This window comes from Chlamydotis macqueenii, chromosome 4 (assembly GCF_036417535.1).
Source record: "Chlamydotis macqueenii isolate bChlMac1 chromosome 4, bChlMac1.mat, whole genome shotgun sequence".
Classification (NCBI taxonomy): Eukaryota; Metazoa; Chordata; class Aves; order Otidiformes; family Otididae; genus Chlamydotis; species Chlamydotis macqueenii.
This window is the reverse complement of record NC_141559.1, coordinates 13896739-13968827: the sequence shown is the minus strand read 5'-3', so window position 1 is coordinate 13968827 and position 72089 is coordinate 13896739. Positions and strand designations below refer to the sequence as shown.

Sequence of the window (72089 nt, the reverse complement as noted above, 5' to 3'; positions counted from 1 at the left end):
TTCTGAGATGACAGCTGTCGACACAAGGGTAGGCTTTACCTGGACATACTCGTGTTAGATAAACCAATTTACATAAAAGTCCTATTTCTCTGAACATGCGCAACAACTTCTCTTCCTTTCCTGATACGCCATGCCACAAACCCTCTGTCTTACAAGTATTGCCACATGTCTGATTGCTTCTCAGCTTCACGCATTTAATTAATTTCCTGCTTGGTTGAAAACCAATAGCTCGCCCCTGTGTTTGCAGCTTGTGTATCATAGCTGTGAGGGGTTAAGTACCTTGCACCTGTGTTCCTTTATTTACAACTGCGTCTGTTACTGAAAGGACCTTGCTGTTTACAGTCACTGAATTGGAAAGAGTGCCTTGTGCTACTCTGGTTTCAGCTAAAGCTATGTTTCTCTTCAAGAATGTGAAGCACTCCTACCAATAGTAGAAGCAACTTAGTGGAGGTAACAAAAAATTTTCACCATGTAGGTCTAAATGTGGAATGTATCCTTTCTCTTCAGCTGAAATTCTCCCACGTGATTTTTTGTAACTGCTGAAAACAGGAAAATAGATTACTCATTTTTGTTTTCTGTAAAATTGAAACTGCAGGAATAATGTGTCTGTGCAAATATAGTATTCTGCACTGTGCAGGGTCAGTTGGTATGCAGGAGATTTCCAGAGAGGCTTCTTTACCCTGAGGTAGCAGAGCCTTGTTAGAGCCATGGTTCTTTCTGGTCCAAGCTACAGCATCACACAGAGAAGGAGCAGGATGTAAGACAGGAGATGCTGTTACAGTACCGGGTTACACAGGAGTGACCAGATGCAAAGAGACCATCCTGCATCACCCAACAGGACATTTTGTGTGTTTGCTCCACCCCTAGTTTCAGTAGATATTTCAGTGCACACTGTTCCATCTGTTTGGTCACCAGCTCTTCATCTAATGCTGATAGACAGTGATCCCATTATTAGATCACAACATTTTTAAAGTAGGAGTCACATCTCTGCTCTTTATAGAGTAAATATAACAACTGAGAACATTTGAATGACCACCACAAAAAAAACCAATGACTAATATTTTAGCTATTGAGGGAATAGGAATAACTTAAATTCTATTAGTTGGAAGTAAAAGGGAATGGGTAGAGCATCTCGTAAGTTTGACACCTTGTGGTCCTAGTATGAAATTATTATGCCTTCGTTTTTATCTGCCTGAAAACAGGCAAAGGGGAAAAGGGCTGAAAGAGGAGAGGCGTCCTAAGCGCTCGTGTTACTGGCTGTTATACAAAGGAGGCTTTCTATTAACTTTGGCAGTTAGGCAGACAAGACTCAAGAATTTGGGTGTGTGGTGGAAATGTGGGTCCCTGCATGGGTCCCTGCACGAAGTTAACTCATGTACCAGACACAATTATTCTGTAGCTCTCCCTGGGCTCATTTTATCTGGCTGAGAAGCCAGCAGAGCTGTATCACTCCTGTTAGCTTGTGGTGGTGAGCTGAAGTATCATCACTCCAAATCCTTTTCTGCAAAGAGTTGTCCTCATCAATTCTGTCTACTCAAAACCAAGCTGAGCATTCATCTGTGTCCTTGTCTGTCTGCAGTGACTATGCAGGGATCTGAGAGGGTGAAAATTAGGAGTCAGAGTTACACCTAACCCAGGTGTCAATATGCTTTCTGTGCTTGCCTGTGCATCTGCAGCAGGACTACAGTATGAAAAACCGGATATATTTCTCCCTTGCACTTCCAGTCCTGTCCTGTAACAGGCTTTTCTGTGACTTTGTTTCTTCTACTTGTTCTGGGTTTTCTGTTAGTTCTATGTCAGTTTCCATTTTGGTAGATTTTTCTTCCCAGACTCTTTACTTACTCATTTTTGATCTAATATTTATTTAAAATATTAATTGTAATTTTATGTTTTCTTCACTGAAATATTCATCTTACTCCAGTGCCTCTTTCCAGTAGGTCTTTCACATTACAGCACTGAGGGTTTTTTTCTTAATTTCAGGTATTGTAATAAAGAAAAGGTGTATTTGCAGTAGATCTGGTGAGTAATCATAGAATCATCTAGGTTGGAAAAGACCTTTAAGATCATCAAGTCCAACTGTAACCTGACACTACCAAGTGCACCACTAAGTCCTGTCCCTAAGCACCACACCTACATGTCTTTCAAATACCTCCAGGAATGTGACTCAACTACTTCTCCAGCCAGCCTGTTCCAATGCTTGACAACCTTTTGGTGAAGAATTATTTCCTAATAACAGATCTGAACCTCCCCTGGCACAGCTTGAGGCCATTTCCTCCCGTCCTATCGCTTGTTACTTGTGAGAAGAGACCAACACCCACCTCACTACAGCTTCCATTCAAGTCATTGTAGAGGGCGACAAGGTCTCCCCTAAGCCTCCTTTTATCCAGACTAAACAGTCTAGCAAATGACCAGCCTAGCAAAGAAGCTCCACATCATCTCAGAGGGCTGTGTGGAAAAAGTATCCTAAATGACTCTCTGTGCCTTGTCCCTGTTTACCACATCAACTGGGATGTGTACATTGCCAAAGAAAGGGGGGTAATTTTAAGACACAGGGAAGAGTTACCCCCTGCATTCCCCAGCAAAGGCTGATGAGGAGTAGCTTTGTGTTTGCAGCCTTTTCTCTGTGTACTTGTAGGTGTGTTGGTATCTTGCAAACTTGAGTGCCTAGAGGTGGGATTGCAGAAGTCTTTCCTGGGATCAGGAGACAAGAATGTGCTTTTAAGCTCATTTAATGAAGAGTAGCTGTGAAAGTTAAAGGCAGATAGGAACTAGGATGATATTTAAATAATAAAAACAATAAAAATAGTCCTCAGTGCAGCTCCAAAGCAAATAAAACAACATTTCAGGATTACAAATGACAGGGAGGAAGAAAGGTGGATTGAGGATTGGTTAAAAGGCAAGCAGGGAAGAAACTCCTGCAGTACTATGTCGGTTTGATATATAAGAATCTGTTAAGTTTGCCTGAATTCAATAGCACGAAATAGAGTAGTTAGAACCACAGTAGTTTTACAAACAAGTTTTATTGCTCAAAACTTCAAAAACAAAATGTGAAGATGGATCACTAACATGTCTGGTGACACTAACTCTATCTTGTATATATTGTAAGATTTTTTTTTGTCCAGCTTTAGGAATCCTCTAGCATTCGTTGCCCAGCTTTCAGAATAACTTTTCAGATAGATTTTTTATGTTGTTGTTGTTATTTTGTTATCAAAAAGAAACAAGAGTATGCATGAAGCATAGCTTGACAGTGAACAGAGTTAGAGAAGTTGTCACAGTTTGCAGCAGAAACTTGAACGTTATCTAGTTGGGGTTCAGTCCACAGAGCACTGGAGTGTAAAACAGCCACAGTCAGGGGAGGCTAGCAGGCAGAGGACTGGACAGTAAATGTTTAATGTGGGAAATCCTTCCTGGACAATATGTCTTTGTGAAATTTATTGTAGTGCCCCTTCCCTTCCTGTTCCTTAATGTGAAGTGTGCCCAGAAGAAGCATTATTTAATACATCATTTAAATGAGTATTTAGAGTGTAATTTGGAGGTGACATAGATTATATGCTGTCTTTCGGGCAGACTCTCGCTACAGGAATTGACACTTTGAAAAACAGATATTTTGAGGTGTTAAGTAAGTACCCTAAATTCCAATTAATGGTGTGATAGCCAAGGACAGTGAGGACCATGCAATGCAGCATCTATTTTCCTCCCTTAATGATGCAGTGCACTGCAGAGACGTTCTAAGTAACTACGATTCTCTGCATCTCTGCCTTTCTCACAGAGAACTTCCTTGGTTACCAAAAGGAATAGTGAGGACAAGGAAATGGCTTAAATCTAGGATTTAGAAATGAACATAACTAAATACAGGCCTGCATCAGCCCTTCAGCTTGTATGTAGCCCTCTCCTATTCTCTCTTCCAAATGAATATTGACATAGAGAAGTGCCACTGACCATGAACATGTGTTCTGTATAAGAGTTCTCATTGTTGCTACCACAAAGGCAGCTCTTCCAGTACAAGCTAGAGGAGAAGGTTTTTTTGGCTCCTTTTGACTTTTTTTAAGCATCAATAGCAGAACAAATGGTCAGAAAAGTTCCTATCCAAAATTCTACTAGGTGCTACAAGACCTTTCTAACTTGCAACTGAATCATACACATTTTAGATGCTGAAGGCAATTAATTGGGAAACTTAATGGATCAAACAAATTAGGAAAGTGTGAAAACATCTAGTCACCTTGTGACTAACACATCATTTCTTCTAAATGTTTCCTATGTTGGGAGTGCATTGCAAGGTTGTCCTCAAAGTTCTAGTGCTGGTTTGGGGGGAATGAGTGTACCTAAATTCCTGTTGGCATGCTCTGCAGATATCTACGATTATTCAGCTTTCAATGAATAACTTCTCTTTGTTTCTTTAAGTATAAATGTACATGTTATGTAAGCTCTGAAAATGAGAGTTTACTTGTGTGTATGTAATTCACTTTTTCTATCATTTGGGTATGAATATATGTTGAGTTGGTAACTGGGGATTTTAAGCTTCTGGACTTTTTGGCAATTTGGATTCCTTTTCTCAGCACCTTTTTCTTCTCAAATCCACAGCCTTGAGCCCTCCAGAGTTTGGTTAATTACAGCCCTCCTTTCAATAAAAACCACACTATCACTCTCTCCTTTAAAAGGTATGTTATCTGGCATCCTTGTTAATACTGTAGCTCCAGAAGTAGTGTCCAGTGTGGGGCTTCCGTTGAGTTTCTAGGCCTGCATTGTACTGTGCCTAATGCCTTGGCTTTGGACTGTTTTGAGATCAAGGTGACACTTTTACTTCTGAGGCTGTTCTGCATCACTGTATCGTTTCTAGATCATAGAATCACAGAATGGTTAGGGTTGGAAGGGACCTTCAAAGGCCATCTAGTCCAACCCCCCTGCAAGGAGCAGGGACATCTCCAACCAGATCAGGTTGCTCAGAGCCCCATCCAACCTGGCCTTGAATGTTTCCAGGGACGAGGCATCCACCACCTCTCTGGGCAACGTGTGCCAGTGTTCCACCACCCTCAGTGTAAAAAAATTTTTCCTTTATAGCAAGTCTGTATCTACCTCCCTCTCTTTTAAAACCGTTACCCCTTGTCCTATCGCAACAGGCCCTGCTAAAGAGTTTCTCCCCATCTTTCTTATAAGTCCCCTTTAGATACTGGAAGGCTGCTGTAAGGTCTCCCCAAGCCTTCTCTTCTCCAGGCTGAACAGCCCCAACTCTCTCAGCCTGTCTTCATAGGAGAGGTGCTCCCACCCTCTGAAAATCTTCACGGCCTCGTATGGTCTTGGTCCAACAGGTCCACGTCCTTCTTATGTTGGGGGCTCCAGAGCTGGACACAGTACTGCAGGTGGGGTCTCACGAGAGCGGAGTAGAGTGGTATGTATAACCAGAGACAAGCATAATAATCCTAATAAAATGTTTTATCTCTTACCTGAAGAAGGAAAATAAAGTCTATCTGAAATACAATGGGCTGCTCCCGATTCTGTGCCTGCGCTGCCTGTAGCTCTTGGCAGAGACTGAATAAGGGGAGCATGCTTAAATAAGCCATTTGCTACTGGCCAGAGGAATAGCAGCAAAGAAAATCTGAGCTTCTTGGAGGCTTGAGTTTGAGCTCAAATGTCCAATTTAAAAAGAATTAGGTTAACATACTGTCTCGCAGAGACCTGAGTTTTGCGGTATGTGAATGTGCTGTGAGAACATCTACTGGATGGAGATTTTCCGTGTTGTTTGTGAAATCCAGCTAGGCTCAGATAGTGAATTAGGAATGGCAATTTGGTGTATGTCCAAAAATCTAATTGCAAATGCCTGGAGAAATGTAAGGTCAAGTCTAGTTAAGAAAAGAGTGACATATGGAGTTCACTGTTTTCAGTATTGAGTAGCAACAACAGACCAGAAATGGGAAAGAATTGGGAGATGTATTAATTACAGATTTTGCCGTAGACGCTTACATTGCAGCATCGTTTTTGTTCTTATTAGTCCTTTCTTGGATCTGGCTTCATAAATACAAGAGCAGTACAGAGAAAATTAAGTCAGATTGTTTAGGACAATATTGTATTGACAACAAAGCTCAGGGAAAGGTGCTAGCAATTTATAGTTTAGAGGAAAAACTTAGAGGCAAGAGTAGAGATACAACAAAAATCCTAAGGCTCATAGACTCTTTTAAAATCTCAATCATACTTTTTTGTGTTTCAGGGGGAGTTTCTCTCTCAACTTCCATGGAAGTAAAATTTTTTCCTTGATATATGCAAACTGCTGAATTAATGCAGGTGTTTGCTCCTGTAGTGTCCTAAGAAGGCTGAACCTGGGAGCTGTAACCTTCTTTAAAATACAGAAGGTAACTTGATGATGAATGCAATTGTGGATGTTGCCTATCCATCTCTGGTAGTCTGCTTCCATTGACTTGCTGAGTTGTTGATTTGGGTTTTTTTTTTTTGTTTAATTGTGCTGTGTTTTATATCTCCGATCTTTACGTTTCTTTCAGTCCTGAAGCTATTTGCTAGAGATTCCAATGGGCTCATTTAGACTTAAAAAAAATGACAGTTCAAATTCAGTAATTCTGGAACTTTCCAGTAGAGATATAGTAACTATTTTTTTTTAATTCAGCAGGGAAGGCTGTCCAGTGACATAGACTGCAGTACTTCTGTCACTGCACTTACTGCTATTGTTCTTCGATGTGTTGTGAGAATTTTAAAAATTAATTTGCTTTCCTGTTCGTTTACTTATCTGAGGTTGTTCACAACCTTTGGAACTGCTACCTTTGAAACTGCTGTATAACTGTATGCTACAGAGCTGGATCAATAAGACATATGGAGACAACTTTGAGCAATATGCAGGCAGCTGGCTGAAAAGATTTTAGGAAATATATCTTCTTGCTTAAAAAATAAAGAAAAAAGGCAGGAAAAAAAAGTAAAAGCTTAATGGCAAGTATTTGAAACCATTTAAAACATCCTTGCATATTAAAAATAAAATTATTGCTTAGACCACTCTTTGTGATTCCCAGCTCAGAGCTTGATTCCAAATACCCCATTTTAATACTAACCAAATGTAGGTATTCTGTGAATCATCTTCAGGTTACGGAAGTTAACAGATCTTCCCCCCACTCCGTCCTCAATGACCTTGATATGAAGTCCCATTTTCTGTATTGCTTAATATTCCTTATTTTCTTGGACATCCTAGGAGAATTTTCTCCTTGTAGAATATTTACTGAATGCAGCTGTAAGAGATGGGTTGTTTTGTTTTTGTAAGATAAAGTATTTTTTTAGTGCTCCTAGATCCTTTTTTAGGTTTATAGCAATATCTTAATGTACTTTTTGATAACATGTAAAATTAGAACTCTTCTGTCTAAATGCAGGCACAGAAAGTGTCTGTCACTGATAAGCTGCTTATTATCTTCTAGCTACAACAAATGCTGGCTTTATTTTTTTTCCTGTAGTGTTTCCCACTGATGGGTTCTAAACTTCTGTGCAATGACACTCCATGATCACTTGCCAGACTGATGGTTTGAGACAGGATAATAGTAGCACAGGTTTCTCAGCAAGTTTTGACTTCCTTTCCTGTTGTCATCCATCTCTAGCTTAGTAACTTCTGTGCTTTCTGATATTTATATTCTTTAGCAAGCACAGAACTGCTACTATTGCAGTTTAGTGCCCCAAACAGTTCTTTGCAATGCAGCCTTCATCTAGGAGTCTCTGAATGGGGTTTTAACAATGTGAACAAAATGTATTTCTTATTCTGAATAAGCTGCTCATACGAAATGCTCCATCTTCTTTCTCAAAGTGCGTGCTAATTTTATGGTTCTGACAAGAATTCACCAAAATCTTGACAATCAATATTATTCTCTTTCATGATTTCTGTGCAGTTCCAGCCTGCCTTATGCTGTCACTTTATATAGGGTTATTGTTCTACAGGTTTTTCAGAAAATCAAGTTGGTTTGGTTTGGTTTTGTTTTTTTCTTCTCTAAGCAACCCTCTGGAATACTTTTTGCAATCTGCGCTGTTTCACAGGAAATATCTAGTCATTTGAAAACTTTTCTTCTGTATTTGCATCTTAAAAGAAAGAAGAAGAAGAAAAAGCTGTGGGTGTAAATGAAAATAAATTGAACAATTTCACTACTCTTGGAAATGCTGAAATTGCTACAAAAACATGAACGTACTAACATGGTTAACTAACGTCAACCAGTTTTAAAGAAGATCTATTCTTAACATGTTTGTCCAGGCCACTGGGCCCGGACCACAATACCACTTTCTTAGTATTTAGAAAGATTTTTTTTAATTTACTTTGATTAGATCAAAACTAGTTGCCCATCTGATTCATGGTCTGTTACAACAGACTGTAATTAGAAACTACATAACGGGCTTGCTTGTTTAATTGACTAATAGTAGTAATTTTATTTTATTGCATAACTGTTGCCAAAACACTTAAAGTTTCTTTTTAAGTTTGCATGTATAAATCAATAATGTTAAATATTCAATCTAATTATAATAACTTGCTGAGGATATTGAAGAACATGCCTTGTCTTAGTGTTTTCCCTCTCTGTTTGAGACTTATCACAGAATAAAAGAAGCAAGGTTTGCATGGAGAAGCAGTATCTCCTCTTAGATCAGCTGATACAGGCAAAAGGATTGGCCTTCCAGGCACTCATTTCTGAAGCAGAGGCAGCAAACTGCAGTCTAGCAGAAATTAGGAGCTGTCCTGAGTTGAACAGCTGTCCTGGGTTTCTGAAGAGGAATCCATTTCTCATTTATGAGAGAAGTGTACTTTGCACCTGCAGAGAACGGAGGGGCAGTAGAAAGAGGAAAAGGAATATAGTGTTAGACCACCTGGCTGAAACAACTCTACTGTTGCCACCTTTCTTGAGCAGAGTCTTGATCCTAAAACACTTCCATTACATTCCCAGAAACAATGAGAGCCAGCACTGGAACAGGTGAATTACTGGACTAGAAATAGCATCTAAATGCTGCTCTTAGCATCAGATTTTCTTTGTGCACCTAGACACCATCCATCGTCTCATCTTTATTGCACTGAATACATTTCTAGAAATTGTCTGCTGGCCAGAAGCAGCTTTTCAGGAAGACTGTGTCACCAAAGTACCTCACAGAAAGAAAGCACAGCAGTGTATGGCATGACAGCTCTGTGATGATACATTACAGTTATGCATCATGAGAATGAGACTTTCTGATGATACATTACTCAAAAGACCTTGTAGGCCAAAAGCAGATTAATTTTAATCACGCAGTCTCGCTGGCAAAGGCACAAATGGTAGAAGTGGATGATATAAGGCTATTAAAAAAGAAACAAAACAGGATCATAATTATTCTCCCTCTGTACTCTGTCTTCTTCTAGTGTTTGTACTTCATTTACTTCGTCCTGCTGATGGATTTTCATGAATGCATTAAGTTTACCAAGATTTGACAAAGCTGAACAGTGCCTTGCAATCAAGTGGCAATGTTTCTGGGAATAGCCTTTGGAAGGACTAACATGACGCAATAGAGTTCTGGCTCTTTCCAGTCAAAAAATATATTTGAATCCTTTTTGGAAATTATTTCACTCTTTTGCTGTTTTACTGCTCATATATATCTTAAAGAAATCTAAGAGGTACAGCCTTAGATGGAATTCAGTTGACAAAATTTGAGAAGATATGTGCTAGAAATGCTGAGCTGGTGCAGCCTGTATAGCATCACTGATCACAAAGTCTGAGTCTCAGAATTTAAACTTAGCAATAATCCAAGTGTCAGGGAGATTGCAGATGGAAATGTTTAGTTAACTGTTTTTCAGTCAATGTTGAGCAATTTCATAGAATCATAGAATCACAGAATGGTTAGGGTTGGAAGGGACCTTCAAAGGTCATCTAGTCCAACCCCCCTGCAAGGAGCAGGGACATCCCCAACCAGATCAGGTTGCTCAGAGCCTCGTCCAACCTGGCCTTGAATGTTTCCAGGGATGGGGCATCCACCACCTCCCTGGGCAACGTGTGCCAGTGTTCTACCACTCTCATTGTAAAAAAATTTTTCCTAATATCTAATCTAAGTCTACCTCCCTCTATTTTTCATCATGCATTGTTTCACGCTGCTGCTTCATGGTCGGGGGAAGAACTCCTCACATTCCTCTCCTGCTCTGTTGTCAGGTCCCACCGATACACCACAGTCCTTCATGAAACTGCTCCGGCGTGGGTCATCTCTTCCACAGGGTGCAGTCCCTCCAGAACAGCTGCCCCAGCAGACCCTCCACAGGCCACAGCCTCCTTCAGGCCTCCACCTGCTCTGGCGTGGGGTCCTTCACGGGCTCCAGGTGGATCTCTGCTCCTCCATGGACCTCGATGGGCTGCAGGAGGACAACGTGCTTCACCATGGTCATCACCACAGGCTGCAGGGGAATCTTGGCCAGGAGCCACATTACTCCTCCCCCTCCTTCTTCATTGACCTTGGCATCTGCAGCCGTTCCTCTCACAAGAAAAATTCTTCACAACAGGCTGGCAGCCTTCAGCAGCAAATGACCTAAAGGAAATTTGCTGTTGGTGATCAGGTCAGCCAAGTTTCTGAGCTTTATTTATAGGCTAGGAGAGAGGTTTATAGACACGGTTCTTGCACAACAGGATGTTTTTCTAGCATAGATTGTAGTTCTTTAAGAATTGTTTATTAAAGTGTCAGTTTAGGGTAGAATAGGGCAATCAGAGCTACATATTTAGTGCCAGTTTATCCTTTTGCCTCATAGTAAGTTTCTCTGTAGTACTCAAATGACATGTTCAAAGGCTCGCTCATCCTTCAGAGCAGAGTTCTTATTAAGCTCTCTTTAGATGGGTGAGGTGAGCTCTGTGAATTTTTCTCTCAATACATATGACAAAAATGGTGACTTCAGATACCTGGTGGTCCTTCCTAGATATTTTTATGCACTTTGGATGTAAAATGGTGTTACGGAGCTAGGTGGATTGTTCCGTAGATTTCCTCTTCAAGGGTGGCATCTTTAACTTTCCTTTAGATTTCCAGTTGTTCCTTATGCTCTGAGGTGTCACAGCCATTGCAGTACAACAGCACCATTACTGTGTTGTTTTATTTGCTGCAATTGCCAGCATATTTTCCTGCATGCAGTGGAATTCAGTCAGCATGTGTTTTCACTTCACTTAAGTCACTGTTATTAGCAGCTATTTGCCTAACAGTATGTGTTACATTTCATGCTGTTTAGTGACAATATAAGCAGGTCCCAAGATAGCAGGTAATGGACAAATCTAATGGATTACATTAATGCCTGTTGTAGTCTGAATAGCTTCAGCTAGAACGATCTCAGAAGTTAACTTGACCCAATATGTGAACAGAACTGTTATTATCAAGAGTACTAGTGAAATCTTCTCCTTTACTTCTGTTATTAGAACTATGATACAAACTTTAGTCCTTGTGAGAGTGGTCGAGGAGAGATCTGCCCTCACTAAAATCAGATGTATTCTTCATAGATACAGCCAGGTCTTTGGCTGGTGTTATCAGCCCAGCTGATTTCAATGCATCTGTAGAATCAAACGCCATTCTCTAATGTCCTCCAATAAACTAATATTACAGTAGTTTTGTGCAATGCTCTTGTCACATAATTACACAATTTAATTTGTAATCTGTTGGTTTATGCTGTACAGAATGGAAGATCAGTGTCGAGGCTGCCTTGCAGATGGTATGAGGCTGTGACTAGTCATGATAATACGCATCTGAAATCAGTAAAAGTAGCAAAATTGCTTGACAACTGGTTAATAGTTAGATGCATGTCACTCCACCTGGTTGATTAAATGCCCGCCTTTCCACTCTGCTCCCCTCTTCCTTTCTTTTTTTTCTTTCCATTGATTCTCATGAGTTGAGGCAAATTCGGTTTAGTACTGAGGAACATACTGTCATGATATGAAAGCTTGTCTCTTAACAATCAAATGCCTCAACTGGTTTACTGCCACCAGACTCTTAAAAAAACCCAAAGACTTTCTGGCGATCTGAAGCATCTTCCTGATTTTTTCCTGAACTATGAATTGCTATCTTGCAACTGTTACTATGGAATTGCATGTTGTTGATAAACTCTGCCACAATATGAAGTTTGAGGAGTTTAAGTAACAACACCTTCTTTTGGCTTACATTTTTTTTTCAAGGTGCAGACGTGGAATGTTTGGATTGCTTTTTTTTCCACTTAGTGCAGTGTAGCTTTTTTGCTTGCTGTCTGAAGAAAAATTTTGATATTATGGGAGAAAAATGTAATTTCTACAGGAAATTTACTTAGATGAGGAACAATCTTTTAAAGTTTTTCAAAGACTGAGAAAGTGAGCACTAAGGCAATCTCATAGAGAGTGGAAACAGTTTACGAAGATTTTCTTACAGATTTTTCTTGCTTAGCTCCTCCACTTCCATAGTCAATCTACCACATCCTTAATCATCTTTACAGTTTGGCAATAATGCAGGTGTCAAAACTGGTTCAATGTCTCAGTGAGAAGTCATCCCTAAAAGGGAAAACCATCAAATGACAAACAATAGACAAAACATTCATTAACATTCATTAACATTCATTAACTCGTAACAACAGGAGTCCTAGTTTTTGAGCCCTATACATTTTATTCTCCTTAATCTCATTGCAGGTAAAAATTGGCAGGGGATCTGGCTTTCAAAACTGGGATGTTAAAAACTATTCTACATTAGGACAGCATTTATCTTGCTATTCAGTGGAAAAAGGCTGATGAACTATATGGTCTATCATCTTCTTGAACTGAGTCGTTCTACATCTACTGTGTTGTGTATTCAGTATTTTAATAAGCTCCTTTCTAATTGCATATCTGCTTTCCATTAGCAGTGTCCATTCCAAGGGAGGCCCTGCAATGTGTTTGCTTAAAGCTCTGAAGTATTTGAATGTTTTCCCCGAAAAGGGGTCTTCGTTTTAAGATAACCTTCAAAAACCAACAGCAGTCTAAGGTGTATAAGAGGAACAGAGATACTGAAGATAACAGATGCTAGTAGTCTCTGAGTCTCTTTTGTGCCCTTCGAAAATTTAAGAATTCCAGAAAGGGAGCTTCTTCCCAAGGCATTTCAGTAATGTTTTCCAAATATTGCTTCATCAAAATCAAATGGTCAGAGCTGCCTAGGAATCCTATTACAGATTTTTTTGTGGTTCATTTCCAGCCTATTTAGCTGCGTTCCTGAAGCTGTAACTGAGATAGCGTGTGTAAAAGCTTTGCTTATAGACTTCTCCACAGCTGAACCTCAAACAATTTTCCTTCAAAATGCATTAGAAACAAAATGTTCCCAAGTGTTACTGATGCTGGTTGCTTTGTGTTTTACAGAGTTAATCTGGTCCATGCGAAACATTCCTTAATCAGCAAGGAAGCATGCTTTCTGCATACCCTTGCACAAAATTCAGCAGGAGTTCAACAAATTACAATTCAGCTGCTGAAGCATAGCCAACTTAGACTGCTTTGGATATCTGTATTTCACTCATTCCACTATCCATTTTATTATCGTCTACACTCAGGTAAAGCTAAAAAGAAAATAGGGAAAAAGGAAGGAAGGAAGAAGTCAGCGGTTCTGTAAGACTAAAAGTGGAAGCCAGGAACGGGTATGATAAAAATTAAAATTGTATATAATTACACCAAAATAAATCCCATCTGTGTGTTATACGTATGCTAAGCTTTCCACTTCAGAGTCTCAATCATTTATCCAAATGAGCTGAGTGAAAGCATGAGTTCATGGTGTGCTACATGCCTATTTACAAAGGTGCTTTAGGTATAATTTTTAGGCATGAGTAAGTAGTGTGTAATTTCTTGATGTTTCTTCTGTACCCTTCCCTTTCATATCTCCAAGTTCTATTGCTCCTGCCTTTGTAGCCTCTTTGTTGAGAAGTTTGCCTGGATTTTTGCTTGAAGCATTTATGCCTGTCTTTGCTGGGATGCACATTTTAGGAATGAATTCTCTACAGGATCCCGACTGTTGTTGCCAGACCGTTGAAGCCTGCATAGTGGTAGTGTTACACTTCTATTCTTATTTCCAATGGTATGGGTAAGAAAAACTGTTCTGTGACTAGACTGGCAGTAACAGGGACCAGTGGCAAATTTAAATGGGCCATTACTGAAACACTGCTTGAGAAATACAGAAAGCTTAATCTAAGCTTTCTGGTCATAACGATCTGATTTTCTTCTTTTGTAAATACAAATTGGTTGGTAGTAGCAAATGATACCATATCAAAGGAAGAAGAGAGAAAAATGAGCTGAAACCTCTCCACCTATAAGCTTTGTAATATTAAACCAAATTTCCTTGTGTGCAATGGGTTTATGTTTCCAGCATGCAAACATGAGTCAGTTGGCTTCAGTAACATTGTGGTAAGGAAAAAAGAAAACCACCAACAAAGTAGATAACCAGGAAAACACATAATGGTTAATTCATGAAATGTAGCTATTTCAAAAATATTTTCACTTTTAAGGAAACCCATGAAGGCAACTCCCCTCTCTAAGCCTGTTGTACACATAGTTACTGATCCACATGATAGCTAATCCAGGTGTATGCCTTTGTACGTAACTGATGAATGTGTGCATAGTCAATGAATAATTAATCAATGTACAAGTAGTGAGTGCGTATTTAATCATAAGAGTATGCAGAGTGTATTGTCTTGCCCACTTGAAGTATTATATGCACCCGGTCAGAAACTTCAGCTTTGTTAAAGAGATAATAATATTAGAGCACATTGTCCAAGGGACTCTTCAAAGCTAAGCCCCCATCCCAAGCTTTGTCACTGTCAGAATACTGCTGAACATCACCGCGGGTGGAATAGGCATGCCCTGAGCAGAGGTCTCCTTGGTAATGTCTCAAATCAGGGTTCCTACCATCAGGAGGGACGTCAGATTTAGTAATGTGCTAGCAACTTCTCTGAGCTGCACCTTTCTTACTGGGATCTGGAAAGAGCCAACACCTCCCCAGGGCAAAACACCAACCTTGGCCCCACAGCAACAGCTGCCAAGTTTGGCATTGCTAGGCTGAGCTGGAAGGCCAGGTTCATTGGGGCCTGACAGTGACTGGCACAAGCATCAGTAGCTGGTCCCCGCACTTTCTAGGGACCTCCATCTCTGTTTTTTTGTTCTATACCACAAATCCTTCTTTCTTTGCTCTGTGGTGTTGCTAAAGTGGCTTTTTTTTTTTTTAGGTCATAATAAGAAAGGCTGTCATGGTCTTCTTGCACATTTGGGAGACTCCTAAATGGATTCTTGTCTCTTGGTTCTCAGAAGGCATCAAAAGCTTTTCACAGTAGATAGTTAAAAGAGACATTTTAACAGAATCTCTTACTTTTCTCTTTCCTTTTCTAGGCTACTTTTGCACCCTAACCCTGGAAATTTTAAAGTAAAGGCTCTTACCTCTATGTCCAGTTTGAGCATGGTTTAAACTGCAGGACCACCCGAACTATGTAAGCAAAAAATGTGTCTCCTTACCATTTCATTAATCAATTTCATTCATCTCTCCTCGCCATCACTGCAAAACATTCCAGAGATGGTGGGGGAGGCTCCACTCCAGATGTCTCAGGGGTAAAGAGCTTTCCTTTCCTTTTTGGCCTCAGGCACTGAGCTTAAACAAGGCTAGTAATGAAAGACAGTGTCAGAGATTGATATCAAACATAAAAGTTCCCAGAGAGACTGTTAAATCAGTGTTGACCTGATTTTAATAGCACATAACATTTCCGCGAATTGCAAGCAAGTAAACAAGCTTTGACAAATACCTTGCATAAATGGACTTTCAAACAGAAAAGACCGATAAAGAGTCAGAAAGTATGCAGAGGCTATTTTCTGGAGGAAAAAAAAAAAAAAGGAGCATTTTGTAGAACAGCATTTTACCAAGTTAGAAGCTTTTTGCATCACTAATGTACTGTTTCTTGTCTTGGACAGCTCTGCTATAAAATGCTATTGGGAAAGCTTTTTAAAAACCTTAGTGTCATACCTTGTCGGGATCAACTGGGAAAAAAATGTACTTCAGGAATCACGTCAGTGACCTGAAAGGACAGTAGGAAGTTTGTCTTGGGTTTAGTCCTCTTTCAGATGAGATATGTGCCAACAGTTGCTAAAACTGAGATACTCTTTTACAGATTCTTCATGATAAACAAAGGAGGGAAATGGCAGTGCCTCTTCTAATAAATTGTATTTGTGTTAACACTGTGAACTTTGAAACAACAAAGTTCAAGAACTGGCAGTAAGGCAGTACTATGTAAATACCTTGCTCCTTTAAGAAAAATTACTAGTTAGTCTGGAGCCCAGTATTGTTGGTGACTTGCCTAAAAGTGGTTGATTGTTGACACAAGTGGGAATTAACTGACCCATTGTTTTCTGGATTACACTTTATCCCTTTTAAGGAAATCTTCTCTTACTTAGACAGCTATTTACTCCTTAGGGAGCAGTTTCTGTGACACTTACTCCTGACAGCATGGCCAGCCGGGTGTTCCGGCTCAGTGAAAGCCCAACGGAGAGAAACTGTTGTATGTTGACAGAGCGCTGCAGTTCTACAGGGCCTTTAGAAGTGCATCTGGGTGTAGTGCTTGACCCTGGCAACAGTGCCTGCTATGCACGTCTGCCACAGTTAGCGAACAGCCCAGTCGTCGTCGTGCTTGTGCTGTATCCGGCGCCACAACATGTGCTGTGTCTGCTTGATGCACTTGCCATGTTTTGTTGTGAGCAGACCATGTCTCCGCTTTATGTTGCAAAAGAATTGCTCCGTGCCCAAGAGCACTGATTTTATCTGCTTTCCCACCTGTTCCCACCCATGCACGTTTGTGTGTCTGTCTGTTCATATATGCCAGAGACCATTGGTTTTACATCAGTGCTGCTGTTCCTCAGACTCCTGTTGTGGCACAGAACTGCTACTGTAATTGTTATAAAGGATGTGATACTTCAAAGCAGGTGTCTCATTCACAGCTTTTTTTTTTTCACTTTATTTAACAAATTCCAGTTCTTGAGTCTATTCTTACCTTACAGCATTCATTGTAAATGAATTTTTAAAAAAGCTCCACAAGTTTTGAGAGTCTTATGCAATAGTTGAAGTCTTATGAGTATATCCTTTATGGCTCTTAGGTGTAAGATGTCTCAAAGGACATCTAATGCTTAGGGGATTTCATTTCTGCTCAGCTGCAATCTGTAAATATTCAGTCCAATATTCCATTCCCAGCACATTTAATAGTTGTCACACCTTGGCACCTTCTTTCTTGACCTCTCCTCTTTTCAGGTGGGAGTGTTGTGATGTTTAAGACACTGAGTCTCTCTGCATCTGTTTCAGTTGGTATGGGGTCCCTTGGCAGGCAGCTGAGGTCCTGTCTTCCATTAATAATTGTACCTACTGATGTGGCAAAGGCTTAAATGGCTGTTTGCTATCTTTTTCACAGTAGAAACTCCACCTGACATTGCAGATGCCCCAGGTATATCAAGTAGAAAGGCTTATTTGGTCAGGTCAAGTGACCTCAGTTATTTATGGTACCCTGCTCAGTGGCTTTGAGTTGACACCAGTTTTGAAGAAGAGGTTATGAGGCATTTGCTGCTAGTTTCAGTGGCTCTTCTTTGCACTTCTGCCTGGGCTTGACCAACTTCCATGTTGTGAATCCTGTGCTTAGCAGGTTCGGATGAACTGACTGATAGACATGGAGGGGTCTGCTTCTAAATGCAGTCTGCTGTCCTGGAGACTCTCTCCTGAAAATTATAGATGCTTTTCAGAGAGGGACTTCCTGACTACTGTTCTCTTCCATCTCATCTTTCAAATTAAATCTGGTACCTAATTCAATAATGACGCCTGCAGTTTGCCCTGCCCTGCTGGCCAGGTACGATTGGTGTTCTGTACACCAGCCATAATGTGTTTTAAACGATGGCATGACTTGCTTCTGTGAGTTTTCTTATTGGCAACTGCATTTGCTGTTTAGCCTCAAAATGAGACTAATTCTTCCATCTAATTATCGAGTCTAATATCACTGCTTTATCCTTGTTCCTGAGATTGCATGTCAGCTGCAATCAGCTGCCCATTGTTTATACACCCCGGTTGCAAGAATGGCAGCCAGCTTCTGTAGCCTGTGCACATGTGAACTAAGTATCTTTGCAAGCCTTAGTCACACCATGAGCGACCTCCCTTTCATTACCATTGCTTCATGACATGAATTACTGTTTTCTTTTCCTGAGGCAGCTGTGGTAACGGGTCCCAGAACTGCTGTTTCCCGTAACTCTCACATCATTGCCTCTCAGCTGCATATTTATCTTCCTATGAGGCATGATCTTTCTACAGAATATTTCCTGGCCCTTGACACATGCATCCTCAGTTTGTGTCTCTCTTTTCCACTGGATCTCTTTTAGCTTTAGCCTGTGCACATATTCCATCTCAGCAGTCCTTGCTGGGGAAAAAAAGAGAGGGTGCACCACAAGTTGCATTTAAACAAGCCCAGGGATAGAAGTTAAGTGCTATCAGAGTGTCAGTAATGGGTTTAGCCATATGCTCATCCTTTTTCACCCTCCTGGGATTCTGTCTACTGCTGAAGCAAGAGGGAAAGGGGCTAGGGAAATTCCAGCTGTCATTGAAACACACTTCTCTACTGACATAGTTAGTAGCAGTGTACCAGGTGGCGTGCAGTGCATTGAGCACATCCATTTTAAAGAGTTCAGCTGAGGCCATCTATTCATTATATAGTAAATCCAAGTTTAGAACTTCTGAGTTGGGATCGGAGAGGTTCTGGCCACATGGCACACAGCAGTGATCCAGTGTAAACTCATGCTGCCAACTCAGATTTGTTTAAAAGCAGTAGGTTCAACAGTTTAATGTTGTACCAGCATGCTTTATGGCAGATCGTATATTGCTCATTCTCACAATACCAGCCTGAAAAACACTGTGATGTGTACTCTGGCTAATCTGCCAAAAATACCATGGCCTGATTCAGATTGAATTACTACTGTCAGGTGATCATGTGCAGCCCTGACACTATTGGCTGGGGACCTGCAGTGACAAATACGTAATAGCAAACGCTCTTCAGCTCTTGGCAGAGCTCATGCTGTACATGTTTGCTATTCAGTCCACTTGAGCCATGGCTAATGCCATGTAGGGAAGCTGGAGAACCGCAAAAATCTTTGGGGACACAAAATTAGCATCTTTCTTCTTCAGACTTAGCCAGCAGACTCTTTTGGCTCCAGCCTCTCTGGGAAATGGTTCCCATTTGTTCCTTACTGTTTCTGTAGCTTTAACTGCTTCAGTATTTGAAGACCAGGACTCCACCCCAAGAAGTGAGAATGTCTCCCGTTCCCAAGCTTTTCCCCTGCAGCACTTACAAACGTGTGAGGAGCAGACCAAAGTTCAGATGAGATTCTTACACCATCCATGAGTGCTGTGTAGGGTGATGCATACCTCAAGATGAGATAAAGGAGGTAACATTGCTTAAGCATTTCCATTTCTCACCTCCACATTACGGAGTTGCCTTTTGACAGACTGCGTGCTCCTGGATCTGTTACCAAAAAAAGAACTGTATTTTCCCATGGTAAATGTGCCTTGATTATATCCTTTGAGGAAAAGGGTTTTTTTTTGTCTGACAAATTGCCAGCTTGGCTAGGGCTAACCCTCAGAGTAGCTCAGTATTCTGAGAAAATGTTAGTCATCCAAAATAAAAAAAAAGAAAGGCAAAGAAAAACAAACCCCTACAACCTGTTCTGTGTTCGAAATTCCGGTTTGCATGGGATGGCAGTCATTATTGGCTGTTAGTGACAGGAGCTGTAATTTGAGTGGCATTGCGGAATGAAAATGTAGGCACCGTCCCTTCTCTGCCTGCTCCTGTTTACCAGGCACTGATTGTTGGGAAAAGATACTTGAATCCACAGGATATAGCCACTCTGTTCTGTTAATCTTTTAGAACACGTAGTTTAGCCTATGTGTTATTAAGTATTGTCTGTATTGTTGTGGGCATTTGAATTGGTTCAGAGTATTTCCTAAGCCAAGATAGTTACTTGATTGCTCTCATGCAGTTCAAATGCAGTGGGGCAGTGTCAGAGTGGGTCTGCTGGGTGAGTCCCACTCTCCCTCTGGGAAAGGGAATGACTAAAGGTCAGTATTGGAAAGCTGCCTTAGATCCCAGCTGCATGTTCAGCTGAGGTCTGTCTTACAGAACCATGTCCTTCTCTTTCTCTAGGCACTCCAAGGAACAGAGGTCTGTCCAGTGGCTCTCTGAGTACACGACTCGGAGGTTCAGTAAGGACAGCCACTGAATTTGAAAGCTGTTCTTTCAGTAAGAGAACAATTGCATGAGCAGTGGATATGATTAATCTCATTTTATTTGGAGTGGCCCTGTTTCAAGTTCTTCCCAGCTCTTTCTTTGCCTTTGCTTTGGATCCATGATAGAGCTCTGTCTGCTGTGAAGCATGGTGACTTTCTGTGTTGGATCTCCCAATGAAAACGCTTACGGAGAATCTGGCTGGGACACAGTTGCCTTGTCTGCCACTAAAGCCTTGAATCCCTGTAAGACGGGTGAAACCTATATCCCAGGCAAAGTGAAGAGACTGTGTAATTGTCCCCTGAGCGATTTGCTGGTGCCTCGTCCCTGGTGCATCCAGTGCTGCAGAGAGCCGTGCAGGCCTGGAGCACTCAGGTTTCTTCTGGCAACGTCTAAGCCAGAGCGTATTTCTGGGCTTTGCTTCAGCTACTGAATTCCTACTTGTGTGTATAAAAGAGTCACCTGGTTTGTTTATCAGGTCTGGCCTACTGTCAAGGTGGTGAGTAAGAAGTTGGGTAGAAGTGATTCAACTGAAGAGACCAAAATAAGGAAGGGGCTTATCTGAGGTACTCTTTAGTTTCATTTCTCCACTCACCTGCTGTTGTGCTTTTTGGGTCAGAGAAGGCACTCAGGTAGTCCCCAGGTCTTCATATTCCCCAATGCTCTGTCTTGTATGAGGCTGTCACTCTCTTTTAATGATCATATCGCTTAACAGCCTCCTGGATCGCTCCAGGGGACAATTTGGAGTACATGGATTATACCATATTAAAGTGAGTCTGTACTATTAAGGTGTCAGAAAGCATGAGAAAAATATTGGTCAGAAGGGCCCCACTTCAGCAACTTGTGTCACTACTGGTTTTGTGCAGCTGATGGTTTTTTTTACTGCCGTCTGCCTCTTGGCCATTCAGAGAATTAAACAATACACAGTGGTACAGTGCAGGGGTATATTGTATCCTCCTGCACTGAAACACCACCGTAAGGGTAGCTATATTTTAAAATGGAGCCCTCTCTCCAGTTCAGTTGGGTTAAAAAAAAAAAAAAAAAAAGGGAAAAAAATCTCTAATTATGAGAAAGAAATGCGAAGAAATGTCAGGGTTGGTGTAGCCTTTAAAGGTACCAGATAAAAGCAGGATTAACCATCACTAATGCTGGAATCCTCAGGCTGGGTCATGCAGCAGAGGGAATTCTGGAGGTCTTCTCTAGCTGACTGAGAAGATGACAAAAGGTGATCTTCACCTCAGTGACTCCTGGATTTTGCCCCGTGTATGGTGCCTTATTTTATGTGGAACACTTCAGCAGCACGGCTACGAACCCTGCTCTCTGTGGAACAATAGAGGAGTAAATCTACTTGCTGAGCAGAGCCCAACACATGAAACCTGCCTGGGAACTGAGGCGTGCACCCAAGCACTGCCCCTCGACCAGCCCTGGCCATGGGTCTCGGGCTGCACCTCGGGCAGCTCTGCATGAGCCCGCAGGCTGCTGTCAGTTGCCCCTTGGACTGCAGTACAAAGCATATGTGGATGCTTTCCGTGCTGGATGCTGACCTCAGAGGATCGTAATCGTAACGTGTTCAGAAAACGTAAGTGATTGCGCTGACTGTGCCCGAGGTGTTCAGCCATGCACTCTGCTTTTAAGGGCCTGAAGATAAGTGTGCGCTTTTCCCTAAAAAAATGGCCTGAAATATCATCTGCTAAGGCCTTTGGAAAATTTACATGCAATATTTCCTTGTTTATTTTGACAGTGAGAGAAAGAGGGATCTTCAGAAATTCTAACTAAACATGAAAGGTAAAAGTGAATGAAAAAAGATGTAGGAAAGGAGATTTTCATAACAAAATCCTTTTCCAAATACTCCCTATTTGTGGCACTTGGGCCAATTTAATGAAGTACCGAGTGTTGTGTTTTGTTTACTATTTAGATACTGGCCCAGATGTTTTGGAAAGAGGGAAACTCCTTATAATGGGTTAATAGAGATGTTACCAAATTCACTTCTATAGAGATATGCTTAGAATCCTTATTTTCTGAGCATGTCACATCATAAAGTCTTTGTTCTTCCTCAGTATTTATACATATAACCTCATATTTTTTCCCTTATCAGCTTTCTCATAGTTACTTTCAGCAATCTCCGTGTGTGTGACTGTTTTCTATTAAACTTGTATTATTTACAGATACCTCTGTATTATTCCCAAGAAGTTTTTCATGTTGACTCCTTTATTTGTTGTAGTTTATATTTTTCTTTCATGGGTGGCTGTAGGTTTTCCTGGAACGACATTCCAATTTTAACATTGCAATATAATGTCAGTGTTAAAATGTCCGTAAGCAAGAAATGCACTGTAATAATTTAGGCTTCCGAAAAATGAAGAGGAGGCTATTGTAAATGAAGTAGCTCCTCTGAGGTCAGGCAGGATTCAGCGCTGCGAGGACTTGCTTCTGCCACCTTCACTTGCCCTGAGCAGCCCGTGATTTCTGAGGGGCCACGCTCTTTCAGATGACTCGGGCTACTCACCCAGTAAAAGACTGTTCAGCAGGGACAAGGGGAGACAAATCTAAAAGTCCGCTGCCTAGAAGCTTTCTGAAAAGATTAATCACTCTGTGAAAGAGCCCAGTAATGAGAAAATATGTTGCTTTTGTTGTAGGCCACTGGGTCCTGGATGGTCGTTCCCATTTTCGAGGGATAATCTCTAAAGTAAATAGTTTTCTTTTTGTTGGCTGTCAGCAGTGTCTCACTGTGGAGCGATGTGGATGTGCAAGTGCTGTGGACTAGAGATCTTGTGGCCCCTGCCAGATCTGTGTTTCCAGCTCCCCAGTGCCTCCCTGCCATCCATTCATTTCAGTCTGAAAGGAAGGAGATGGAGCAATTTGTCACCGCTTGTTGAGAAGCAATATTTGCTGCTTGACGGCCAAGTCCTTTCTCACTGGCCTCCCTTTTCTTACTTCTGAACCTCTTTTTCATTTCAGCAGTGATCCTTTGCTCCACTCCTCCTCCTGCCTTTTTTTTTTTGGTTTTTTTTTTTTGCCTTTTGTCTGCTTAACTAACTCCTTCTTTTTTTACAGGACATGGCCTTACATATGTGTGCATGCACACGCACACACACAGAGAATCGAAGTAAACTGTAAAATCTACTTCCAATAGATACCTACAGACCTTGACATTTACCCAGTTTTTTCCTCCATGATTTCATAGCGTTTTGTAATCTTCTGCCAGTCCCTGGCTAATCAGAGTGGTCATGACACCAAAGCAGCATGCATGCACTCTTCCTAGTATTTTTGTCTTTAGTTGCATGTACTTGTTATTTCCTTTCTAAGAAATATGAGAGCATCTTCCAAGGCACTGTTTCTTTGAAAAGTACTGATATCAATGAACGATGTATGGGTAGTGATTTGCCGTGCAGCTGCATTGAGTCTTCCACAAATAATTATGAGAATGCTTAAATTAAAAATCTTGAATTTTATTAGAAAACTTGCCTTGGTCACACGAGAACTTTCACCTGGTGACGAATTTGCCTATATATTTACAGCCAGCCTTTAATATGTGGCCCAAAAGTTCGAAAACACTGCAAAGGGAGGAGCTGAGGCTACGCAGAAAAAGCCATTCTTTGTTCTTGCTGTCTCACTCCGCAGGATGGCCATCTCCCTTGGTGATAGGATTGGTGATTGCAGTTTGGCTCTGGGAAGAAAGCTAGGTGTAGAAACTCCAGTCTCTCTACAGCCACACAACTGTTTTATTTTTTGAGTGGTTGCCCTGTGACAATTCTTAAGGAATAAAAAGGTGCCGTGAGGAGATTCTCATTGTGGTGAGTGCTGCAGCACTTCAGCAGTGCCTCCACAGCTGATGACTGGAGGCAGTCGGAGGAAAGCAAACCACAGAGTCCTTTAAGGACTCGCTTTCTTTCTCGTAGAATGAAACAAAAGGGTATCAGCAGGTGACTGCACGCAGAGCTTTTTCTAACATAGGGTATCGCAGTGATCCGTTCCCACCTCCCTGAGCCAGCTGGTGGGGAAGCGTACCGCTTTATCCCAGCAGAAGGGAAAAGCCAGGGATGTTTTCAAAACTCAACACAGGCTCAGCAGTCTCTGGGGCATATGAGGAAGCTGGCTTTCAGCCACATATGTCCTGGCCTTTACGTGAGCTGAGATGTTGTGCGCGCACCTCTGAAAAGCTTGACCTCTCACTGCGTAACGGAGGGTTTCTCAAGCAGTCATGTGTTGTAGGAATCAAAGCCCAGCCCTCACCTCACAGAACTTGTAACCCAGGTACCTGATAAGAAAATGGGCAGGTATAAAACCAAAGGCAGCATCCAGCTAAACCTGGGAGTCTGGAATAAGTATAAAGGGAGTAACTGCGGCACAGGGGCAGTGAGTCACTGCTGAGTGGTGTGTGCACAGGAAGGCACCAGCAAGTCTTCAGCAGAAGTTGGAAGTGACTTTGTAGATTGTCTTTACAGGAAGCTTTTCATTTGCAAAAGGAACATGATAAAAGAGGAAGGAGCAGTACTGGAGAGCACCAGCGGCTGGAGAGCCATCTCTTGCAAGGTCTGAGCAGCGTGGGCTTTGAGAGCAGTGGGGAATAGCGAGGTACAGAGCTTGTTTGATGCACTAGGGGAAGAAAGAGGTAGATGGGGGATGCAGAGTACGTGAAAATACATTAGAGGTGGTAAGTCAGCAAGATAGTTTTTACTGCAATATGTTAAATGGTTCTGCAGGGAGAGAAAGTAGATTTGCTGAAAGCAGGAAGAGGAAGCTTCAATTGTGGACATGTAAGACAATGAAAACCTGAACTGTAGCTTTACCAAAAAAAAAGGGGCTGGATTTTTAAGGTGGTTTGCAGGAAGAATGAACATGATTTGTGTCAAACAGGTTGCCTCTTCTCTTGCCAGCTGTGCACGTTAAAGAGAACGCTGCTTTTTGCCATTCACATCTTACAAAATTGCTGAACATTTCTATGCCTGTCGTTGTTTAGAAATGGTTACAATTAAGCTCATCTAATTATTTCAGTTCCCTCTGCTTTGGTTCCTCTTATTGTTGAAATTAGTTCCTTTGCTAGAATCTGCAGGCTTTTGCAACTTTTGTTTCTCTTGTTATTCCCGGTATAACCATTATGTCAGCATAAAAGTCCTACCAGCTTGCACAGTATTTTTCTATAGTTCTGTCCTAGGCCATATAAGCTGAAATCCTGTGAGAAGAATTTTGTTCAGGAACCTAAAACTTTAAGGCTACCCAAACTGTGTTCCTCAATTTTTATCCTCTTGTTTATTTCAGTACTAAAGGAAAAAGCTCATACAAGTGTTGGGCTTTTTTTAATTAACCCTGATCTAGCTCCCACTAGTGTTCACAGAAATGCATCCTTTCAGGTCAATGAGCCTGATCTGGGTAAAGTTAAAGCCTTGATAATACCAACCTTATTTCAAGAATCCTGAAGACTGGCGTAATATGAGCAAAGACCAATGCTTGTTGTGAGCCATAATGATATTTTTGGTAAGGGATACTCTTTTAAACAATTAAATAAAAATAAAAATCAGAATCTGTTATGTACCTAGAGCTAATATCCAGGTTTACTAGAAAAAATGTTCTCTCTGGAACCAAGAGAAATTGCTTAAACTCGCAACTATAGAATCCCTATTTTACTATACTGTACAGGAGAAATGTTTTCCAGCACAGCGGACGTTACCGAGGATTTACCAAGTGTCATTTTTACAGTCTCTATTTAGAGAGATAATTGTAGTTGTGTTGGATTCATCCTTATTATATGTAATCTACAGTGAAAAAAATAACTCCTGTGGTTTGAAAGCACAAGGGAGGTAATGGGACGGGCCAGGCCAGAGGGAGATGACTGGCCAGAGGAACTGTAAGCACCTGGAGCCAGATGTGTCTCTCCTGGAGGACGTCAGAGCTTAGAGAGGTCAACATCCACGTTGTCCTAGGGAAGAAAGTTATGATGCCTTTGGCTTTTGTTTAGTTTAGCGGTTTGTTTCCTTAACAAGATGAGAACAGAAGTCAACTTTGGGCCAGGAATGAACAAAAAAGGAATATTTTGTATTGCTTTTCGTTCTCAGACAGAAAGGAAGTTCTACAGGTTGTGCAGATGTTCTTGTTGGCAAAAAGCATAGATGTGGAAACCGAGTGACTACAGGGGAAAAAAGGAGTAATCTGGGGAAGGTACAAGATAGTATAAAACAGCCTTGCTCCTCTTCCTGTTACAGGGCCTGAGATTGAGGGTCCAGATTACAATATTCTGACGCTATTCATAAAAGTATTCAATAGGACTGACCCACGAGGCTGTGGAAGTGGCGGTAACATATAAGTGCATGCCTTCAAGCCATGGTCTGAATTTTCTCTTTTGTCTTCGTGAGACAATACAAGTCTGGGAAGATACATAAAGCTGAGGCTGTGATTCTGCAGTCACTCCGTGCTGATGCAAGTGCAGGCTGATGCCAAAGAGACAGAACCACACATTTTGACAATAGTCTGCCCTTTGTATTTGCTCAGTGTAACCAGGGAGTTATGTCCTCAGTTACCTCAGGCTTAGTTGTTGGTAGAAAATGGGGTGTTGCTCTGGTTGGCACATAAAAAGAAGCAGAAGCCACAAAGGTAGTGTTTTAGAAGTCCCTAAGTACTTAGGTAAGATTTCTCTTCTAGGTTTAATTGTTTCAAAAGGAAAAACGACCAGCGGGTTCAATTAGCCATGGGAGCCTCCTGCCTGATGGGCACTGTGCTCACTGTGCCCACGAGGAGAGCAGGTTGTCTGTCCCCTGAGAGGGTGTGCTGGAGCACACCGGGTGCCTGGACGTGCCTCTGTCCCTGCTGTGCTCTGGCAGTAGGATCCAGCTGGGTGGTGAGCTCCACCCTTTCTCACTTTCTTGGTACTGACACTCTCTCCGCAGGAAGCAGGGCTGCAGAACCTCAGCTCCACACACTGCTGCGGGTTCCCAAGATGCCATCCTGTCACTGTGCTGAGTCGAAAGGTCCCAGCTTCGTGGGCATGCGCCAACAGCTCAAACAGATGCACAGACCTCAGCAGAAGTACACAAATGAATTAGTCTGTATTTAGCGGGACAGGATACAAATCCAGAGAAACCAGGCAAAACCACTCCAGATTACTTGTATATATTCCCTTACATGTTTTTCATCCAGTTGTAGGGCACTCAGTAAATTTAAATCGAAATGAGGAAAGTATTTGTTCTCCTGAGCCCTCCATGCACAGTTTCTTTTCTTTCTTGAAATACGGTCTCTTTCTCCAGTACAACCAGTTTCCTTCTTCCCCACTAATCATCCACACACCCCACACCAGCTCGCTCTTTTTTTTTCTTTTTGATAGTGTCCAGTCTTCTTTGATGGTTTCCCCTTGACAGCTTCTTCAGGCAAATGCCTGAAGGGATGCCTGCAGCTGATGTGCTCTTTTGGTAACAGCCTCTCAACATACAAAACATTCAAACAGTGTAAAGGACAGATGAAGGTGTACACGCTATTGTTAACTATCCAAAACATGCACAATCTGTGGTTTGTTGGGCTTTTTTTTGTTACCCCTCCTCCTGCCATTCCATCTTATATATGTCTGTATTTATCCATGTTAGATACTTCTCTTTCTTATCTGCCCTTGTACAAGTGCGTGTAGACAGAACGCAGCACTATTCTGATAGAAGCCAGTGCACTAAGTGGACTTGAGAAAGGAGTATGGGCAAAACAGAACTAAAACAAGTGCGAGATTAATTCTGAGTACAAGGCTGAAAGAGAGAGAGCCTAAAGGGTGTTTAATTCTGCAGGATAATATCTATCCTAAAACAGAACCTTCCTAGTGTTTCTCTTTTCCTGAGAGACAGGTAGAGCTTGAAATAGTGGAACACTATCATTAGGCACAACGCCATAAATGCAGGCTAAATGGGTCACCACAAAGGAGTTCAGGTCACTGGCTTTGAAGTTTGCAAATCCAGTATGTGGGAGGACCATAGGCACTTGGGTGTTCCCTGTTTGTGGTGGCTGACTCAGTGAGGTTTCAAACAAAAGGGAATGCATCAATATTCTGGCTCTTCAGCTCTACTCACTACATATTTCAGTACACAAAGTGATTGTGGTTATTTCACCTACAAAGGAGAACAGAAGGTTTTTGTCCCCCTTTAAAATTTTCTTTTGTGTTGGTGCCTGAAAAAGCACTGATAGCAGGCCATGTACCAGGGAACTGCCTGCCTTACTGATCTCTGCTGGTTTTTGTTCTCACCGTCTGTTAATTGTGTTTTACGGAAGGTGTGAAGTAGAGATTATCTGTGTACAACACCCAGCAGAGTACGGCTTTGGTCTGCGACCAGCTCTTATTCTCAGACTCATTAATAATAACGTGGAGTTCTTTGAGCACAGTTTTTTTTGGAATACTCTCCCCAGAATTAGCTTATAATTTTCCCAGTGTCTGAAGAAGGCTGTCACTCAACAGGTGCCCAAATAACATTCCTCTTTTCTTCCTGACTATCTACTTTCTACTTCCATGAAACATGCTGGAAGATAACATACAAGAGACTTTTCCATCTGTGTCAAGTTGACTTGCAGCTGGCCAAAGGTTCAGAATTATGACAGTGGGAACTGCGAAGTGCCAGAGCAATGATGTATATTTTACCTTCAGATCCGCTAAGCTAAAAATGGGCTGCTTTATTGCCAATTAAGGAAGAACAAAACTGAGATAACACCACAGCAAGCAGTGTGCAGAGTTAGTGTAAAACAGGCCACGGAGCAAAAGTAAGGCTCTGCCTTACTAGGCTGTAGTTTTAATGCTGTCCTGGGGTGTGGAACTCTTGTTTTGTTTGGAGGTTTTTGTGCTGTTTTTTTTTAAGCTCTGTGAGCATGACTGTCTGGAAATTTTTTTGTCCTAGGATGTAGGCACCTCTTCAGCTTTCCTGCACAGTGTGATGCATTGCCAGTAATGCATCTTTCTGCTATCAGAGGGCAATATAGAAAAGCAAACACACACATAAGAAGCATACACTCTTGTAAGTGTGAATTCAAGCCATTTTTCCTTTGCTTCTTCAGGTTAAGTCAGATTAATGTTTCTGGAATTCTTGTGCTTCATATAAAATCTTAAAGTATCTGTAGCCAAATCTGTGACGAGAATACTGCAAATCACAGTCCTCATGAAAACCTGCTTCAGTTGCTGTCTTTATACCAGGATCTCTTGGAAGAAAAATGTAGAGGAAGTAAAATGGGATTTCACTATCTCCACTTTTTTCCCAGCTTCTCAGAAATGGTTCTATTAGAAGACAATAATTCCAGCAATTTAAAACCTGGTTTTCGCAGTCGTTGAAGGATTTGCTTTGCTTCACAGGAATGTGCTTCATGTTCCTCATGCAGAGATAGGAGAAAAAAGTCAGGCTGCCTTGTAGTCTGCAATGCTGATGGAGCAAATGCTGGGGAGACTGACCAGCATTTTGTGGTTTCTGGCTGGTTAACCAGCAATGGGACAAACAATCAAGTAAATAAATAATAATAGTCTTTTTTTAATCTTTGTTAGATACATTTGGATTTGGTAGGGATTAAATAGGAAACATCTGAGCATAGTCTTTCCTTAAGTGCACAGCAGCCACTGGTATTCACATTCTGTGCCCTGGGTGAGGGAAGATTTCCCATTTGTTGCTACTGCTGCAGTGCTGCTCTCGGCAGAGCGGCTGCATCTCTTGTTCCTCTACAGCAGTTGCAGTGTATGCAAGAGCAGCAGCACTGTAACGTAAATATGTCCTAAATCCTACTTCAATTTAATTACCTACAACACTTATTCTATAAAAGAGGGGGAAATAATCCATTATTGCTTTCCTTAAATAGATCAAAGTTCAGTAATAATCCTGAAAGTTCCCTTACCTTTGGTTTAAAGAATGCAGGAAAGGCCTGGATGGTTGCTAAATCAGCTGTCCACTGCTAGAGGGAGCTTGGTACTGCAGCAGAGATTCAACGCTCTAATTAAAAAGTCTCAAGCTATTAGCATTTTCCATTATGAAAACAAAAATGTCTGTTTGCTTCATAATTATGATGTTATCTTGACTTGTCTCATGTATCACGGACATATGGAAATTAATTTGGAGAAGGGAAATATAAAATGTGTTGGTTTGTGCCATTCTCTTTTGAAAAGGTGGGGAAAAAAAGAGCACTGACCCTTTAAAGGTCCTAAAATTGGTTTCCAGTGCTTTTGTATTGCATCCTGGTACCTGACTTCCTTTTTTCCCCCATCAGAAAAAAAAATAATGCATCTGGATTTCTTATCTTCCTTAAGAGATGCAATCCTGTAGGAGTTATAAAGGTCTTAAAATCTCTACTTATACTACAAGTTCTTCCAATTTACTGGGTGTAGGGCTTTGTACCACAGCCTGCATTTTTCTCTGAGCAACCTATTCCAGGTTGGTTTCCATTTCAAAATATCGTCTTCCATTTGAAAGCACCATGTCTTTTGTTCCTTTCTAAATATTTCTTGGAGGTGGTATTTCTAAATTATGTAGGCAAATCTCCACAAAAAAAAAAAAAGGCAGACCCTATCAGGAGTCAAAGTAATGGAAACAGTATTCTCTGCTCAGTGGTATCTGGGCATATTACTGCTTAATAGAAAGGCGAGAAGGTAACACAGTCCCAAGTACTTAGGACGTCCTGTTGAGAAGAGTGGCAGAACTGAAGAATAGAGAAGCCATTTGAGACGATTGTGTTTTCAGCTGCAATCTGCAGTACAAAATTCTCTTGCTGCGTATCTTCTTTTCAAGGTCTGTTATAGATATGTGCATATATAGTGTGTCTATAGGTATATAGAGATTTGTAAGGTATTTGTAAGGCTGGGTAGTAATTGGTAGATGGTGACTTGGCAATAATGAATACTGAGATTCAGTAAATGAGCGTGTACGAAGGTATTTTCACTCCTTTGTGAGCAAACTTTCCTCTCTTAATTAGCAGAGGGCATTTTGTAAAGAGGAATAGAAACCACCGAGGTTAGACTCCTCTTCTGAATTACCTTTCAGAGGAGCCCTTTTCTTCCTACTCTGAGCCCAGCCTCCTGATTTTGACATCACAATTAAGTCTCCAAAATTGGAATACACTAGGATAAACATCTGTATAAACAGACACTTAGGTGTGTAAGCCTATGCATGTTGAAAGTAATTCTGAAAACTAACTCTCCTGAAGCAGACGTTGCTTTTTGTGAAGCTTATTTCATACTTCACAGATCACTTCACCTGAAACCACCTTTTTCACATCTTCTGTGTGGTTGTTATTCACAGAAGATTGTTACAGAACTAGGCTATACCTGAATGGCAGAACTTGGGCATGGTCCCGCACTCAAAGACTTAAGTGCACATTCAGACACTTTCCAACTTGTATCAACCTAGAGAATGTGGATTTACAGTTTAGTTTGTGATGCAGAATTTTTGGCAAGTTTATGATTTGAGAATAAATTTGCTAATATTTTTGGTCTGAAATAACTTGATCGACATTTGTAACATCTCAAAGGAAATTGTAAATATCTTTGTTGTTAAATGCTGAGATACTAGACTGTTAATTTTTCCCTGCATTGATTTCTTTTTTTTTAAATATATGCCTTTTTTTTATCGTATCTGAATTTTCTGTTTGGAAGAAAGAATCTCCACTTGCCTGCTACTGAATTGTCATGGAGCCCATTACCTCCTGTAAGACGAGCAGTGGTGTGGGATAATTAAACTTACTTCCTGCTGGTGAGTGGGAAATCTTTCCTCCTCATTCCTTTTGACTTTACCTTTGACTAAACACATTTCTTTGCTACATGGATGGTATTTCATCCCTTGGATGAAGCATGTTGCTGCATTGTTTTTAAAACTATGTTTGCAAGAAAGAAAATGTGATCTCTTATATTGTCAAATGAAGAAAAAAAAATTGCCTGTGCAAATCCTTGCAATAAAATCTGACTTTTCTGCCTATGTGAATTAATTTCCATAATGGAATTTCATTATTAATACATTTTGATGAAGTTGTGTTGCTTTGTTTATACAACATAGTGTTTAATCATATATGAATGTAAATCAGAGCTTTCTGGTGTAACCCACGAGGTAAAGATAGCTCTTGGGAGGCTTCACGTGGACTCAGGAGTTAATTCATACTGAAATGAAGGGAATAACACCTCTATTGTAAGTTTTCCCTTAGTTACCAGTAAAAAAAACCATCCAATATCTTAAAAAAAAAAAAATCAAAAACCCAAAGTGAAAAATAAAAAGGCTGCCTGTCGGTGAAATGTAGCCTAGTTACAATATGACATGAGTTTGAGTATGACATGAGTTTGATTTAGTGGTATTTAGTCATTGCCTGTGGGTAACTGGCGTTTTCCTACGGCAATTTTTCCTTCTTTTATTTTTAGGTCATTCGAATGCTTATGAATAGGGGCAGCATATAGACCTAAATGTGTGAGAAACACTGCATGGGAACATGTTTAGTCACACCATCCTTATAAATATAAATATAAATATAAATATAAATATAAATATAAATATAAATATAAATAAAGGCAATGTCATTCCTCAGCCTGCTAGAAGCCGATCTCTGTGGACCTCTGGTTCTTCCCTGCTCTGTTTTTGTAATTATGTATTAGTAAAAACAGTCATAGTGTTGTATCTCCCCATCCCTAGGCAAGAAAGTCATTATTTCCCTTTCTTGATTTCTCATGCTGACCCTATTTTTTTTTTCTTGTTTTTCAGTGCAGAAACTTGCCTGCCAGTGATGACAGAGGAGAACACGTGGGCTCGAGTCCCTCTGTAGCAGAGAAGGGAGAATTAAACAAGGGTCTCCCTGGTCCTGAGGGCGTTAGCTCAGCCAGCACTGATGGGTACGCAGTACTGCTTGCCATTCTCCACCACAACTGAAAAATATTTGTTTGCTGCTCAGTTTGTGAAAGAAAGATACCGGCACCTTTCCCCTCTGGAAAATGAATGGAGGTATGTCCCTGAAAATCCCAAGGAAAATCTTACCTCTCCATGCCTGCTTTGCTTTCTCATGCCCATAGGCATTTTCCTGGGGAGCATGGGGTACCCCACAGACCCTGCTCAAAGCTAACACCTTCCGCTGGGGCTGCCTCCCGACGTGCCCCAGAGGCACCTGCCGGTGTAGGGTCACCTCCCTGTCACTTGGGAGCGTAAAGGCTGCGGAGCCAAGCGCTTCAAGCTGAGTCCCTGGTCTGCTCAGCACTGCTTACCCAGCATGGCTCAAACAGACTTGGGGGGCATCTGTGGCACCAGGCTGGGGGAGCAGGTCTGGTATCAGTGTGCTGTGCAGAGCAGGTGAGCTGTTTCTGTCTGAGACGTTCCTTCTGTCAGGACAAATTTTGTCATTTGTTATTTTTAAGTGTTGACAACGCTGAACTGTGGAAAATCTGACAGCCACTAATGTACATACGTAACATTGACCTGAAGGAATATTTTTGTACACAAATAAAGTTCCTCACTTCCTAAAAATGTGTTCTAAATCATATTAAAAGGTATAACTTTGAAATTGAAGCTGACTCTTAGGCAACAGAGCTGAGGTAGAGTTGAGTAGTGGTATATCAGTACAAGACACTAAACAAACCTGGTAAATAGGACAGTAATGAATAACAGAATTCTGAGGAAATTTAAAGATTAAATGTCCAACTTGCTAACCTCTCCACAAAAAAAAAAAAGGAAAAAAAAAACCAACAAAAAACCTCCCTTATTTGCAATCCTGCTACAGCTAGCTACTATTTACAAAACAATTCTAGATGTTCTTTTTGTTGTGCTATGGGTGGGTTTTTTAATTAAAATTACTGTAAATTGAAAATCAGTAAGCCTTGTTTCAATATAAAAGAAGTAAGATAAAATGATAATTAAATTTACTTTTAAATAATGTAGTCCTAAGCTAGAGTGGCTTTTTAATGGAAAACAAAAGGGAGCTCCAAAGATCAGGAGTTAAAAATGTAAGAGAAAATAATCTTATGAGGAACACAAAGCACATAATTGACCTCTGACATACGTTCAGTATTCAAAAAGGTAGGGATTACCTTAATTTACAAAACACTTAAAAGGGATATAAATTCTCGTGCTTCAGCGTTAACCTCAATTTCTAATGAATGGAACAAAGAAAAGAAACTTTCACTGTATGTACCTGTCATTTCTTCACTGCCCATACAGTAAGTTCTTGGGATTTTTCTCCCGTACTAACTTCTGTCAGGAGCAGACTGCTGGGGCTGATTCTGGCTGGCAATTCCAGTTACGCTTCTGCTGGGCAAGTAGTTGCAAGGTGAAGCAGATATGGTGCAGAAACAGAAAAGACAGGAAAAGGACACAGGAATCTTTCCCCCTTTGAGAAACTGGTTCCAGCATTGGCATGCCTTTAAGGAAATCTTTGTGTCCCTGCTGTCCTCCTAAGATGCCCTAGTTCAGCCACGGGAAAGAAGACACATCCCCAGTGACCCATTAGCAAAGAGAGGAATTGGGAAGCGCACACAGAAGAAAATAGGATCCCACAGGCCCTTTTATATTTTTTTTTTATTTTGTGCAGGATTCACATCAAAGGGAATTTTGCTTTAAAAATATGTTTCTTGTTTCTATAAAACTTTCTTTGTGAGAATGCTAATATTCTTTCTTAGCACAGAAACTTTTTTTTTTTTTAACTTTGGCCAATGATCCAATTTTTTCCAGCTCTTTTCAAATAAAGTTAGTCTTCTGAAGTCCCCAAGTGCACAAACAAGATAGATTGTAGTAAACTCTCTAACAGCAGACTCTCATTTCACCGGAGTCACAAGCAATATATTTTTATCCATATATCCATCACCAAAAGACTCTGATATGGTAATTTTTCCCTCCTTTACTTCCTTTTCTCCTCCTTCCTTTGTATTCATCTCAGTGTATTTAAAGCAAGAGACACACGGCTGTGTATCTGGAGAGCTGAAAAGCACATGTGCTACACCCACCAGAGAAAACCAGAGACTAGGGCTGCCTTAGGATATATTCAGGCTGGTCTATTTTATCAGGCACAGCAGCTGCAAAGAGAACTGGTCTAGACGGTTCGTGGCAGGATGGTTTGCTGGATCGAGTTTGCTGTTACCATCTTTTTTTTTTCAATTGCCTGCTTGCCTTATAAAAGACACCCACAGCTATCATGGACCCCTTGTAGTCAGTTGAAAAAGCACAACTTCTAGTTTTTAATGTGATTCCTTTCACAGCTTTCGATTTTCCTGTCAACTCAGAATTAATATTTTGGTAATATTTTCACATACTGTCTTCCAAGGGTTCATACCCATTTAATTTTTCAAAAGCTGCTAAGCCAAATTAAAATTCTAACAGATCTTTGGTTCCCTGTTACCTAAGTTGCTCTTGAAAAGTTTAAGCTGTAATTTGTTACATTTTTTAAAATGCAAATTTTATATGTGCAGTTTTTAACAACAAAAAATGCTATTGAAGTTGCAAATTTTGACATTCATCCTGCTCAAAGAAGTAGGATTAAAACACAAATGGGCCTAAGGTCTATGTAAGCATTGCAATCAGAACAGGCAACTCTTTGTAATTCTATCACAGCTGTGGTGCAGAAGATTTCATTTCAAGTAAGACTTGGAATATTGAAGAAAGTATTTTAATTTTCTAATACCTCATATAACACAGAAGCAGCCCTGGGATGCACATCTGAGACTGCATAATCCGGGAATTAGCTAAGGAGACAATGGCACTAAGGATTCTTTAGTTCAAAAATCTGAGTGCTCAAACCACAGAAAAACCTTTAAGCAAGTGCTACAAAAGATGAAGTGAATGAACTGCTGGCCATGTAATTATTCTCCCAGCAGGCTCATCAAACAGTTCCCAGCATGCCCTCCTGCCTTTTCTGAGGATGTTTTGACTAAATCTAGCAAAATATTAGCTGCAGTCACCTCCTTTTACAGTCACTTGCGATACAAATTGGATGCAATGTCAAGTCCTTGAACGAATTGATGGTTCTCATCAGCAGTATTTGACTGTCAGATGCAAACCACCTGGCAGACATGCAAACTTTTTGAAGGCAATTGGAAAAAACATCAATTTTTTTCTAGACCGAGAAATCCTCAGGGTGAAGCATGCTAAATATGCACTTTTGATATGTTTCTTTTTAGGAGGATAGGGATTTTTTAATACCATTTTATGTTATTGTAGGCAATGGTATCAATGCTTTTGGAAACTTCTCAAGCAAATCACTCATTTCACTCTCCTTTAGCCTAGGCATCATCTTTGCCCGTATTAGTAATAAGCAAGTTGAGCAAAACTAACTTCAGAAGCTGCTTCAAGGCACTTGCCCATTCATTACACTTTTTGTTCCTAGCCATAAATAGTTATTGTTTAAGAATTTGCTTCCAAAAATTGAACTCAAAGCTTAATTACCACAGTTCTTTAACATGAAAATGATTCTGGGCTTCAACACACCTTGGTGAGACTTAAACTGCTAATATAAATGTTGCCTTCATCTTCTCTGTGACAAACCCAGAGGTAACCTAGACCCAGGGCTTCACAGTTAGTTAGGTCTTTTGCACCCATTGGCCTGAGCGCACAGTTTTGGTAACTACAGACGTGTTTTATGTTTGAGTAGCATACAGCAATGGCAGCAATTTTAGCACCTTGTAGGTTTTAACTGTAGAAAGAGCTGTAACATTTCCCAGAAGAATAACAGTATGATGAAGTTGCAAGGTGAGATGTGATTTCTCAGTGTCTTTTTGTAGACTATCAGACATAAACATAAAGCAGTCTACCAACTCCTTTAGGAAGTCTGCCTTCTAGGTAGTCCTAGGTAGGGAGGGAGATATGCTTGTAGAAATAGTTACTTGTGAAAAGATTATGAAGTGTAAGATGTTATCTAACAAGCTCTTTAGATCACTGAATCCTCGTAAAACAGAACATTTTAGTTTTGTTCTTTATTTTTTTCCTTGACTCTACATTGTTTACAAGCTTAGGATAGCTGAAAAATCTAACTTGTCCTTGGAAGGAGCTGTTTTCACTGGTGACAATTCAAAATGTTAGACTTATTCAAAAGACGACATTTGCATGTCTAAGTGGATAGATCAGTTTCAGTGTGTGAGTTAGAAAGCCTGCTCTCATCTGTCATTGAATTTATGGAAGTGCATGTTCTTGGAACAGGCTTCTCTTTTTTTTTTTTAAGGTCCTTACCCAGAAACTTCAGCATCTCGAGTTACAGAAATCAGTACTGTGTTGACACAGTTTACCAAGATTTTTACAGTCTTTAGAGTAGTATGTTGGGTAATGGATTATTTGCTCCAGATTTCATTGTAAAATCAAGTTAACAACAGGGTCATCCCAAATATTCCTCATTTCCACTACTTCAGGGATTGCAAATATTATTTCTATACTAACATGCAAATAGAAACATGATCCCTAGCCTTTGCGAAGCTAAACTCCATGTGAGATAACTGGCAGTTTCCTGTGCCTTCCAGAAAGATTCCTTATCTTCTTGAGTCCTCAAGAGATCTGTTTCTCTTTCATCTGGCCTGCTCTGCCACCTTTTCCTGGTCACATCTGGTATGTAGGGGTTGCTCCTGTCTCCACTGTCGCCTCTCGTTCTGGATCTAACAGAGCCAGCCCTGAGACCAAATTAATTAACTTGAGCATATGGCTGCAGCGCTTCCTGGATCTCCTGCTTCCTGCTTGCAGGAGCGCAGATCCTGCAGGACTTGCCTGCGTGTTGTCGTCAGAGCTAGCACAGCTGCATCACAGTCCCAGGCTTTTTCCTGTCCCCCCAAAAAAGGACATTTTACTGTTCCCACTGAATTCAGTAGAGCTGGGATTTGGCAGCTGCTCCTTCTGCTCAGTCCCCAGAAACTGGTGGCTGTGGGTATAGACATCATGGGTTCAGGCTGGACAATTTCTTCTGTCAGGATGGCCAGGAGTGCAGGTTGCAGTGGCAACGAAGAGTGGGAGAAGACAAGTCCTTGCCACCTTCCTCGCACTCGCAGGGACCCAGCCTCGCTCCATCTCTGCCTGCCACAGCAATGGCGGAGCCAATCCCTCCGTCTTTCCAGCTGTACTGTTGTTCTCCTCGGGTCCCAAAAGCACTGACCCACTGTTTTATCTATTTTAAGATGTGGTCTAAGAAAAAAGAGCATTCCTTTTCTTTGGGGTATATATTTCCCCTTGCACATCTCATTACAGCTTGGTCTGTTTAAACATCAAAAGTGCTTGTGTAAATATATACAATGAGGCTAAGCGATTAGAATAATCTAATGCAAATTTCAAAGACTCTAAGCAGATCTGAGAAATCAACACTGTCATAAGTTTTATTTCCACAGCCTGAATGGAAATAATATAACTAAAATACAGGGTTTACTTCAAAGAAAAGCAGTGTTGAAATTCTAATAAAAGGATTGCTCGAAGGTTGGGACGGGAATATGGCAGGTGGGGAGAATATTCTTTCCCCAGTTGTAAATACATTTTATTTGTTCATAAACATTAAAATGGAATGCCTTAAACATGTAATAATGTCTCTGTGAGCAATGAAGCATGCTTTTCCGTTACTGTTTTCACACATCATCATTTGTCCCCTGAGCCTGACTTCAACTTCGCAGGCAGTCCCTTCACCCTGGCCTCTCTCCATAGCACCGGCTGCGGCCAACATGACCGCTGAGGGAGAGAGGTCAAAAGGCGTCCCAGGGAAGGGAAGCGTGCCTGCCTCCGCACAGTACCCTGGCTGCAGCCACCGGATTCCCAGAGGCAAGGATCCCTGTTCGGCAAAAGGAAACCTAGCAGAAAAGCAAAATATGGTGCATGGATTACCTGGAGGCAAGAAAGGGCAGCGACGGCTAAGCCCTGACAGGATGCCACAAATCTGATACCTGTTCTTGAACTGTTTGTGGGCTGAGCGTCTGTCCTGTCCGCCTCACCTCCTCGATGTGGCAGCGTGTGTCACTGCTGACAGGGACAGTGGAGAAGGGAGTTAAGGTGTAGAGGCACCACATCTCCCATCTGATGGGGATGTGAGGGAGCATTGTTAAAACATCCACTTCAGATTCAAACTTTCTCAAGGCTGCACAGCTTTGCCTGTCAGCTGTGAGCAGCAGTTTGAAAAAAAACAGCTCCTGGGCTCCGTAGTCACCAGAGCGGAAGCAGCTGCTTTCCTGTGAGGGAAGTGTGGTGCAGAGCAGATGGCGCATCTGGTCCCTGAGCTGGGGCTGAGTCTCTCACCTCCTTTCCCTCCACGTTATCCCCTGCGGCCCAGGGCAGCCCCGTAGCCCAAAGTGCTCATTTCCTCCATCATCTTCACTTCCACCCAAAGCGAGGTGGGCACTTCATCAGGGAGCTAAATGGAGAGGTTGGCACAAGGCTAGGAGCATGTCTTTTTTTAATTCTGAGGACAAGCATTTTCAAGAGAAAAAAGGTACATTTGCAGGTCAGTGATAGGTGAACAGTTGAGAAATAAAAGCCTTTCATCTGCAAATCGTCTGGACTGCTCTAACGTCTTCAGGGCTCTGATGATCTTAAAGCACTGCCTTTTTGCTGTCTGCAATGCAACCGTAGCTTGACCTGTGAAGGACAATTTCATTTCAAGTGACCTGGGGAAGCAATAAAAATGTGAAGACAAAATGGAAAGAACTATTTATTTGAACACTCATGGTAATATTGTTATTTGCATCACAGAGATCATCGACTAGTTCTGTTATGATCTTTCCACTCCCTAGAAATGGCAATGTTCCACTGTAGCAAATGCACAGAGTTTAAGGTCAATGTCGAATCATAAAACAGCTACAAGTGCAATTGAAGCATTTGCAATTATGGGCAAAACAAGAAAAAAAGGTACATTTTACTCCATCTGGAATTCTCCTCACTCTGTACACAGCGTTAATAAAATACAGATACAACTCAGGCCAGTGGTAATCGAAAGTCATTAACATCAGAAGCTGTTCAGTACCCTGGGTGAATTGTCATTTGTTGGTCGTAGCCCAGTGCCCATTAGACAGACATCTGCATTACAGCCAGAGCCTTTGTGTCATTGGCAAGGACCAAGGGCTGTAATGTGTTTTCTCACTTAATTCCCATTTTGGAAGTAGAGCTAATCACTTTTGGACACCATAGGGTCCCTCTGCCCCAGCACTGCTTGTGCTCATAACATTTGTGGTCTCTGAGGGCAGAGCGTCCATTTGCAGGGCTGCTGGGTAAAAAATAAAATGCAAATATGCATGCGCCAACCGAGAAAGCCGTGTCTGGTGTAAGTGCAGCAAGTAAAACCTGTCAGACTGTGTTTTACAGGGGGAGGGGTGGTACCTCTTCACCACCCACCCATCCAGAATCCATCCCATGTGCTGACTGCAGGCAAAGGCATTGCTGTGGGCAGAAGACACAGTGTGCCTGCAAAGCAGCTCTCTGGGTGCACGACATCCAGCGTGGTCAGGGCTTTGCTATCTAACAGAACTCTAATCAATTAGAAGAAAAAGATTTGTAAGCACACTTCTCTTCCCTGCCATGCAACTTCTCCCTAACGCGCCTGTGATTTTTCTCCATGGGACGCTGCCAAATTTAGAGCTTAGTATTGAGGTAGCATCTCCCATACCACTCTCTCTGGTTTGTCCTGCTTTCTGTAAACTGGCCTTTACTTGCATGTGGCATGAGGGAGACATCAGTTTCCAGTCCGCATTTTGCAGGCTCACCCTTTCTGAGAACACACAGTCACTCACCACTAGCGAAGCCTTCCACTCAGCCTGGCTTTCAAGCCTCGTTGGATCCATATGCTTCAAATGATCAGGGTGATTTTTCTCCTAGTTTCTGCACGGGTATGACTTGTGGCGATCTCGTCCATGCAACGATGGCCATATGCTCTTTGGTGCCAGCAGAAGCGTGAGCGAAAAGATTATGGTCTTCAGAGAACCGTGGCTGTCATTAGCACAGCTGCCACTGTAACGGTACAGGGCCGATGAGCTTCAAGTTTTCCTGTTAAGACTCGCTGTTCTTCTGTGATGTGACCTTTTGTGCTCAGATTTGTCGTGCACCTCACAGATTGGAAATCGTATCCTGAGCCATTAAATCCCCTGGTCCTATCTCAAATAATATGCTTTGTAGAAAGATTTCTGGAAGGCATTTCTGTGAAAATACAAGTAAATTCGGTTTTTAAGGCTGTAAGGATCTGGAAATATGTATTAATTCACTGAGATGCTTTAAAAAGAGTACAAGGCTTAGCCAGTGAAAATAAAATAGGTCTGATTTATACAGTCATACAGCAAAAAGGCTGTGCGGGAAAAATGCAAACGATCATTTTATGTATGTTTATGCACATTAACTCTCTAAGTGATTATACAGTCTCTAACAGCTAGATTTTCACAGAGTTTTGTAATGCTTCAAAGGAATATAGCTGCAAAAAGACAAGTATAGGTTTCATTTCTTTCATTTCAGTACCAGCAGACTCATATTTTTGCTTTCAGAAGCTGCCTCTTCTGTCAGTTTTACTTACATTTTTGTCTGCTTTTATGCTGATAAAATTCCACTGATGTCAGCTGTAGCTAACCTTCAAGCTTGATAAATGTGTGAGCCAGAAGAGAATCAGGGTCATACTAAACAAACAAATGTCAATCATCAAGGAGTAAGTGGGGTTTTCAGCCTGCTCAGAGGAAAGGTAAGTGGAAGGGCCTTTGTGTAACTCTTCCTCTGTGCTCAAAGGTAATGTGTGGATGGCTTTAGCTAAATAAGAGCTTATTTTTTGACTTATTTTTTTCCTTGTGTGCTCTCGGAGGAATAAGTATTGAAAAGGCTAAAGCCACTGACATTTTGGTGTTGTGAAAGAGAGAGAATGTAATGTAGAAATTAATGGAAATGCTCCCCAAAGTATATGATCCATTAAGTTGTTTTGCAACGCTGAGAAATGAAGCATAGAGTATTTTGTTAAAGTCAATATCCCATGGGGGTGAAAGCAAGATTAGGATCTTTTCACTGCAACAGGCCAAGCCCTGCCGGCAAGCACGCCCCATAAATCCAGAACGCGTCCAGTTTAGCTAAAGGAACCGCCCTGAGTTCGCACCGATGCAGGTGAGGACCAACCCAGGGCCCCTATCCCCCATTTGGGTGCCTCTGGACTGGTGTGCCCAACGCTGTGAACCAGCTGGTGGCAGCTCGCTGGCCTGCGTGCAGAGAACTTCAGCCAGATGTGTTGATACTGGAGCAATGTCGGACATCGTGGGCTCCTCCTGCCTGCTCCCAAGTGAGGGATACCTTCTTCAGTGCTAGGGTTTACTGTAGTTTTCCAAGTGATTTTTGTTTTATTCTGACTGCACGGAGTTTCTTACCCTTTCAAGAAAATGAGAGATCCATTCAGTGGAGAGAGGAGGTTGCAATCTTATTCTGCAAACAGCATTTATAAAATTCAGTCATTAACGCTTTGCCCACAGCTGGAGCACCGAAGGACGGCGTTTTGCTCTGTCCTGGCAGAACAGGCCAGTTTCCACTCACTGGTATCTATCTTAATGTGCCGCTGCCTTTTTCCTACAAGTCCTGACTCCCTCAGCGCTGTTGCATCGCTCAGCAGTGTCTGCTCGCTCTGCCAGGGGTTTAGCTATTCAGCTGGTGTTCCAGCATATTTTCTTCTGCTTTCCCGAAAGACCTGAAGGGCAGGAAGAGGACCTCCCAGGCTTGGCCTGAGATGGATCTGAACTGATATTTTCAGGGGTGCTCAGCTGCAGCAGGTTTTCTTTTCAAACTACTCAAAAGGATTAAATAAAGAAAAATAACTCTCGGGGATGAGGAGAGGGGTCTTTATATTGGATACCTGAAACCTGAATAAAAAGAGAAACCAGACATTAAAGAAGTGCTAGCTTCAAAAAATTGTTGGCACTGACGGAATGTGGCTGGTGAATGGCGTTTTGTTGCGAAAAGAGGGGCTTTACCTGAAGCTGTTTCCCCTTGGTCTGCTGCCAGAGACAAAGCAGAGGTCTCTGAGGAGCTCAGGAGGGAAGGCAGAGGAGCCTGGAGGAATTCCCCTGTGGCAGTGAGTACAGACCAAGAGAAACCTCTCAGCCCCGTACATTTTTTACAGCCAAAAGTTTAGTAAACATTAAAAGCAGGCAGTACACTGTTGAAAAGAAAGGCACCTCAGTCCTCAAATACCTTTTTCATAGTGTTCTGTCTTCAGGTTTTGTGAAATGGCAGGGGAGATGAAACACACCTGAAGGCAATCAGGTACCTCTCCATCTTTCCCTCTGCATTTGGCATACTGGGATCTAAAAAGCAGCAGAATTATGAAGCCGTGGTTGCCCGCAGTAAGGGCTCTCTCCCCGTTGTCTGTTCAAGAAAAGGTAAGACCTCAGCAGGAGTTTTGCCCTAGTGAGGAGTCTTACCCAAGCACAGCAAGAAGTTTGTTTGTGAAGGTTAGCGTGCCTCAACCTGGGATTTCCCAAATGAACCTTACGCTAGAGGTGCAGCAAGTCTGATGCTTCCAAAAAACTGCCATGTCCAGTGCACTCCTGAAACAAAACGTATGGGTCCTGCACAGAGAGATCGACGCTCCCAGGGCACAGCAAACTTGCTTGCTCTGCTCTCACCCTGGGACCAAGCAGTGCGTGCACAGCGAGTGCAGGCCTTGCCTGCGCTTTGTTAGGGGTGGCTGTGAAAAGGTCAGGAAGCCATAGCGTCAGACTTGCAGCATCAGGCCAGATGTTGAGAGGTCATGATGCACTTACCGCACACAACATGGCTTTAGGGCACCCCGCACCCGTGACCCAGAACTGCGCCGTCCCGTACAGACGTACCTGAAGGAGCTTTGACCCACCCGGCTGAGGTGCTGCGCGCTGCTGAGGCACTCTGGGCTCAGGAGGCTGGGGGCTCAGCCACGGGTTTTAGGCTGGGTTTGTATCACTTCACAGCTAGACCAGGTTGGTTTGCACGAGCTGAATGCACCCACATGAATCGCGCAGCTGGCACACTCCGGTCGGTGCCTCTCAAGGGGCAGTAAAGGAGTTACGCTGCAGTTAGCAGAACTGCTGATGAGACCGACCGTCACGTTTAGAGTCAGGAGCCCCGCCATCTCACAGGCTTAAAGTGACTCTCTTCTCGCTTCTGTCGCACACTTTTGGAAGCAATGATTTTTTAATTTTTCTTCCGGAAATGAAACATGCTTTTAATAAACAAGCAGAGCCCGTGGGTGCTGCATCTTTTCAACCCGATGATAGTGTGGCTATAAACCATCTCTCAATATGATAACTTGTGCCTTATCTCTAAAGTAACACATTTGCCTGATCAATCAAATACAGAAATACGATTTAAAACAGCTACATTTTGGTTTTCTGAAATTCACTACATTTTTAGACTGTTACTCTTCTCCTCTAAGCTGCAATGTAACTTTAGTCAATAACCTTCTCCTTCACCTTACAGCATAGTCCTATCAAAACTTTCCTTTAAAAGAAACTGATTTCATTTTTTGGCTGCTGCAGGGTGAGGAGAAGGAAAAACTGAGTTTGGAGAGGAAGCAGAATTGCTTTCATGTTTTGTTTTTCTTTCTGTAGATATAAAATTTGGACAGTGAGTGAATCTTTCACATCTGTGACTATGCAGAAGTAGGTTACATTGCCTAGAGCACCAGCAGTAACTCACTTGCCACTTTTATAGAACTCTCTGCTTTATTAGTTTTGTGCTGATAACTTTATCGTTACTTTCCAGGCAAATAAGAAGTCGGTAATTGAAACCACAAAGGCAGCTTAATACCTGGTTATCAGGTAATGGCCTGGATGCGTCTGAAACATGCATCTGATACAGTTTATGTATCAAGTAACTGGTTTTGGTGTAAATTGGACAAGTGACAGAAGGACCTCTTTTCCTGACAGTGCAAGTTCTGTAATATTTAGGAGCACAAATTTAAGACCATCTGGTCAGAAGCCACTCTTCTGCTGGTAAAGGAGCAGTGGGATAAACCTGTTTGGAGTAGTGGCATTAGTAAAAGCAGAAAATTCTATGAATCTGCTGGATCTTCAAAGCATTAAAGAGCTCGAGTTTATTTATATCAAAAGCTAGTGCTTTCATGGCTTACAGGCACAGATGGAGAAACAGCTTTCACCATTTCGGCCACCATGAAACGTTTCACGGTGGCTAACAGCATGCATGAGTGAAATTAAAGACTTCTCTTTCCATGGCAGAAATAAGAATGAAGACCATGGATTAGTGGTGCAGACAGATCTCAGGATTAATCTGAACTAAAGAAGGCATGCAATTCCAACACCTCAAAATATATTGCAGTGTACAATAGACCTGGGAATTCCTTCTCCTGGCTCCTCTACTTAATCTTGCACGTCTTCAAAACATATTCCTTCAGTCAAGCATCGTATCAGTTTCCTCTTCCCTGCAGAGTGTGGCTGCGACAGCAAACAGTTCAGCCAGGGCGTCATAAATTCCCAGTTAAGATAGCGATGGAGGTCTCGCAGTGTGTGAAAGATGAGTTTGGAAAAAATGTTTTCAGATTGGGCCCTCACAAGCAATGTAAGGTATTTTGTTGTTCGTATGGTAACAACTGGAAGTGGATACTTGGTATCTCATCACATTTCTAACGTTCCCAGGATGAGTTGCACAGCTTCCTTAATTTAAATGTCAGGAATTTATCATTGGCTTATTTTCTGTGCTAAACACAGAGGCAGTCTGACCTGAGTCTTAAGAGGGGGTTTTAAACCACAGCCGCTAGTTCTGCGTTTACATATATTCCTTCATTTTGAGTCCCAAAAGATGGAAAGTCCTGTTGTTAGAAGAAAACCAAAGCATGCCGACAGCTTTTTGTGCTGCTCTTTCTGTTCAGCTTCGGACAGAAATGTTGTGTGCTGTTAGCTTCTGTTCGCAAGGCTCAGCGCAGAGGCATTGCTCGAGGGAGCGCGGGTTCTGCAAGCAGCTGGAGCTTGCGCTCTTTACCTTGGTCCTTGATTAGACTCGATTCTTTAGGCAGAAACGGCTCCCTGGAAACCAGCGACTGGTGCCGGGCTGAGATTGCCTTCTGCTGTTCCCAGCTGCCAGCTCTGGGTAAGTACAAATGAGTTGTGCTTGGGCTCTCCGTCACGTACTGTACTGCAAAAGCAACTTACATGTTTGCATGATCAAACTTCAAATGTTTGATCTCGCTTACTAAATGGCCAATATTAGTGCCAGAAGGAACAGTAATGTTGGAAAAAGGGCAACACAAAGGTGCAGCCCCTGCCATGGGTTAGAGACCTGTGTCTGAGTCCAGCTGGGAGTGAGCAGCCGACCCCCACCAGGTCCTGTGGGCTCAGACAGAGGAGGAGGTTTGTCCAAAGACCACATTTGCCCACCCTGCAGGCCATGCTTCACTGGCACCCAGCTCATCCTAACACAGTCATGGCTTGCCAGGTGCTAGACATCACTCCAGTTCAGTTGAACCTAACGGCGCATGGGCAGCAGTGGAGTCTTTGGCAAGAGGGAAAAGCGCGGAGATTGAGATGAGCAAAGGACCACAGCCCACAGAGCACTGTACAGCACACGGGGCTGCAATAGACAGGTTCAGGAAAACCATCCCTTAAGTTCATTAATAATGTGGTTTGACAATATTCCATACGTTAGAACAAAAAGCTTTAATGGACGACTTAGTCCATTAAAGAACATGACAGCTCATTTGGCTTTTGTTCTCACCTTGGGATATTTCACCAAAGGACTTGAGCTTAGTTGGAAGCAAGCTACCGTGTCCTGCAGCTTCACTGGTTAGATCACTGCTTGGGCTGAACAGTGCTCCTCCGTCAGCTCCAGCGATGTCTGTCACCCCAGGGCATGCTCTCCTGCTGCTGCAGCTTGTGAGACCAGCAATGAAGCAAGCAGGAAGACCTCTTAACTGCCTCGGTGAAGCAAGTTGATTATCTGAGAACCAAACATCTCCAGCAGGACACAGGCTTTCAGATACGTTTAATTGGCACTGTAGGGGCTGTGGTTCATTATTGCTGTTAATAATCAGATACAGCTATGATTTTTTGTTAGTATCCAAAGACAAATTACAGCATATAAAAAACCATGAGGTTATATTTTAGTTTTCTAGAAGCTGAGATAGTCATATTAATATATTACGAAGGCGTTGAAACAAGAGCACTAGTATTTTAATGATAAAACATCCAGGCTCAGTAGAAAATATATATCACCTGCAAATTCATTTTAGATATAATAAAATAGCATAGCATAGGAGATCTGTCACATTTTAAATAGGATAAATGTTATTTATACTTCATCTTTTGAAGCAGCAGGAAGGTGCAGCAGGACTTGGTACTTGATCACGCAGCATCTGCAAATGAGCAGAGGGGCCATGGCAGCTCGTCTGACAGCAACAGGCAAAGGCTGCAGCAATCATCGGGGATGCTGAAGGCCACCTGCAGAGAGAGGCCACGCTCAGCTGTCCCATCAGGGAGGGGCCAACGGGGCCGGGCGGATGGGGTGCAGGTGGGGAGGAAGGTTATAAACAGGGGAGCAAGCAGTGAGCGAGCTGTGAGCTTCCAGTGTTTGGAGGAGCATCAGCTGGCAGCCTGGTCTGGAGTCATCGTGCCGATGGGTGAGTGATAGTTTAGCTTTCTCTACAAGGGGAGTGTGATGGTCAGATGCAGCTGGTGGCAAGGAGAGGAGGGGGAAAGCTTGTGGTGATGAGTGGTTTCCCAGCGAGTGAGCTCTGGTGGCTATGCGGGGCCATGGGAAAGTGCTGTGTCTGTGTTTTTGCATCCCAGGGCTGAGCTTGGAGCAGGGTTTGAGCATCCTGTGGTGCAGCAGCCCTGACAGAGCCCGGGGAATGGTGGGCGTACATCAGCACTCCAGTGCCAGCAGTATGTTGGGTGCAGGTCCACCCTCAGTTGACTAAAACTTCCTGACTTAATGCAAGGTTAGAAATGTTGCTTGCTCAAAAAAGCTTCTTAAGTTGCTAATTTGCTGATGGCTTTGTGAAGTGTTGGACAAAAGGAGAGTAGGGTTCTTGTGAAGGTGTCATAAATCTAGGTGGTACCTGCTATGTTTTATGTTGGTGCTGTCTGCTTAGAAATGATTTCTGATGGTAGACCAGAGGAGTGTGCTTGTGCGGTATTAGCGTGTAAATGCCACCATGAGGTCTTTGAAATACGTGTAACACCAAGGAAGTGGGGAGAATGTGCAAGGAGTGCAGTTTATCATCTAACTGCTAAATTATTCTTAACATTCCAAACCTGGTCACAGTGGCTGTGTGCACTAAATGCCTGGTAAGGAATTGTATGGTGCTCCCTCTGAAGCTCCTTGGAGCTGTTAATGTTTTGGTAAACAAAAACTATGAGGTTAAGCTCTGCATAATGCATTCTTGGCCTGTACTTCCAGACTTAAGGATGTTGAAAAAGCCAATTGTGAGCACATGGTATTGTCTCTGCATCCCTCTCTTCCAGAGCAATCGGCTTTGTTGTTCAGCTGTTGATAGGGCAATGTCTTTATTTATCTTTCTGTTGCTGTCTTTCTCGCTTAAATCCATGCTCAATAGAATTTTTCTTTTAAATAAGGAAAAGAACAGTAATAATGACTTCTGTATAAGCTCGTGCACACATTCTGTTATCCCTGAGGAAGTAGAGAGAAAATATTTTGTTCATAGTATTCAGCTTTGTAGTTGTTTTTCCAGCCAGTGCGCATTTAAAGAGAGGTAGAGGCTGCGGCATTTGGGTTTCTGCAGGCTCCCAAAGTAATCCAGCAAAAGGTCGCGTTTAAGCTGTTACCACCTTGAACTGGCAGGAGAGCACACCACTCAGAATTGATGCTGACGTGAAGGGTGAAGTCCTTGCGCATCTCTCCTTCTGGTGGGGAAAATCTCAAAGGGGCTCATCCTTGTCTCTGCCGTCAAAACAAGGTGCTGGATTTAAATCAGACTGGAGGCAGCCCAAGGGTTTATGTGCCTGACTAGCAGTGATTTGCTTTCAAAAGAATCAACCTCTTTCTCTATGCTAAAAATAAAACAGTAGGAAGAGCAACGGGCAACTATAGCAGTAAAATATTTGTATTATCTGCTAAAGAAATTGTGGGTCTTTGACATTCTAACTTTCTAATAAAAAATTAAAGAAAAACTTACTCCGTGGTTTTGTAATGTGATAATCTACAACAGATGTCATGTAACATCACAATGAAATCAAAATGTTACTCGGGCCCTGTAGGCAACTCAGTGCTTCTCATTTCAGAAGGAAACAAAAGTGAATTTCCAATTACAGTTAAGTTTGGGGAATATTGTGGAAGAATCACTAGCTTCAGAACTGGGGTTAAAAAGAATCATAGAACCGTAGAATGGTTATAGAGTTGGAAGGGACCTTCAAAGGTCATCTAGTCCAACCCCCTGCAAGGAGCAGGGACATTCCCCGCTAGATCAGGTTGCCCAGAGAACGCAGCAAACGTTTTAGTATACTTTAGTGTTAGAAAACAGCAGGAGTAGAGGTAGCTACAAAAGGCTTTCTCATGCTTTGCAGTTGTTTCTCTTTTCAATAAACATTGTTCAGTGCTTGAAAATGGGATGGCTGTAAATTAACAGCGAAGCTGCGTGCTTAGGAGTAGTAGGTTAGTTTGGGGAGAGACTGAAATGTGTTTTTTTTTCTTTTTTTTTCTTTTTTTTTTTCTTTCCTTCTCCATATTGCATGAGTATCTCATGAAGTAAATAGCTGCAGAAGACAAAGCACAGGCTTGTGAGCCTATCCTTTGTTTAGCAAAGGGAAACCAGTGGCTTTTCCATGGAATAATCCTCATGTCTGCGACATTGTCTTGCTGATTTTTTTTTTCTATCCTGGCTATGGAAGTTGAAAACTAGGCCCTGCTTCAAATTTCAGATGTGTAATAGCTAATTACAGTACATATAATCTTAATAAAGAAGTGTCATTAGTTATAAAACATGTTTACTCTAGAGTTTTGTGGGTAGGATATGGAGAGTCCAAGCTGCAGAAGGCTGTTGCCAATTGGATGGCTCAGGCTGTGGTTTTGTCAATTCCTGTGTTTTCTGTTCATGCACCTACAAAGTGGAGATGATAAAATGTCTGTCCTAATTGCCTTGAGCTTTTAGCAAATATTTATGGACTACATGCAGACTTTGAGGAGATAGGTAATTAAATTTCTACATCTTGTTACATGTGTTTTGTAGCATCTTCCCTCCTCCTGCTTTAAACAGCTTTCTCTTTCAGTCTTGAAAGCACTTTGCAGGAGAATTGCTGAAATGTAGAACAAATATTTTTATCCTCATGGTAGCAAGTTAACCTCATGTTAAGCTTTGCTCCGTCTACCTCACTACAGCTTATCATCATGTTTTGTTCCATAACACCTCTTGACATTTTAAGATGAACTGTAGATGCTGAAGATTATTAAATTGTTAAATTGCTCCCACTTGGCTAACCGGGAGCTTTGCCATTGGTTCTGCTGGAAATAGGATCAGGACCTGGATAGGTGCATGTAATGTCTTGTAAGACACGCTAATATGCTTTTGGCCTGAACAAAAAAGACTCCAAGCACTTCTGAAGCTTGTCCTCTAGTTCTCAGAGACATGCGAGCTACTACTTGATCAACCAGCAATTGAAACCATTCCGTACATTACAACAATCTTCACATTAATTTGCTGGAAACAAAACTGGCAACTCTGCAACACCTAAAGACCTAAAGACTCCCAGTCACAGGTGCTAAACCACACCAGAATGAAAATGCATTAAATCCACAAAAGTACCCAATGAATTAATGAGCTGGTGCTGTCACCTTAAACTAATGCCAGAAAAGAGCTTACAGAGGTGGCCAGAGGTCCTGTTTTTTAGCATCTACAGGCACAATAAATATTACTGTGATTTGGATTCAAATTCTATTTAAGCTTTGTTTAAATGGTCATCACAGAGGTGGAAAAAAAACCTAAAGTAAGACTTTATGAAGATCTTTGTTTTCTGGAGTCCTATGTGTAACGCTGAAGTATTCCGCATTACATGTTAAAACTATTATTCACTCAGCTCAGAATTTCCTTTAATCAGGGACAGGATTTTCCAAGGAAAAATCAATGTCATGTACAATCTCAGGATTTTATTTATCTGACTCTTGTCCCACCAGGAAGCGCACTCTACAGTACTGCAGTTTTAAAAGCATGGATTTGTGCATATGGGGTTTTTTGTGTGTCCCGGCACTGAGTCCTGGACTCCAGTGACTTGAAAAACCATCTCTGACGGAAACAGCTCAGCAGTCACCTGGAAGTACTTGGTGGATTGTGGCGGTGTCTGAATGAGCTTGAGATCCTGTGAGTTGTAAAACGTAAGTCATCAGTACCACAGCACCCTCACCTTCAGATTAGCAACAGCTAAATCAGCTGCTGAATTCAGAATAATAAGTAGATGGAGCACTAATTTGCATTTTTAAGTGTAGAGATGGCATCCTGCCCTACTAACATTCCTCCAAGACACTACAAAGTAGACTAATAGCAATGAAGAAAAATAGAGCCAACAAGATACCAGTTTGTCCCAGACCTGTTTTTTCAAGAACACGAAGATACATGTTCATTGTGGGTTTCATCCTGTTATTGCAATTACCTTAAGACAGCCAAAATTATGCACTTCCTATGAAAGTCAGCTTTGAGGACCTATCCCCAGTGACCATATGCTTTTCACTTTACTAAATAAGCAGAGAAGGATGAGAAAGCGCAACCTGTAGTATGTATCCTGCCTGTCCTGTCACAAATTGACCAACTCCATTAGTAGAAAATGCAGTTATGTTTGTCTGTTCTAGCTTGAATCCCCTGGATTACTTTAAAGCAGCTTAAACTTGCTTGTTTTGACCCCTCGAAAGCCAGATGCCGCAGGTCTAATACCTGGGCTCTATTTCCAGCCAGGCTCATAGCTCGGGCATTTTCAGTGGTATGAACAGCAGTACAAAGAAAAAGCAAATAAATGCTTCTGTCTGCTGAGTGGTGACCTTGCTAAATTAGAGCAGGTATCCTGAGCATCTGTGGCAGGCAGTGCTGTGGCCTTCTTTTACAACGGTGTCATAGCAACAGGCGTTAGCTCTGGAGGACGGATCTTGCAAGGATCAGTGCAAGGACGTTTCAATGAGAAAATTAATAATTCCTTACTCTGATTATGATGATTAATTCTGTTACGTCAGCAGCCTTTGGCACAGCCAGTGACAGCAGCAGATTTCATATGGGGAAAAACCTAATTCAAGAGCCAAGAACCTTAAAGGGGAATTTTCTGCGGTTAAGTAATATTAGCAAGTGACACACAAGCAGCTATAATTTTGCGTATATGCAGAAATGCACAAACTTTCCTCAGCACTGTGTACAGATGTATAAATGTTTTGTATCCGAAACATCAGCCAAGATAAAAAAAAAACAACTGGCATTGTTGCTGGAATTGACCACCCACAGATGGACTCAACTGTGGAAGCTTTTGGACCACATGAAGTTGAGCAGAAATTCTATCACAGGTGCCAACTGAACAAATAAGTAATCACTACTGGACTGGCAGGCATCCTACTTCCCTCACCTTGAGTTTGGTTATGCAAAAGACTAATTGAGGCATCTATCAGGTATGTAATTTAAGATGGGTAGGTCTTTGCTAGCACATGAAACTGGATGGCCCTAGAGTTTCCGTTTTTTTAAGGGGATTTGGCTTTCAGACAGTGCATTAACTGGTTTCCTGTCCAGTTTTGAAGGCAGGCACTTGACATGCACTGATCAGGTCATGTCCCTCTCTCCAGTACCGTTTGTTTCCTCAGCTGCCACAACCAAGTTGTGCTCTTTGTCAGTTTGGTTTTGTCTTTGATGCGCTCCAGCTCAATCTTTTATGCATTTGGTATGAGAGGCATTTAGGAGCATCAAGGAAGCATCAAGGCCGGGTTCCTCAATCCTGTTTTGTTAGAAAATGCTCATTTGGCAATCCTAACATCATTAAAAACTTATTCTCAATAGGGTACGCTCTGCCAGCGAATGACCTTTAGCTGTTAAGAAACAGTAGAGACAGCACCACAAAAGTAGGTAATCAGCTCAGATATTTGACAGATAACAAGACATCGCTCTCTTGAGTTTAAGCATGGCATTTAGAAAGCTGGAGTGATGCTTTAGGTGGCTGCCCTCGTATCTTGATTTGTCTGCTGTTAAATTTGCTCAACCTTCCCCTACAGGAAGAAACTAAATCCTATCACTTAGATGTGTAGATTGGTAATGAACATGTTGATTTTCAAGTCAGAATCACGGCAAACACTTCTGCAAGTGTCACCTCCTCAGCTCAGATGTGCTGGTCACTTGTCTTGTACCAGCACATTTGCACAGAACAGCATTTGAACCCAGCATTTTGAATCCCCCTATGTCTTCCCACCTTATCAATTCATATACAAGGGGTTGTTTCCTATCAAATTGGTTTTGTGTATCATGTGCAAGGAAAAGAGTTGAAGGCTAGGCACAGAAGAAACCAGTCTCTTTTTGACCTAATGAGAAAGTCTTAGAGATTTTAGTGGCAGAGAAGATAGACCAACATTTTTATTGCAATATTTTTTTTTTATTATCTAGGGTGCACTTGTAATGACTGCATATAGCCCTATTGATTATTATCTAATCCTAAAAATGCTGGAAAGGTAATGTTCAAGTACACAGAGAACTACATTGATCTGCCTTGCCTACATAAACAAGGAAGTTATTTTGGCGTCAATTTACACTTTGTATAGAACCAGCCTTCCAGCTATTCAAGGGAGATCAATATTTATGACAATTTGTTAAAGAATGCAGTTGACTTTTATTGTGCAGACAAAAAAAATGCAGTCACCAACCCACCACTACATTAATTTTATGAAATCAGTTAACAAAATTATTGTAAAAAATAACTTAATTTCTGATGAGCAATTTGAAACAAGTTGTACAGCTCTCCCACATTCCTGTATTGATAGGAGAAAATGCCATTGAACCATTATACTCAAGGACAAAACCACTTCTAGTGCTTAGGGCAATAAAAATATTCCCATTTTCTCCCCTAGTCCCAAACCCAATACTGGTTTATACAAAAAAAAAAAGTCTCACTTGGAGTTACTGCAGAAGCCTCACACTCTTTACTCTCTAGCTTTGATATGTAAGTACCTGATAGAGCTATTCTACTGGCATGTACGCAAGTGAAGCACTGCTTGGCTCCTTCCAAGTGTTTTTAGCTTGCCAGAATACTAAGCTTAATCTTCCGGTTCCTCGTAATGTGCATACCCACTAGCATAGGTCCTTCCTAAATTCAAATTGCTAAATATGTCTGTGGTCTCAGTATCAGAATCCTTCCCTTCCGCATCATTGTAATCTTCATCATCGTCCTCTGCTTCATCATATTCATCCTCACGGTCAGCTGCTTCTCCAGCCTTGCTGGAGGAGAGGCTCTTCCAGTAGGCATCATAGCCAGAAGCTCCATCTGCATCTTCACCTCCAGTCTGTCGGCCAAACTTCACAGAGCGTGCTGCAGGCAGAGAAAAATCATCATGTTCCCACCCCTCAACAGCAGCTTGAGCCGAGCATCCGACATTTATTTTCTGTCCTTTTTCACTACTCAGCAAAGAGCATACGATGTTAGCCTTTTTCTAAATCTGACGTTTTCAGATTTAATCCTTACTCTGACAGAACCTTTCTGCTACACGCGGTCTGTCCCCCTGCAGCCAAGTTTGTATAAAAAAAAACTGCCCCCAAAGTATGACTTAAGTTTTAGGAGAAACCTTTGGTACTCTAGCCAAGAAAACTTGTCATTAGATGTGCTTTGCAGGCACAACACATATTGTGATTTATTCAAGAGTGGTTGAGGTAGATTGTATGCATGTCATCAAAGTGCACTTCGAAGTTCATTAGCTAACTTCTTGTTGATGAAATAAAGGCTTAAGGGGTGAATTTCTGCAATTTTTCCATAACTAAAATCTCAAACTAAACAAAAGCTTCCACTGTATTGGAATCAATTAATGATTAAGAATGAGAGACTGCTCAATTCTGGAACTAAGAAACACAAAGCTTTTTCCCAAAACAAATGCAGCAAAGCTTTGCAAAACAGTTGAAAGTAATTGGACTTTACTCAGTGTTCCTATGTAGAAAAGTTGTCACTAATGGTACTTGTATTGCTTGTTAGCTAGAGAAGCAGGCTTACTTGACATGCTCAGATCCTTTGTCTGCTGAGTTTCATGGCCACATTTAGGGCAGGGAGGCTCTTTTCCTTTTTCCTGCTTGAAAACCTTACTTCGCACATGATCGTCACAAAAACAAGCCTGTGGGGTGAAAGCAGCATAAAACAGCTAAATGTTTTAATCATAGAAGCATATTCTTCAGCAAGAAGCAAGCAAAAAAGCGTCTAACAGCAGTAGGATTTTTCTGGTAGGGATTAAAATTTAATGAGGTCTATCTGCAGTGGAACTGGAGTCTGTGCACAGAGCAACCACTTCTGTGTTGGATGTAGTTTCATGGCTTCCTGGGGAAGAGGCTGGATAAAAGCGCTAATAAACAAGCAGAGAAAGTAACAGACTCCAGGACTGCATTACAGTGCTGCCCACAAGGAGCCTGGCAAACTTCGGTTTACGTTGACAAGTGTAAATACAATACAGCCAGAGACATATGCCAGAACATAACTATGCCGTGACCTGAAGGCAAGAATTAGAGATGGAAATTTCACATGTTGAGCACCAGGGTGCCAGTGAAGGTATCTGGAGAAAGGAGCGATTTGGAATGTGAAATCGATGCCATGGGAGACTGCAGGAAAACATGGAGGGTAAGAAGAGTAAGAGCAGGCAATAAACCAGCACCTGTAGAAATTTGGACAATGTTGATCATGAAGCAGGTGGAACTCTTTATACAAAATTACTTCTGAGTGTGTAAAACCAAAAGGCTGACATTAACAGATTAGCCTGTGCATGTGTAGAACTGGATTAGCTGTGGAGATCATGTCTATTGTACCTAGGCTGCAGTGTTTTCTGGTCAGATCATCACTTGACTGTTTTTAAAAAAACAAACAAACAAACAAAAAAAAAACCCACACAACTTTTTGAATTGTTTTAGGTCTATGCTGGATCAAAACATATTCCAAAGCCTTGAATTCTGTTCAAGACCAAGGGGTTTTTTTGTTGTTGTTGTGTTTTTGATTGTTTTTTAAAGGCCCAAATACGGTACAGTGCCAATTTAAACACAGAGGTCTGGACAAAGTGAAGATCACCTCACCTGGCATAAGGATACACAACGCTGGCTTGTGGCTAACAGGCAAGCACAGATAAAAGCCCTTTTGTCCCCCATAAATCTGCCTTCAGGATTCAGAAACTAATAAAAAAAGTATGAATATTTTTTAATAATGTAGAGGAAGATGTGACGAGGCTTGATACCAGCCCTGGAGGCTAAGGAGAACAGATCTAAAGTCACAGCCACTTGCAATGTCTTTACTCTTTACCTTACAACGGAGGCAGGAATGCTGCCCAAGCCTGTTACAGGAGACACCTGTTGGAGAAAATCAATAGGTAAAATTCAGCACTTGGAAACTGCAGATCTGCCGTATTAATAATGTAATGGAGGCATTTATTTTTAACTCCCTGACACGACTGCGCTTTGGCAACACAAACCAGTCACTTTTACCATGCAGTACCATTTTACCAGATTTTTTTTTCAAGTCTAAGACTCACTGCAATAGTGTAATTTGACATAAAAAGTGGAATTTGAAGAGGGGGAAAAGTTTAACTATTTATTGAGTTTCCAAACTTTTAAAAACAGAAGTTTCACAACCAAACTGGTATTAAGTGATCATCTTGCTTTTCCTTTTTGCACAATGTCAAAAGGAGTGCTGGCACTTTACAGTCACTTTAAACAATGCCACGGCAGCCTTTAATACCTTTAGCTCATTTAAATGGGATGTGAGAACACTTAAAGCTTGTGAATTTCCAAACCCAGAACAGTTGTTCTGTTCTCTATTTCCTGTCATGTCCTCTGGAAATGTACTTTATTGCACACAACTTCCTATGAAAATCTATCTATCTCTGTTAAAGAATTGTAGCTGGCGCATGAGCTGTAAAGAGCAGCATACATGCTCAAAATCTAACTTGTCTTGAAGCTTCAAATTGGTTTCTTTACTCCACTAGAGGGAGCATAGAAAAGGCAACCACACAGGAATTAGCAGCACCAGGAAGCTGGGTGAATGAATAGTTACTCCTCAAGAAGCAGTAAGACTTATTTTATCAGTCCTTGTGCCCATTCCTTTCGACTTTGCCTTACTCCTGTGACAACAAATTTTTGAATCTGAAGTAATAAATATCATGACTTCTCCATGCGAGCAGGACAGCCACAGGATTTAGCACTCTATCATATGTTTAAAGATGGAATTGGAAGTGCTAATGTTTATCTATTCAAACATTTCTGGAGTATCTGCACTTTAAAAAACTTCTCTCAGATAGTGATGGGAAAGTAACACCACCTTTTTCACAGCTAGAATGGATTTAGACTACAATTGCATGACTGCATTTGAAGTTTGTGTATTCTGTAAAAGCTCGGGCTTTATAATCTTGTTACAACACACACTGACAAAAATCCTGCCTCTCTACCAAGGCTGTGCTGTGCCACAAAATGTTGAACACAGTGAAAACTCTCAAAAAAGCAATTTCTCTATTCAGGGTGTGACATCACATCTGTGAATTAAAAGCTTCCAACAATCACTGAAAAAACATTCTTGTGGAACAGCTGTTGCTTCAATGTTGCTATGCAGGAAGATATTCTGGCAGAATACATCAAGGGAAGCTAATCAAGGATTAGAAAATAGCTGGCTGGGAAAAAAAGGATGGGAGATGAAAAGGAGATAAGCGATTTCTAAAGATACAGACTAACATTGAAATCAACAAATATTCTGAATTGGGAGAAATCGATTAGGACAAGATTTTTTTTCTGAAGAAAATGGTCTTATAGATGATAAAGAGCTCCTTGAATTTCTATAATAAGGATTGAAAATGTTTTATATAGTCAAAATACACACATACAAGTTTTGTAAGGGACAAAAGTTTGTCTTATGAGATAAACCAAATAGTAGTTAATAGTGCATAGAAAAGAAATACTTCTACAAAAGATTAGTTATTTCAAACATTGGTTTGGTTTTGGTTTGTTTTGGTTTTTTTTTTTAACTTCCCTTGAAGTTTCCCCTGTTTCAACCTGAGATAAGCAGTGGACTAGCAAAGTCAGGCATGGCCACCATGTCCTCTAACCAGTTTGTTTGTCCACACAAAGTTCAAAAGGACATAGTCTTCTGCTACCTGTTCTTTGCTCAGTAAAAGGGGACGTGTATCAACGTTAAATACATCGACTGACACACATGTCCACAGGTCAGTGAAGAAACTATAGCAGAGTTCTTGCTCTGGATGAACACTATTTCTGTTACTTCCCTGCTTACCCTGTCTCACTAAACCAGACAATGGCTGCCTCCTGAGTCACGGCCTTAGGACTTGCTGCTTTTGCAAAATCACCAGATGCTAACCCTTCACCAACACACAGGTGGTATACAATGTGGGAAAGTTCAGCCAGACTAGATACAGGTGGTAATATTCAGGGCAGCTGTTTTCCATGAGGGACAGGTATCTACAAATAGGTCAGACAGCTGCTGCTTGCCTGCAAAGCTTTGTGGAGAGAAAAAGCAGGATCAGCAGTTCCAGCAGATTTGCTGCAGTCCTGGCCACTGCCAACACTGCAACTTCAGAGACTGCTGGCTCCTGCAAAGGCAGACTTCCCATGGGAGACCTGTAAGAGCCAGGCAGGGAAACAACTGCCATGTAAAATCTGGCATGGAGGAAGGTCAGAGACAAAAGCTCTTGTCTAGATAACTGGGTATCAAGAGCAAGCACAAAGCAAATAGGCCCTTTCCTCCAGTGGTGGTAAAAGCTATTTGGAAATGGTGATGGAGAACATTCTGGAGCACAGAGGAAGCAACTGGAGAGTCTGCTTAGCTCTGGTGAAAGGAACTATGAATAACTAACTTACATTTAAATGTCTCCGCTTCCAGAACTTGGCAGCTGGCTTGATGTTCAAACTGATCGTCTTCACAGAGGAAATTGTGGCAAAAAGAGCAGGCGAATATTCTGCCTCCTAAAAGATTTAGCAAGGCAAAATAATCAGAATCGGCACAGGCATCAAGTTCTCCTCTGCAAACAACTCAGGCGTAGTTTTGACTGAAGACCAGTTCTCTATTCTGTCACAAATGCATCAACAGAGTCCTAAATTAGACACTGCCATCCATTATTACACTGAAAAATGCAATGTATCCTACAAGACAAGACAGCACGAATATAAAGCAAATACTACTTCTGGTCCTTTTTCATTGGACTAGGGCATTAAGTATTTTTCTTGAATCAGATCACATTCTGTCTCATCCAGTCTCCTTCCCTCCCACCCCCTCATCTCTGATGCACACTGCAATACACACTTCAAACGATTCCACAAATGGAGATCAGTATGGTTTGCCAAGAAACTGGGAATCCAAATACCTGTATTAGCACAGATGAATGGAGTGGGAATGGCAGAAAATTGTGTGTTAAGTCTGATGTGGTGCTTAATTACGTGAAGCACTCAGCTGATAGGACAGTTAATATTTCAGATTACACAAACACCCCTGAGTTGAGCACTGTGTGTTCCTGGGCAGGTCGCCACTGCGTAAGATCTATTTTTAAAACGGGGAGGAGAATGCCTTGCTTTGAACAAACATACTGCAAGGACTGATCAGTAAAGTTTAAAAATGCTAAGAATATAGGTACAATAACTTAAGCAATCTCAGGGGAAAAGTATCATTTAGATTTTCTTATTTTTAAGGATGAGCAACCTACCGTGGTCCCAGACGCTTCTTTCGCATTCAATACATTCAGCATCTGCGAGAGGGCAGATACACGCATGTGTGCTGAGACACTTCCTGCCGTGACACACCCAAGCTTCACAGAAGTCACATATTGCACCCTGCAATTACAGAAATATATCATCTTGGGACTTCTGGAATACTTAGGGAGAGACTCTTACTTCATAACCCTGAATGTATCCAAGTACCCATTCTCAATGGATTCATTCCAGCTGAGCAAGAGAGTATGAACTGTATCTGTATTCCTATCAAGCCACTCCACAGTTCATCTTGTTTGTTTGATACCCGTTTCTGCAGGATTAAACATAAGGCAAAATAACTTGGTCTTCTCCTTTTTGGTTTGTTTTTTTTTTTTAACATTTCATATCTTAAATCTTATGCAAGAAAACTGTGACCTCTGGCTGAAACCTGAGATCCATAAATGACAACAATGTTCTGGCAAAAATGCAGTTTCAAAAAAGACCTGAAAAATGCCACTAGATTCTTACAGCTGAAATCACTCATTTGGATATTAAACTATGCTATATTAGAACACAAGCTCTGCAGACAGCAAAGATGAAATTACTCATTAGAAACAAGTCAGACTCTTTAATTTTAATTAAACTAAAAGATCTACACATCAACTATTCCTTAATTGTAGCATTTAAGAAGCCTCCTTAGCCCATATGTAACAACTACAGTGTGCACGTAATGCATGCAAAAGTAAGAAAACAGTGGAGAATACAAATTAATTGCTGATAAAAATATTCTGTCAGCGAACGCATAGAATGCGTTCAGGAACTTCAGACTGGAAAGGCCAGGTGTGTTACTGAGAGAAGCCAACTGCCAACTGGAGGCAGAAACAGGGCAGAGGTTTAATCCACACAGCATTTAATCCAGAGGCTATGACGCGTCGTACTTTGCTTCCCAGAACTGAGTAACTAACTCATCCTTCTAAGAACAAAAATTCAAAGGCCAGGAGCTATGACTATATCTGCTATGACTATAAATATGATTTATTTTTAAAATAAAATTCCCCCATAATGGCATGGAACAGATCCCTTTCTGTGATACTGATGGGTCTCTGTAATACTGAGAAGACAGCAACAAAAGTCCACTGGTTTCTACCAGAACAATCCCAGATTTTACTGGAGACTGGGAATTGTCTGTGGGGCACGTAAGCTCCAGTGCTGTTAATGCATGTGCTTAGGGCCTGCCACCAATACAGATCTGTTGGCATCCAGGACATGTGTCAGAGTTTGCAGGAGCTGAATCTAGAAATGCAAAATATAGGCTTTCAGTACATGGGAAAAATCAGTTTGTGACAGTAAGACAAGAAAAAAAAAAAAATCTTGGCATGGTACACGCTATCATTCTGTAAATGTTTTATCTTTTTCAGACAGATTTGCATATAATAACCTCATAGTGCAAAACAAGCTGTAATTTTGTATACATACCACCATTGCTAGTCCAGTACTGTACACACCAGCATGTTTTATAACACAGTCTGAAGACTTCATCATGCATTTGGTTTTTCCTGTTAAAAAAAAGACAAGCAACCAGAAGAAAATTATTTAAAAATAAACAAAAAAACCCAGAATTAATGTTCATATAAGAGCAGCACTTCAATCAAATGCCTGTACTTAATTGTATATCTAGGTAAAAAATAATGCAAACAAATGTCTGCAACCTGCAACCCACCCTCACACCTCTCTCAGATTAAATTATTGTCTGTTTTCAGCTAAAATATCTTGCCTGAGTGCTGAGATAATGAGGCAGTGTGTTGGTCTTGCTATATGTTTTGAGGCATTGGCAAGAACTTCAAATGTCAAAGCAAACCAAAGAGCAAAATAAGGTGAAAGTCAAGTAATGACATCTTCAAAAGTTGCATTTTAAACTGCTGCTAGTTCTGCCCCACCAAAAAAGCAGCATGTGCTGTGAGCAAGGCTGAGGCCCTCTGAAAACACACATGTGCACCTGATGATTTACTTACTTACAGGTACTTGGCTTTTTGGTGGTGGTTGTTGTTTTGTTTTCTTTTTTAAAACCATGTAAAAGATTACTTCCTAGACAGACTAATTCCCTTTAAATGCAGGGGATGAGTGAGAGAAAAAAAAACCCACAGTCTGCACTCAAAAGTCATTCTGACACAGACAAGCAGTTAGGGTGACAATTGTCCCTTACTCCTTGCCTCTGATGTAAATAGCTCTAGGAGAAATATCCACACTCTGTATGCAGATATACAAGCAAAAAACTCTTGTAGCTAGCCCAGGTTACTGCAATGGGGTTTAGCACCGATTTAAGCTGCCCTGCTACAGAGCCCTTTGGCATCTGTTAGTGCCTGCTTAGAGAAACCAACAAAAGGGTGCTCCCTGCAAACCCACTCAAGAGCTGACAAAACCAAATCCTACTCTGAAAATGTAATTAAATCCCAGCATGCAGCATCAGCAGTTTTGTATTAAATCACATCTCAGTTATGAAATGGCACTTGGAGGGTGAGGAAGGAGCTGGGCAGTGTGAGGTGATGGGGGTATTACTGGGTATGGAGCACTGCAGTACAGCTGCTTTGCTCCCACCCCTCAGAGACCTCTCTAGGAAAGATGGTGTTGCTTTACAGGGGCTGTCACCAACGCCTGACTAAGCACCAAACAGCTCCAACGGTCTTTGTCTTGGAAAACCCTGGGACTCAATATAATTTTGTGGCTGTTATTAGCAATGCTTTTCATCCAGAAATATACTGCAGATCACAGTAAATTCAACACACAGGGGTCAACTTCAGATGTATCATATACCGTAAGTTAGATAACATGTTTTTAATACTTCACTACATGATGACAGGAGGAAGACTTACGGAGGATGACACACTGCCATTGCACACTAACAGCCTGCCTGCTGGAAATGCTCAGTATCTGTTCCACTGTTCCAGTGCATCAAAGGCACTGGAAGCCGCAGATGTCAGCAGCTCTGAGAGTTAAACTACAAAACAGCCACACTGCTTAACGACAAATTGAAAATCTGCAAGGATGTGCTGAAATAGTAAAACAACAAAATTAACTTGAAAGTATGAAATTATTATCAACATCCCCTGCAAGCAAGCAGTTGTTTTAAGAAAGGGCATTTTAGCCTGATCCAGAGCCCAGTTCTGCCACAAAGAGTCCTCCCCTTCTGATTTCAAAACATCAGCCCTCTACCACATATAAATGACATGAGCAGCATATTACATTACAAAACCATGCAAGATGAATAATGTACTGTTGCTTTAATTGATATTAAAGTGATCAGAAATTATATCACCCCACAAAAGCAGTACTTATTGGTGCCTTGCTAGCAGTTAGAGCCTTTTTAACTCTGCTGTTGTTATGAAACAATATCCCACATTTCCCATTTAGGGAAATGGTCAGTCAGATGTTCTCAATCCTGAAAGGTAGCAAGACAAATTCTCCAAAGATGAAATGCTGAAGACAAGCCCATGACCCAGACCTGCAGACCTCTGGGGGTCAGAGGCATATGCATTACTGCATGATCAAGCAACATCTCTCCTCAAGGAGGATATTCACAGCAGGTTTAAGAGAACCTGCTCCAAAAATGACAAAGGTACTCTAATTGCTGAGAGTTTAACACCACAAATGGGACTGAGGATAGCATGTTTTCCTTCGTTATTTCTACTTACCACATTGTGCACAAATGGGTAATTTCTGAACAGAGTTACAGAAGTAGCAAAAAGCTCTATTCTTCTGTCGCCTAGGCACATAGAAAGGGGGGGGGTGGGAGAAAGCAAGCATTAAAAAAGACCTGTAAAATGTTTGAAACTAATTAGTATTAAATTACTGGTTTTAGAGGGAAAAAAATTACTTACCTTTGGCACTTATCACATTCCTAGAGAAAAGAAATAAAATACTGGTAATTACTTTTATTCTAGGTAAAAATATATAAAATTTACAGACCCCCACAGGGACCCTGAATTAAGTTCTGATTAGGAACCAAACTTTTTACCCAAGTATTATACTTCTGATGCAAATGTAACCTTAAATATAAAGGAAGAATAGTAGGAAGAATGGCATTCTAGTAGCATTAAATACAGTCAATGTGTTATCACTGGTTTTACATGATTTAAAATCAAGTATTTGTAATATGAAGTACTTTAGGGTATTTTACCATTGAAGCATTACAGGGATGTTTGGCTAAATCTATGTTGGCTCTTGAAGCCCTTATCTGCTTTTCACGTTCACGACGGTTCTCAGCTTTCTTACGAGCACCAGTCTTCTTTTTAGGCATTTTTCACTATCTGTGGGGAGGGAAAATAGCAAAACTATGTATGTAAATACATGGATACACATGACATGTGCAGCATTAAAACTGGATCTTGGAGTTCCCACGTTAACTGTGTTTCATCTCCATCCATTTCCGTTTCTGAAAGTTTATTTTCAAACATAGAATAAGGGGCCAGTCCCATAAGAAGAACCATGTGATGAACCATGAAGAATCTTATGATCTGGAAAAGACTTTGCTGTCTTAAACTTCGTGCTTCACTATCTTTGAAGTGTTTGGCCTTAAAAAAACCCACCCACTATGCTTTGTATGGTTTTTTTGTGATGGGCCTTTGTTTTTTGTTTGCCTTGTTTACTTAATAAGGATAATATTCAGCTCATTTTCTCTTTCATTTCTGTCTCATGCTTACTAACCACTTCAACCAGTTAAAAAGCACTATTTGGGTACGCGAGAGGCGGTGTACTGCAAAAATGTAAATTTCACACTTCCTGAAGGCTTAGAAAACAAAATGTCATTATTGTAGGCTTAAGAGCTAAGACAAAGGGATGTTTGTACTGCTTATTATCATTCTAGCACGTTAGCAATAATGAAGAGATGAGCATGCGTTGCTTTGAAGATGCCACTGTTTCCCAAGAAGGGTTTACACTAACTTCACTCCACCTGGTTCAACAGTGTCTCTATTTAAACATTCTAGGAGAGAACTAATGCAATACAGCGGTAAGAACAGGTAATCAATCAGACCACTGCTCTCTTGTTATCTCCACAATGAGCTGTGCAGTATTCACACATGCTTAATTTACCCTGCGTTTATAATAAATTAGGCAAGTATTATCCTGACTTCATGAAATGGAAAACTGAGAGATTAAAGGCATGGTCTGATGTTAGAATTTCTCTTGTTAATATAGGTGCTCATGATAGACACCCTTCCTTATGCTCCATCTTTATCATTCCCTCATTTCTGCTGATGTGAGTGGTGTTGGTGTCACATTCTAAACCAGATATCAGTTAAAAACAAACAAACAAAAAAAACACAAAAAAAACCCAAATCGACCTCCAGGACATGACCTGATGGGGGAAGGCAGTTAAAGGAGCAACAGGGGTATTTGCTTAGCAAGCATGGGAACAAGAAAGTACCTGAGGAAGAGGCAAAGACCTTTCAACTGACCAAAAAATGCCTTGTTGAACACAGTTCTAAAAAAAAAACAAAAACAAAAACAAAACAACAACAACAAAAAAACCCCACAAATAAACAAACAAGAAACATTTCCAAGTCTATGGTCCAGGTGGATACTCTTCTTCATTCTGTAGCTACCAAACCATACTTCCTTGCAGATTACAAGATGTGTGAATTTTTGAAGTGTTTAGCTCTTATTTTGGTACCTCACAACAGTGCTTCTCTTTTGAAACTTGGCTTCTCTAGCAAGGCGCTCCAACATATATTGCGCTGTACAATCCACAGTTCTTTTAGCTACAAGTACACCTAACCATGCTCCTTGCTCTGCCTCTGATTTCCAAAACTGCAGAAATATACTTCCAAACAATTGACAGCTGAGACTCAAGCATCATCTGAAAACCTCAATCTCCACTTATGGCATTTGAAGAAAATCACTGCAGACTTGGGGCTTGGTAGAAATTGGTCCACGTGACGGGACAGCTCTGCACGTGGAAAGTGCAGTAGGTCTCTGGGTTGCTCTCAGAGGCCACTGGTGTGAGGAAATGGGAGGTAGTTGCTCTCCCCGGCCTCATCGCTAGCTCCAAGCAGACATGTAGGCATGCATGCTAGCATCTGTAAGAAGCTGCAGCATGAACTGGCAGTGAATTGTAGCAGCTTAAGCTTGGAAGAAAAATTTGTATCTTTGTTTAAAAGGTCTTATAAAATAAACCCAACAGTCCTAACTTTCCCAAACAAAGAAATATATTGTCCTGACCAAATATTAAGATTCGTTTTTGATAGCACACATAAATCAGTTTGCTCGCCCTGTAGCATTCTGCACCATTTTAAAATCGTATTAGTGTCATATTTTATAGTCAAAATCATATTGCTGTGCTGCCTGCTGGCAACTGTCATTATTCTAGAGTATGACATTTATGACACCAGGAGTCCAATATGAGCTTGCACACTTATTTTCAAACTGCTTGAATGTTGATGTAACAACAGAATCTAATGGTTAGAATTTACACCTTGACTTCCTCACATCATAATCAAAAGCACCAAAATGACAAACTGTTTTCAAGAAAAATACTGTATCAATGACTACTGAGGACACAGATTATAAGAAATCTTTACGACGGCAGAAGTTGCGCTAAACTAAATAACAACAGAGCTGCAATGTCAGGTCCTTTTAACAGAGCCATCAAGTCAATCCAGGCTTTCAAACACCAACCTATAGATCAATATTCTATCACTCTTTCCCTCTGAGCTTCCACTTAAGTTTGTTGTCTTTGCCCTGAATTCTAAACTTTTAGAGAATTTACCATCTTTTAATTTTCTGCCTAGAGCTTGCTAGTGCTATGATGACCGTGATTATGATAGTAAAAACTTTGTTTACCTGCAATTCCTTTCAAATCAGAGTATCACACTTTACAAAAGCACTAATTAGTACTTAAAATGCCTCTGCAGTATGTTCTACCTCCACTTTTGGCAACGCTTCTGTAATCCAAGGCTGGTGGATGACCCAAAAATGTATTTAGGCACCACAGCACTGCTACCAAATGCCCAGACAGGAAAGACCCAGTGGAATCTGTCTGCAGTCCAGCTCCCCTGCAGGGTGCATGGGAGAGAAAAGCGCCTCAGGAGGACCTGAAACAACAGGTCCAGTTGTCAAGGAAATGCCTACAGTGAGCTACTCACTTAACATTTACCTACCGGAAAGATCACATGAACCTTTTTCTTAAACTGAGTCTTTTTTTGCTGAAGGCAGAGACTTACAGCCATGCTAGCACTCTCCTCTTCATCCATGATGCTGTTGTAAAAAGAAATTGCCCAGGACACAGTAGGTCCATGCTCACTTCCAGAAAGTATCACCCTGTTGCCTTACAGAGCACCTGAGCTCCCAAGCTGGGAGTGGTTCTGCGTGAGCGGTTTTTCTCCATCTGAAGTTTTCTACTCTGGAGCAAAAGGCTCCAGAGTGAGTGGGTCAGAGCAGCAGGAACGAGCGTGACTCTCCAGCTTATTAGCTGATGCCGTGGCACAGAAAGCACAGAGTTCAGATACTGAGAGGCTGTGTAAAGGTGAGCAGTACTTCAAAGGAAAAGTTCTAAAATGTGTTGTGTGCCTACTGGGTCTCCAGCACAGTTCTGTAAAACTCACCCGCTGTTCTTCACGTGCTGCATTATTTGCTAAGCTAAATGCAGGCAAAGACAGCAGAGTTCCCACCCCAGCTCCAAAGACTGCGTGTGTATTTTACCAGATGGTATTGCTATGTAAAATACATAGACAATGTCTGGCATCTACATTCTGTTGAGGTTGTACAATGCCTATGCCATTTTTTCCCCTCTTGAAGACTGTCCTTGATAAGTTCCCAAAGACACACACTAAGTTTGCAGCAGGCGTGAAAGCAGATTGCACCAGCAGATTTCTGGATCTTCTGTGCTGAGCACGACGTTCCCTCGCGTCATATTATCTCGTCTTATGTGATACACTAACCACCCTGCTGTCACAAAAATAATGAACAGCTGTAACAAGCTATTCATTTAGGGGGCAGGGGAGCTGTCGGGTTACTCCTGGCACGCCACACAAACACTAACACCCAAAAGAGGCTTTCTGTACTTCAAGACTTCTTGTGCTTGACCATCAAACAGCTTCTACGTTATGCATATTCATCAAAAGAGGAATCACGCTAATTTTGCTGGGTTGCATCTGATTCCATTCAGAAGTCGAGAAAATCTTGTTTAGCGCTTTGCAAGCACTGTACAAGATTACAATTAAAAAAAAAAAATATTTGTATTTCCTACTTCTGTCTTTCCAGTCCATGATTCCTCCTAACAATGAATCCGCTTTCAAGGCGCTGTGAATTCCATGACCGTTTACTCCACCTTTCAGTGAGAAGGTGACCTGTGCTCGGCCACCGCAGCCTCTGCGGGCTGCTGCGCTGCTCAGGGCCCAGATGCGCGGAGGTTTCCTCTCCGACCGCTTCCCTCCCCTGGAAACGCACCTCGTCCCGGCCGGTAACGGCTGAACGCGCCCGTAACGGCCGCCGGCAACGGCTGAACCCGCCCGTAACGGCCGCCGGCAACGGCTGAACCCGCCGGTAACGGCTGCCGAACAGGACGCCGACGCGCTCTCACGACCCGACTAAGGCTGTTGCGTGACAGCCAGCTTTTGGGAAAACACAGACGTATGGCGATTTGTCAGCGTTTTACCTTATTTTTAGTATTTTTACCTAGGCCCCCCACACACACACACACACCGTGCCGCAACACGTTCCCAACCTGGACCGCCGCGCTCCGTATTTCTCGGCGCTTATTCCTGGAGAAGCCAGCGATCACTTCGCTCGCTCAACCGGGGAAGCCACGGGGGTGGGGGTGGGACGGGTGGGGGGTGTCGGGGCCGCCGCCCCCTCAGCGCCCACCTGGCTGGCGCGGAAGCCGGAAGCGGGGCGCTACGCGCTGTGCGGTACGGCGCGGTGCGGTGCCCGGCCGGCTCCGCGCGGCGCGGCGGGAAGGTTCCGAGGGCGGCCGTTAAGGGCGGTGGGGGCGGCCCGGCCCGCTTAGGCGCCTCTCCCCGGCGGGGCGTGCAGCCGGCCTCTGCGTCGCCTTCTCCCGGCCTTCTCCTCATGGTGGAAGATGTTGCATGGCCAGGGGACGAGGGGGCGGCCTGGGTTGGGGAGGCTGAGGGGGTGCACCGGGAAGTAAGCACAGATGGGGACTCGGGGGGCCGGGGCGGCCTGGGGCTCTGTCTGACGGGGTTATGGAGAAAAATGCCAAAATAGCCAGTCTGTGCTTTCTCCTCACAGAACTGTGGTGTCCACGGGTTGGACGTTGAATGGTTGGGAACCAAGAAAGGGCTTCGTTTCCACACTGCAGGGAAAGGTGTTCCCAGGGTTTGGGAAGGAGATGTCATTTAAAAAATGGTAAATATATGGATACCAAAGACAGCACTCTTAAGCAGGAGTAGTTAGCACCTGCATCTTGTGTACTACTGAGCACTTGGTGTTACAATTCAACCTGCCTCTTCTTGGATGGGGGGGGGGGGGGGGGAAACAACCAAAACTGTTCTCTCCACATGAATGTCTATGTCCTGAAGAGAATTAGGAAATAAAAAATCTCTTTTGGTGTTGTTTTTGAGGGTCCTAATTAACAAAATATTTCTCCTCACTGAAAATCTGCTGTTAGTTTCACTCTTGTTGGAAAATCATTGGAAAAGTTTTTATAAGCCATTTGCATGGATGTTACTGTTCAATAGCTGTTCCATCATAGAATGGTTAGGGTTGGAAGGGACCTTTAAAGGCCATCTAGTCCAACCTCCCTCCAAGGAGCAGGGACATCTCCAACCAGATCAGGTTGCTCAGAGCCCCGTCCAACCTGGCCTTGAACGTTTCCAGGAATGGGGCACCCACCACCTCTCTGGGCAACCTGTTCCAGTGCTTCACCACTCTCATTGTAAAAAAAAATATCTATCTGTCCTCAAATTTTGTTTGCTTTTGTGGCGGTTGCCCCGCAACTTTCACTTGTCAGAGACCAAATGTTAGGACATGGTAATTGCAACAATTGGCTGTGATTGTAGTTGATTAGGGTTGGCACCTGAAGTGTTGTCTCTGAAATCTTTCATCAGTGGCTCCATCTCTTTTCAAAATAAAGTATCGTTTAATCTTAATGGTAGAAGTACAGTGTAGCTTAGAAAGGGAAAGAATATTTGTACCATGAAAAAACCTGTACACAGCTCTGTCTCGCCTGAGGTTATGCAAGTCATACTTTCTCAAGGATTGACTTGCCTTTCAGAAGGAGAGTTCAGTCTGTTTCTTAGCAATTTGCTGTGCATTTCCCTGGAGGTCTGTAACCTAGTGATGCTTGCTTGAGTTCTGCAAGAGCTGTGAGCTCTGGAGCTTGGTTTGGTTGGCACGCGTGAAAGATAGTATGTGAGGTGTGAAGGGGTATGAAGCATGCAGTGAAGACAGCTGTATGGGCTTGCTGTCCCTTTTCTTTGTGTGTATGATGAGCCCTTGCTTAACTCCTCCTCATAAATGACCCACAACACAAGTAGAAACATAAGAATGTCTTTGATTTGTTTTAATATCAAAAGTTCTTCCTACAAGCATATTTATTGCTCTTATGCATATTGCCTAGAAAACCCTTTAAGAAAATCATTAGATGATGTATGATATAGATATTTAAATGAAAATGAGCGCAAGGATCATGGAGCAGTTACAATCCAGTGTGTTTCATAGTCTTTTGCCTAGGAAGAGTTTGATACATATTTCATATAAATAAGTGCTAGGGCACTGTTTTATTTCTTGTGTGCTTTGACCGCTCATTCCCTCAGGTGGAGCAGTTGTATTGCTTCATGTTGTACTTGGTCAGGTACTTCTTACTGGAAGTTGGCTGCTAGTTATGGAAAGTGACTTTGGCTTAACGAGAGAGACAGATACTTGCTGGCCACCACTGCCTTTCCAGGAAGACTATTTTAACTTTTCTGAGGCCAGGGTTGTATCTCCCACAACGAACTGGTTGCTTGTCATGCTTTTCCTTCAAAGTATAATCTTCACACCAAGTTAGTGGAGCACACAGAAAACAGCATTATTGTTTACAACAAAATTTCATTATGATCGCTTAATTGGACATTTCTCGTTTGTAAGAAAGCATATGGAGAAGTAATTTTTAACTATTGTCAGTAGCCATGGCTACATGCTATTTAACTAACAACCTAAGCCAAAAATCCAATCTTTTGTGAGACCTCAGAGCTTTTTTGTGTCATTCTCACTTTTCATAATGAATGCCATTAATCATTAATATTCTTTTATTCTGCTTGTGACCGTTCTAATTTGTTTTAGGCAGCCGTGAATGCAAGAATGCAATGAGAATAAATGATATAGCATTGGAAAAAAATGCAAACAGAAAGTTTTAATCTATTTTAGAATAATTATCCTAGTCACCTAATCTGCTTTCATGAATGAATGGAGCTGTTGAAGAAAGAATTCATATACATCCACAGACGTGACGATTGTCCTCTCATTTGAATTGCGTATTTTTACGTAAACCAACACATGAGTGAAAAAGAGGGAGAAATGTAGAAAAAACCCCAAGGATACAGGCAGACACTCAGATTTTTAACTTAGTTTCACTTAAACGGCTTTTAAGTAGTTGTTTTATTTTACCCTGTGAAATTGTATCTGCCTCGATTATGTTCCAGAAACCACCCTCTAGATGGCAGGAGTTAGTCACTTCACTCATCAATGGTGAAATACCTTATTTTCAGAACTGGTAACGTGGCTTAGAGCTGTAATAGAAGTGAATAAGAAGAAATTAGATGAGAATAGCCAATTTAGAGCTTACAGAATTTCCATTAGCAATACTGGACTACTCTCTGGGGAACCATTGCAGACTATTGTTGTTTCAAAGATGCATGCCAGAAAGTAGTGCAAGTCACTCTCATTTTTAACGGTGTTTTCAGTGACTTTTGTAAGAGAAGCCATGGGAGGACAGTGTGCGTGTCTCTGACGTATCATCATTCCAAATTACCTTACAGAGAATCGGAACTGTCATGTTGTCGCTTAATAACCGCTGTCCGTCTAGCTCAGAAAACAGGACAAGACTCTGTGAGGGCCTCCCTACATTCCCTGACAAAGGTATTTGTCTAGTCAAGAGCTTGCATGACAGCACAAATAGTGGTGACTGTCTTAACCCTGAGCTGTGCTACCTGCAGAGCAAAAGCTGTATGCTAGAGAGAACTGGCAGTGAAAGTCACTCTTCTAAACT

At 41.7% G+C, this 72089-nt stretch overlaps 1 protein-coding gene across 2 annotated transcripts; it reads right to left on the bottom strand.

The window, feature by feature from the left end:
• Nucleotides 1–53825: 53825 nt before the first annotated feature.
• Nucleotides 53826–68775, bottom strand: NOAZFP (nucleolar atypical zinc finger). 2 transcript variants are annotated; one of them, XM_086747604.1, is made up of 10 exons: nucleotides 68607–68775; nucleotides 64062–64191; nucleotides 63763–63782; nucleotides 63577–63647; nucleotides 61364–61443; nucleotides 59902–60028; nucleotides 59063–59167; nucleotides 56502–56548; nucleotides 55218–55335; nucleotides 53826–54545 (listed from the first exon to the last, which is right to left on the bottom strand). In XM_086747604.1, the coding sequence occupies exons 2-10, from the start codon at nucleotides 64179–64181 to the stop codon at nucleotides 54274–54276; spliced, it is 960 nt and encodes a 319-aa protein (XP_086603730.1). In that variant the 5' UTR covers nucleotides 64182–64191; nucleotides 68607–68775; the 3' UTR covers nucleotides 53826–54273. The 2 variants fall into 2 exon arrangements, with proteins under 2 accessions (XP_086603730.1, XP_086603731.1); XM_086747605.1 differs by lacking the exons at nucleotides 63577–63647; nucleotides 68607–68775 and having other exon boundaries at nucleotides 64062–64194.
• Nucleotides 68776–72089: the final 3314 nt, after the last annotated feature.

Coding starts and splice junctions, on each gene's coding strand:
- NOAZFP (XM_086747604.1), bottom strand. CDS start 64,181: ATGCCTAAAAAGAAGACTGGTGCTCGTAAGAAAGCTGAGAACCGTCGT. Junction 56,549..59,062: donor GGAAGCGGAGACATTTAAAT/GTAAGTTAGTTA, acceptor TTTCTCCAACAG/GTGTCTCCTGTAACAGGCTT. Junction 55,336..56,501: donor ATTCCTGCCTCCGTTGTAAG/GTAAAGAGTAAA, acceptor TTCACCCCACAG/GCTTGTTTTTGTGACGATCA.